The sequence below is a fragment of the Rhipicephalus microplus genome, chromosome 3 (genome assembly GCF_043290135.1).
Source record: "Rhipicephalus microplus isolate Deutch F79 chromosome 3, USDA_Rmic, whole genome shotgun sequence".
Lineage (NCBI taxonomy): Eukaryota > Metazoa > Arthropoda > Arachnida > Ixodida > Ixodidae > Rhipicephalus > Rhipicephalus microplus.
This window is the reverse complement of record NC_134702.1, coordinates 141,200,349-141,272,437: the sequence shown is the minus strand read 5'-3', so window position 1 is coordinate 141,272,437 and position 72,089 is coordinate 141,200,349. Positions and strand designations below refer to the sequence as shown.

General features: G+C 45.7%; 2 long non-coding RNA genes and 1 pseudogene across 2 annotated transcripts; 1 reads left to right on the top strand and 2 right to left on the bottom strand.

Moving 5' to 3' along the window:
• Positions 1 to 4,641: 4,641 nt before the first annotated feature.
• On the bottom strand, positions 4,642 to 5,163 carry LOC142802978 (carboxypeptidase Q pseudogene; annotated as a pseudogene).
• Positions 5,164 to 15,284: 10,121 nt separating this feature from the next.
• LOC142803375 (uncharacterized) lies at positions 15,285 to 34,094 on the bottom strand. The gene is made up of 3 exons (XR_012894083.1): positions 34,005 to 34,094; positions 23,083 to 23,143; positions 15,285 to 15,418 (listed from the first exon to the last, which is right to left on the bottom strand). It is a non-coding gene; the product is annotated as an uncharacterized LOC142803375 (long non-coding RNA).
• Positions 34,095 to 35,614: 1,520 nt separating this feature from the next.
• On the top strand, positions 35,615 to 37,907 carry LOC142803374 (uncharacterized). The gene is made up of 3 exons (XR_012894082.1): positions 35,615 to 36,120; positions 36,234 to 36,299; positions 37,599 to 37,907. It is a non-coding gene; the product is annotated as an uncharacterized LOC142803374 (long non-coding RNA).
• The last annotated feature ends 34,182 nt before the right edge of the window (positions 37,908 to 72,089 follow it).

Genomic DNA, 72,089 nt, shown 5'->3' with positions numbered 1-72,089 from the left:
GTATTGGCAGATAATCGAAATGCCCAGGTATTGCTGCGCGTTTTGCACCACACAGAGAGGAACTCAAAATTCTGAAGGAAAAAGTAAGCCGTAAATTTTCTCTCCTGTCATTTTTTCAAGTTATGGACGTTCCCAGCTTGCGCTCTGGCTACTGCTCCCGAAACGCGTCTTTGCGTTCTCGTTTTTGAGCAAGTGAGCGTGAATAGCATTTGTATTTGTGTTCCCACAAACTGCTGCACGCCAAAGCAAGGCAGTTTTTGTAACGTTTTTGATAGCAGCGGTTTACCAAGGGAAGGCGACTCCTACGTTTTACGCGGAAGCTACCTTCGCGCAACGAACTTTATCTCAGCTAATAGCGCGTGCCTTCGTTTTTTTTCATTGTCTTTTTGTTATTACGTTAGAATAGCGACAAACGCTGAATTAGGTGCAAAGACGCGTCATCAGCTTCTTCTAAGAAGGGAGCAACGGTGCTAAAGCATCTTTTTTATGTTGTTTCGTTTTCTCTTTTGGAGTGTGACAAGCTGCCGTTAGTGGTATGACTTGCACATGACTGCAGGCGTTTTTGAGGTATTACATGTGCGCGGTGAATAAAAGAAATGCAGGTGCGTGCAATCAGTCGCAATAAAGCTCGTTGCGAGAAGGTGGCTTCTGCGTAAAGCGTACGAGTCGCCTTCACTTGGTAAATGGCTGCTAGTGAGGATGTTGCAAAAACTACATTAATCTGGCATGCATCGATTTCCGGGAACACTAATAAACAACGCTATTGCACGTCTTATTTTCCTTGAAAGGCGAATGCAAGGACGTCTCCGATTGCAGTAGCTGGAGCACATTTTGAAAACGTTGACAGCTTGAAAAAAAAGAACAGGCAAAATTCACGGCTTACCTGTTTTTTCTAAGGATTTCGAGTGTCTCACGTTGAAACATCTTACGTACACGTATATACGTAAGCACATGCAGACTAAGCGCAATACGCCCCGTTCAGCCTTTCACTTGGTAGTGCGCACATGACGGCAGATGGCAGCAAGGTTGCATAAGGTCTGTATTGTTTGGTACAAGCGTTCATTCGCTTCGGGCGTCACAACATGTGAATATCATAGTGACATCGCTATTTAAAGTTAGCCACCCATTAGAAAAGGCACCCACATTATTCACGTATCTCGTCAAGATTGCATAGTATATGCATAGTAAGTTCGAAAAGATTTAACGCGCATAATTGTATGTGGTTTAAAACATGCTTAGAATATTGAGCCCTAGGCCAATCTTCACTGGCAAGAGCAACATTTAACTTTGATTGATAGGGGGGATGGTTAATCTCCCGAAACCACCGTATGATTATGAGAGACGCCATTGTGGAGGGCTCCGGAAAATTCAATCTTCTAAAGTTCTTTAACATGCACCCAAATTTGAGCAGACAGGCCTACAGCACTTTTGCGACCATAAAAAATGCAGCCACCGCAGCCGGGATTCTATCCCATGAGCTGCGGAATAGTAGCCGAGTAGCTTAGCCACTAGAGCATCGGGGTGGGGCCACTTTCACCTTAATGCGTTACGCTGTAGTGACCCACACTTCAAACTTTTTGAGCAACATCATGCAATGAAAACTGAGCTCTAAGCGATTCAAGTGCACATTAAAGCAGGATGTCGCTACATCGTTAAATTGTTGAAGGCCAAGCTGAAACGTCCTCGAATTTTTTTGTTTTAAGTCTGGCTACAAGTGTTGCTCTCTCAATACACTTCTGGACATTGGAAGGCTAGAGCGTATTTGCCCTTGCGTAAAAATTTTCATTGAATCCCGTCGAACGTCGTACCAGTGTCCCGTCACAAAAATTTTCAACCTTTTGTTCCAAAGTTTCGTTGCTTGAGATGCCTTTATATGCCAATGAACAAACTTGAGAGTTCAGTGTTCTTCCTCGTGCAAGTATTCGCGATTTTTTTTTTCATCCAAAGTTTTTGTGTGCTTCAAGGAAACAGGACCTCTTGAGTGCACTCAAGCGGACACTGACAATTTTGATTTTACAATGTTCTTTAAACTACACTGACGCCATACGGAACACACGCCTCTAGGGTTTCGCCACCACCGAAACGCCACACCAAGAAAGCCGCAGACCAAAGTCGGGTCGTTCTGTCAAGCATGTTATCTTAATTTTGCAATCACATTCATCCGGAACTACTTGTCCGCAATTGCGAGCTCGACTACAGCGTGCATTGACAATCGCATACAAATATCTACTACGCCAGGGGCTCACTCTTTCAATCTACAAACGCGCAGTGCTTGCATTCACGCGCAAGCATATGTCACAATACCCGATATTTATTATTGGGACAGTGATACCTGCTGTAACGCACCACAAGTTTCTTGAGATTGTCGTACACAGAGATCTATCGTGGACGAGACAAGTCGCAGTACTTAAATCTGAATTGAAGAGCTTTGCTCTTGTTCTTCGCCACGTGGCAGGAGCAAGATGGGGCCGATCAGAACAATCGTTACTTCAATTGTAAAATGCTCTGTTTTCGATACAGCATGCTGGTGCTCTCTGATATGAGACCTAGTTTTGTGCAGACGCTAGAGAGTGTTCAAGCTCAATTCTTAAGATGCTTGGGTCTACCGCGCTATACTTCAACAAATAGGACAATCGTAGGGGCTCGGGCTTGTCCAGTCAGTAGTGTATACATGCTCTGCGAGCCACTTGAAGTTCACCTTCGATCGCTGAGCCGACACAGATAGCACCCACTATCAGTAATACCCGCTACTCACCCAGAGTGCAGTTTCTCAAGAGTAATATCGTGGCATAAGAATATTCTACGATCAAGATTTTCCCCGCTGAATGTTCCTGCAGTGCCTTCATCGGTCCTGCCTAAATCACCTGCTTGCCTTATTATAACTGGAATTGTGAAGAAGTCGCTTATTTTTTCTGTTGGCCTCAGGGAACTGTCCCTACATCATATTTATACAACGTATGGTGATTCTCTGCACGTGTACACCGTCGCGTCCACCGTCGGGTCCAACAACCCCGCCGTATCAATTGTCATCCCAGACATGGATATCGCTCGACGATTCAAAGTGTACCATAAAACCACATCAACTGCGGCAGAGCTTGTCGCTATCCGGGAGGCAAAAAGATTTATTTCCGGAGAGCGACCTCAAGTCTGGAGAATTTTTTGTGATGCAAAACACGCTTTGCAAACCAATAATTGCATCAAGAAGCAAGGTATGTATTATATCTTGGCAATCGAAATCGTAGAACTCATTCAGGTTGCTTCAACAATTGGCCATCTTATCACTTTCCGGTGGATTCTCGCGCATTGCAACGTGATGGGAAACGAAGAGGCAGACGCTGAAGCTAAAAATGCCTTAAGCAGTGCCCCTGAAGTACGCATTGTGTTTTCACGAGCTGACACGAACGCCCCAGCTGCTTCGCTGCGTGATACGCAGCTCTACATTTCAGCACTGGACCGAACCAGAACGGCGACACGGACGACTTCACAAATGGGACCCGGAAATGAGGTTCCGAATGCCCCCTAAATTTAAATGGCAACTAACAAGTGTAATCCACCGCATTCGTCTTGGTGTGGCGTACACCAGACTTTACGCACAAATCATCGGTCGCAGTGACACCGGTCCTCATTGTGAACACTGTGATGTGCCAAAACACTTGAGCACATATTTTGTGTTTACCCAGCATGCGCACGTGAATGACAAACACTGATCTCTTCTAGTGAACGATATCGCAGTGGGTAATTAACTGATGAGACCGTGTTGGGCCCTTGGCCAGACACCAACAGTGCAAATGTGGTCATAAGAGCGATTATAACAATTTTGGAAGCAACTGGACTACATGCGCTGCTAGAAAATTTGTCTCAGCTAGTAATAATTCTACATACTAACCTCTCTACTTCACCATCATCATTCATTAGTCTTTTCTTCACCCCTTTCCCCTCCCCCCATGTAGATTAGCAGGCTAGAGTAAGCAATCGCTCAGGCCAACCTCTCTGCCTTCCTGTAAATAAACCTATCTCTCTCTCTTGCAATAACGTTTTTTTTCGCATTAGGCGCAAAGCTTCATCACATACGGAATCGAACAAAATGTTGGAGCAAGTGGGGTGACACAGTGGTGAAAATTTTGCCTCCGAGTAGAAGACCTTACGCATGCTCGTATATGCACATTACATTCTCAGAGTGACGGAATATTTGCGGCGTAGGTGAATAGAAAAACTGGATTGAAGACTTTACCTGACTCCAAAGGGTTTTTTTAAAAAACTACTTTATATTGAACACATCGGCCGAACATGCATGTTTTCATGTATGCGCACAAAAACAGGGCACAGTATATGGGAACAGGTAAAAAAAAGAAACTTTTGCAATTCTATCTCAAAATAACCAATCACTCTAATACATAGATATTGAGAAGACGCTGATGCCTATTTTGTTAAGATGTGCAGCATCTCGCCAAACGTGACATTCTGCAAGTACATTTCTAGAACTATCACATCTCGAATATTTGTTTACCACAGGTAGCTAATTATATTGAGGTACGATGTGACAGTTATAATGAGTGAAGCATCAATTGCTGATTGTGCCACTCATTGTAAATGCTTAACATATTACGACACCTGTGTGACTGAAAAGACATTGCGTTTTCTTCATCGAGGTAGTCGCATGCTCACGTCGGCGAAAACGTACGAAGCAGCTGCCCACAGTGCTGTGCAGAGATCAAGTTCATGGCGGTCGAGCACGCTCATTGTGTCTCCTTCGGTGTGGTGGAACAAGAAATACTTTTCGTTCGCTGTGCTCAGTGACGCACCGGGGACACCTTCTTTGCTCCAAGCCCTAAGATCTGGCACCGAAGCTCCTAACGTAAGGCGCGTCGCGTTGATGCGAGTGAATAGGCGGAGTACTTCGGCCACGATGCAACGAGCCTGCTCGTTATAGCCCGAAAAAGAGAGGCCCAGGGGACGAAACGTTCCGGAGTACGATTTCATGAGGAGATTCATGAGCTGTTGCTCGCTCGAAAAGTGCCGGCGATAATACTCAAGGGCGCCTGGTGTGTGCAACTCTTCTCCCGTCCATAGGACGCATCGCAACGTTCGACGAGGCTTTAGACCAAGACTTCGCAACACAGCTAGAGCCCTCCACGAAATGAAGGCGCCCGCTCCGTCATCCATGGCGCCTTGACCAACGTCCCAGGAATCCAAGTGTCCTGAAAGAAGTACCATCTGAAAAGCACGAAAGTTTTAATAATCTTACGATATTTGGCGCGTGCCATTTTGTGAGACAGAACATGAATGAATAATGTGGCAGTAAGGGTCAGTGAGCTATACGAAATGCGTATACATCATCGTCTCTGAATAATAAGTAAATAATACGTCAGACAACCGGTGTCTAATGTGCACACTTTGAATGTGGTCGACAGGAGTAATTCATCGAAGTCTATTCCTAAGTGCTGCACATAAGCTACGTTTAACGCTGTCATAAATTATGCGATTCATCAAGCCAACTAGCATCTGTTGGTTACAAAGTCAATTGTAAGATAACAGTCAGGCATATATTTTACAAAATATATTGCAGGCAGGATAATAATTAAACACGTAAAAAGCATTTGAACTGCCCTGTTAGCCTTCTCTCGAGACGCGAGCTCAGCTGCGTAAACGCTCATTCTTTTTTATTTCGTCCCAAACAACCTTAAGTACTTCGGCTTGTGTCCTCAGGAGCACATCTTCTGGTGCTCTTGTAATACAGCTAAATGCAAGCTACGCATGGCTTTTACGCGTTGCACATACTGTTCTGTTTCTGTGCTATCTTTTTTTTTTCGTACTGCATCTTGAGAGGGTTGTCGTTTGCTTTGCTTGTAAGGTAGTAGTGAACATGCACACAGAGGTCGGTGACAACTTTATGGCGTCCTTTTGGTCAAGTGTGTGTGCATGGGACAAGAAAGTTCCAGGACAGTTGTTATGGTCCGCTCAAGAGACGCTCGCGTTTACGCACACGCATATATTGCTCTCATAATGCATCTAAATTATTCAAACTTCCGGGTAATTTTTGTTAATGTTCATTTTCTTGTATGATGTATGTCAGCAATACCCGCTTAGGACAGCACATGCCGACCACTTGCCCGCCCGGAAGTTCAATATACTGCAATATTTGACGAGTAACGATTAATTCAATCACCTACAAGAATATCCCCCATGTAGAGTTTCTACTGAGGAAATGAAATAACGTGTCACAGGCAAGTATGTGTCTTCAAACAAACTGAGCAAAGTTTTAGACTGATACACTCTGCTTGGGCCAAAACCGTAACACAGCTTGTTACGGTTTTGGGAATTTTTTTAACTCTTAGTATGTTTTCGAGCAATACACGTGCAATATTACGATAACATTATTGTTAATATTTCGACTTTCACCTCTAAAAACCACAATATGATTATGTGGGACGCTATGGGGAAGAGCTGCGTCAATTTCGTCCACCTCATGTTCCTTAACGCGTGTGTTATGACGAAGAAATTCAGTTTGAACATCATTAAATATGTACATGGGCAGCCTGCTTTGATAATGCCTATTTCGCCCACTTGTGTGCAATTCTGAAACAATAACAAAGCAGTTATGTCGTAACAAGTTCCGGTTTCTGAAGAACCCATCTTCACTCACTCGCAACAGGCAAGTGTGATGGGCAGTATTGAGTCCATTTAGCAGCGTTTGGCCATTTCTAATGACATGTATGAGCAGTTATTATGCTGAAATAAATGCATAAAATGTTCACAGCCAACATCAACCAAAAAAAGACCAATGAACAAAGTACTGGACGTGTGAATTGAGCGGCACAAACGATTGAGCAACCAACTGGTGTACATTACCTCTTCAGGCTTGCTGTCACCACGAAGTTGCGCAATCGTGTTTCAAGAAAGAGCAGGCGGCAGCGACTTGGCTCCCATTACCAACTTCACCACTGGCTCGCTTCCTAAAAGAAAGAAAAAGTGGGTCAAGTGCGTATTCATTAGAGCACGCTTATGTAAACACACCGAAAGATACACATCACGCCATCATCATCACTCACGTCACCGTGCACCAGCCATCAACAACAAGGAACCCGTTAATGAACATGAGCTGTAATATTGTAATATTTCAATCACTATTTTTTCTCGAGCTACCGAACATTGGAACAACGTGCCTCACCGTGCTGCCATAAAAAAGTCGTACAGAATATATGGCTACTTTTCAACATATATCACACCACACACATGCATTTATTGCTCTAATATGTTATGTGTAAACAAGGTTTTTAAGGTAATAAAATGAAATGAAGCATAATTGCTAGTGATTTTGCGCGCCTAAAAGCAACGCCATTTTCAAAGATCTCGTCTGGAGCCTACACACATTTGCTGATTTCGAAAGTGCCAAACTTTTTTGTATAGCAATGTTAGCTGTCGCTATTCTGAAGATGATACTGAGCAGCAAAAAGATAATGAAAATGGGTGAGAAAGAACGAAATAACGAACATGTAACTCCTTTGAAGTGTCAACACTCGAATGTTCTTCGATAAGTGAAACTTAAAGTGAAACCGAAATATACACATGCTATTCCGGCTGGATTAAGAGTAGTTTGTGTGCCTTCTGCGTAGATCAGTGGTTGAATCATCGCTGAAATTATATGCTGATGGACATCAACATTGTACGCTGATGTATATGAGTTCTTTATATCAAATTCGATTGCATGCTTTTGGCTTTAGGTGTCAGCATAATTTAACCAATAATTTCTGTCGATAATCTGTCCTTCTTTATATGATTCCTTGAGAGTGGGCCTTATCCGCTGGCAACGAGTGCAGTATTGTTTGGAATAGTGGTAAAAAGCGATGGTATCATATACACTGATTGTTTGGTATTGAAGTCCTGAAAAAAGAAAAAAAAACACAAGCACAAATGGGTACATATAGATTAGCAGGCATTTTAACAATGACTTCACTGAAACTAGAACCCATACTACTTCAAGCAACAGCGGGCTACGTCATTGGAACATTTCTGATGTAATAGAATAATCGCAGCCACGCAATTTGGAATAATCCTTGAATGTGGGCACCGGATAAAAAGTCATGACCGGTTCCACTGTACCAAGCCGCTTTTTTATGCCGTGTATTTATTGTACATTTCTGCCGAATGATGAGGAGAGAGCAACCTCTTCATTTAAATTGTTTACTTCTCCCTGCATGCTGCAGCGGGGTGCGGTCGTTCAGGTATAGCTAATACGCACTATAGATCAGTTGCAGGCAAAATGTCACGAAATGGCAACGCAAGAAGATTCGGTGTAGAATTCCGGTGATCAGTTGCACAGAGGACAAAAAGTTTCGAACATAAACGCTCTGGCGAGAATCTTTAGAGATATAGTTTGTGAGAGCTTCGAGACGGGAAAGATAGGTGAATGTAATGAATAATTGAGCCTTGACAAGATGATTAGACGCTGCAGAAACTATACACATTCTGTGTGGAAACCTGTCGACACAGAGTTAACTCAGCACTTGAACCATATATGGTAAGGCGAACAGGATATCGTCATCCGTCACGTTAAAGGATATTGGGTTACAGAGGTAAATGATTTGGTAAAGCACTTTCTTAATGACACTGGAGCACTTGACACAATACTTGTCGTGACGCTGCTATTGCCTGTATCTGGCGTCTTATCTAGCGAAAGAAAAGAAAGAAACCAGACCAACAATGCAATGTCAAGGTGTCGACTATCATTGTAGACTTTCACGTGCATTCTTGAATAGCACAGAACGGATGTGCTACTGCATAGGCTACGGCAGTAGTCCGCAAGGGATAATGCAGTTCCATTTTTGGTTTGTTTTTTGCCTTGGCAATGAAGTGGTGCAATTGGGTGACCCCACGAAAATATGAAAAAAATCTAGATTGTCCTGAGATTCGGAGCTGGTAAATACTTTGTAGAATTACATCGACCACTGAGCAAACCATTGTCTCAGCCGTAAATAAATTAGATTTTATTGGTCGCTTGAAGAAAATAAACCAAAAAGAGATCACGTTGATGTTGGTGACGTCTTAGAAACTGTTCTTTATATGCAGCTAAAGTAATTCAAACCATAACTGTAGATAACAAGGAAACGAAGTCGCTCATGTGCAAAATGTCTAAATAGCACTTTTGAGGCCACAATAAAACTTCCATTTCATCTTTAGTAACATATAATACGATAATACGTGGGTCTCAAGAGAGCTCGTTAAAAAACTGCGTGAAAAGGAGTCGTCAAAGGCTCGAACGTCTTTAACAATAGACGAGTTGCCAAAAAATTGTTGCAGCGCCATCTGTGCAAATGTAAAAGAAAGAGCAAATGTTTGCAATTGTGCATAAGAAGTTTTGTTGCGATTGGCTGGCATGCCTAGCAGCTGGATCACACAAAATTTTCACAATGAAATGAAACATCTATCTTCCGTTCATACTTCTCACTCGCACGAGCGGCGTGTTCTTGCTCGCTTTTATTTGCTTTCATGGACAATAGCGGCTGAGCCCAGCGTTTCTTCAACACTTCGGGACTTTTTATAGTGTTGCTCGCATAGTGTTATAGTGTTGCTCGCATATTACGCCCAGTCATTATTGATTCCCTGGAAGGCCGCAACACTTAGGTCCCTCAACACATTGCTCGCGAACTGTCCTCTTTTTGTCTAAGAAGAGGCATTCTTTACAAGAAAAACGCCCGTGGTAGCGACAAAGCCTTCCTACTCGTTGTTCCTATTGACATGCGTGATGAGGTCCTTGCGTGCCACGACGAGCCCACGTCAGGACTTTTGGGCTACTCGCGAACTCTCGCCAGAGTACGCCAACAGTATTACTGGCCGCGACTATCAACTAGCGTACATCGATATGTGAAAGGCTGCCGTGGGTGCCAGCGCCGCAAGACTCCGCCTGTAAGACCCGCGGGCCTGCTCCAGCTGATCGCACCACCACGGACACCGTTTGACCTCGTGGGAATGGACCTTCTTGGGTCCTTATTTTGTCGTCCTCTGGGAACAAATGGATTATAGTTGCGACAGATTATCTAACTCGTTATGCTAAAACAAAAGCGTTACCCCGGGGCACGGCATCTGAAGTCGCGCAGTTCTTTGTGCACCAAATCGTCCAACGGCATGGTGCCCCGTCATGCGTGATTACGGACAGAAGGACGTCGTTTACAGCACGATTGATGTAGGACATTTTTAAATGGAGCTGCACAAGTCATCGAAAAACGACGGCTTATCACCCGCAATCAGATGAACCGACAGAGAGGCTTAACAATACCATAGCGGACATGCTGTCAATGTACGTTGGCGTACAAAACAAAACTTGGGACGAAATTCTTCCATACATCACGTTTGCATACAATACGGCAACGCAAGAAACAACGCGATTTCCGCCTTTCCGACTTGTTTGCGGACGCAACGTGCGAACCATGCTCTATGCTATGCTTCCGGGCGACCAAAGCAATGAACTTGCTCAAGACGCTGAGCAATACACTCAATACGCCGAAGAAGCTCGTCAGCTAGCTCGCATAAACACCAGTCACCAACAAGATGCAGACGCTCGAGGTTACAACCTCCGCCATCGAAATGTCACCTACCACCCTGGGGACCGAGTGTGGGTGTGGATCCCTGTCCGGCGACCAGGCTTATCCGAAAAACTCCTAAGCCGTTATTTTGGACCGTACAAGGTTCTTAGACGAGTCAAAGATGTTACCTACGAGGTATTTCTGGACGGCGCAGCGTCTTCTCGTCGACAGCTTCGGCCCGAAACCGTGCATGTCGTTCGGCTGAAGCCCTACTTCACACAGTATGCGCGCGGAATCAGAGATAACGGTAGCGACCGCCGTTTTATGACGCTCGTATCCCGCGGAACCCCGCGCAGTCCGTGTAGCAGCCAATCAGAGAGCACCTGCTTTTCTAATGTCATCTAGTGTGCATTGATCCAACCACAATATTGCATATGTATCTTTTAAGACAGCACCATCTAGAAAACTAGGCGAGAAAAAGCGATGATGATGATGATGATGATGATGTGATGGCGGCCGGCCCCTTTGCAACGGGGGAACACACTCAGTGTCCTGGCCTCAAAAAGAAAAGTGGGAAAAGAAAAACAAAAAGCACAGAGAAAAAAGAAAGGACCAAGAAAAGGATCCACACTCTTGAACGACACAGGCAAGAGACGCGCACACAGTGGTCTAGGTCCTAAGTCCGCCGTATAGTTGCCCACCACTCAGTAAGCCGCCTTTTCGTGGCTGCGACCGCGTACCGTCCCCCCCCATTGTCGCTGCTTCCATCTTCATCAAGCCTTTGAAACCCGAGCGCCTGTGGGAGGGTTGCACCCTCCACCTGAGAAGTTGGGAGACTCCTGCAGTGAAGGACGAGATGCTCCTGTGTCTCACTCGCTACGCCGCAAACTCTGCACAGGTTGCTGACCACAGTGGCATCAAACTTTCTGCGGTACTCCAGAGTGCGAAGAGCCCCAGCTCTCGCCTCGAACAGGAGGCTGCTGCCAATGCTATTGTCATAGAGGCGCGACCCACAGATGCTGTCCTGGTGTTTCCTGTAGCACTCGAGAGTGGACTTCGCCTCCATAGCTTCTCGCCATCGGGTTTCTTCTGCTTCTCTGACTCGCATGCGGACCTCGACCGTCCACTTGGCTGCTGTTTCAATAGGACTGGCTTCTGCAAAGAAGCCATACTTCTTCTCCAGCTGGTAGAGTCGTCGTGTCCAGTCAGTCCTCATGCATGTTGCCGAAAGGTACTCGAACACGCGGCGCGCCCATCGAGTGCGTCGCATGAGCGTGAGACGACCCCGATAGGCAATCTTGCTGGCGGCTTCCCGAGCTTCAAAGCTGGACCATCCGACGTCTCCCTGAATCGCCTCGTTGGCCACTCGATAATGGCAACCGAGCGCTGCACGGCCGACCTCTCTCTGCTGACGCTCCAACCACTCCCGTGTCGTTGGCGATATGCACACTACCGCGTTTCCAAACGTCAGGCCCGGCACGTGAACCATCTTCCACAGGTCCCGGATCATCTGAAATCGGTTGCAACCCCATAGGCATCGGCGACGAAGGATTCGTTGAGCCTGCAACGCAGTCTGTCGAATCACAGTCTCGTGTAGACTATATTTTGCTGCATCCACACACAGGGTGACGCCCAGGTATCTGTAATCGTTGCGTGTGGCCAGCAGTTCTCCTCCTAAAGTCAACGCTGCTGCATCGGTACTCCCTCCAGTTAGACGGACAACCGCCGATTTCTTAGTGTTGAATCGAAGTCCAAGACTCGCGAGTTCCGTCTGGCAGATGTCGAGGAGGGATTGCAACTCCTGGTTACTCTCTGCCATAACCACCAGATCATCTGCAAATGCCAAACCAGGCAGGTGGAAGTTCTCTTCAGCACTAGTTGTGCTGAAACGCATGCTGAATCCGAGGTTGGAGTTCAACAAGGCCCGCTCTATTCTGGATGCGTATAGAATGTACAGCAATGGTGACAGTGGGCAGCCCTGCCTCAGACCCTTATTTACATGAATTGGGCCAGTAGTTATGGCACCCAACTGCACACTCACTACATTGTCACTGTACAACCGTTGTATAGTGGAGATTAGCAGCCGGGGCAGTCCAAGGTCAGACAGGCATGCAAAGAGAGGACCGTGCGGCACGCTATCGTACGCTTTTTCAACATCGAGGAAGCAGCACAACAGCGTTCTCCCTTCCCTGCGAGCTATTTCTGCACACTGTGTGACGACGAACAGATTGTCATCCAGACGTCTGCCTGGCCTGAAGCCATTCTGAAGCTCGGTCAGTAGTCCCTTGGTTTCCGCCCAGCCACTCATCCATGCTTTGATGACCCCCGCGAACAAGCGATACATAACACTGGTGACCGTTATTGGTCTGTAGTCCTCTATGTTCCTCGCATCTCCGCCCCTTTTGGGGATAAGAATCACCTTCCCTTCATGCCATTCTTTAGGGATGGGCTCGCCTTCGATGATGGCCGTGAGGATCTCTGCGAGCTGTTCCCTCGAGTCTTCTCCCAAGCACCTAGAATTCGTACAGCGCCATCTAGTATATCAACACTCAATTGCAGTTTGCATGAATCTATAAGGGACAGCGCTATGTATTTAGTGATAAGGGAGACGCTTCTAGGGTGGTACGCTGGATTGAGTGACGTCAATCAAAGACCAACTAGGGGATGCTATAAGGAGCTTCACCCCTAATAGCAATGAGCACATGTGCACCTCCGACAGACTAGTACTTGTTGCTATAGTAGTTCCTGCCTGAACAAAACTTGATCTGTAACAAAAGTGATTTCAGTCGCTTGCTCTTGCTGCGGGCTGTAGAAAAGCTTCGGTTTTCGCAAAAACAAATCGCTACCTAATAGCAATAACTCAAGTCATAGGGCATAAAGCGGAGTAATGAAGTAAATATGTCGAGACGGGCGCTGGCGTGGTATACTCTTCGAAATAGGTAGAAGTGGCAAAAATGTCAATACTTTGTTAAAGATGGAAAGTAATTGAGGAATTTCGAGGCTATTATGCTGGTGTTATTGTGTAACAAAAGACTGTTACACTCTATTTGTTTATTACATTTACATGATATACAACAAAGGAGAAATATTCATCAAGTCACAGAATCAAATACAACGTGGTTCAAGTGTCAATTAGGAAACGGTTAGTCTTTCAGGACACGAGAAGAAACTTTCGTTTTACTTATCACTCCATGAACGATATTTTGTACCAGATAGTGCAGCAGCTATATGGGCTTGTTTAGTAAATGCTAAGTCAGCTTGAAAATAGTTGTGCAATACACACTTCTCGCCAGAGACGGAGTAATTTATGAAAATCACAGCCAATAAGTCAGTGGAAATATAAGACAATAAATTAGTGTTTTTTTTTTCTTTTCCAAGCCACACAACAAAATTACTAGATTTAGTTTACATGTATACTATCTTCCTTTCAGTGCAGATTTTGCTTTCTTTTTTCTCAAGCTTACACGAAAATGCTCGCTTTGTATGAGCGTCGGATATAAACGTCAGAACAGATAGCGGGCAGCGTAAGTAGCGTGGTAGCCACGCGTCTGCCAAATTTCACTTATATTCACGACACCTTCTTTGCAGGGGCAGCGTGCGTTGCGTGGAGATGCTTCGATGCATGCGAGCCTTCTGCTGGGGCTAGACATACGTGCGCATAAGCTTCACCACAGAAAATCTAGAAAACGGAAGGTGAACTGCAGGAATCTTTGTTGTTTCCCGTACCAATAATAAGAAAATTGGCCAACAAATGTGCCAGAACCAATGTTAAATGTAATGAACAAATAGCCATGTTGCCAACATAAAAGTTTCTTAGCCTGACAGGGTTCTAAAGTAGCTAGTTTGGCGCAAATAATCCGCCAACAGTAACCCCGGTCATGGAGAGAGAAACATTTAGGAGGTTGAACTGCGCTCCTTTAGGTGGCCAGACACTGTGACATTGCCGGAGGCCTAAATAAGGCTGGCGGCGTCTTGCGGCAAAAAAGAGCATTGCCACCGCTTCGGTTTCCGAGCGAACCCACCGCACGCTTTGCTCGCATTCCGCTACACTCTCGGTTCGTGGCTGCAGAGTGCAATCGGGCGCTTTCGGCTAAAGTTGCTGCATATGCTACCTAAAGGTAGCATATACAGTAAGTTTACTCTTGGCCAGCAGCGTTTCTTTTTCTTCTTTTTGTGTTTGTGGGTTCGCGCTGCAAGTGGGCGCCAACTGAAATGTCTCCGCTGGAGCTTGTTATCTCTTGTATTTTATGCGACGTTATCTGGACGCTTGTAGGGGCCAGGTTTAGCGGGAGTTCGTTTAGAAAAAGTACTTAACGATTTTGGCTACTTGGTACTCAACTTTAATAAAAAAATGCGTCCCATTTGCCTCACATTTTGTTAGGCCGTGTCGACAAAAAGTAGATTAAAATTCAGCTGACTAACGACCAAACGCCGTGGTAATTGTCAGTGCATGCTTACCGGATTTCAGAAGGCATACCGCTTCCTTGGAGCAAGTATTTATTTCTCCGGGGCCCAGGTCCCACGCCACGCGCTGTTTGTTCCCCTCCTAATTATGGGCCAGCATTAACACTTAGGCTCACTTCGTTCCTAAGCACATAATTACACGCGTAACACGGATCCCGCCGTGTGCAGGATGTTGAACCGCATATTTTTTCTTTGAAGTTATCATTCCCATCTTTTATTGGAGAAGTGTTAAGCTCGGCATATTAGATGCATAGACGTACATTCACTGCTGTAGCAAAATCAATTGTACAAACACATCACTTGCATGTCGCACACAGTTTTTATTAAGCTGAGCAGTGCATCAATTTTCTACCACCCAAACCAGGGGTCTCACTGTAAACACATCGGCAGTTTGGTCCGCATTCGGGTTCTGGATTTTGTGGATCAGTGCAACTCTGAAAAGAGCAGTGAACGAGTGAATTATATGTTTTTGATACAATTACAGTCAAAGCAAGAGCTGTGAGTTATCTTTCTAGTACTGACAAGAACAGAAAATCTATTATGCAGCAATTCAGATAATACGCATTCAAAAGCCCATGCACAATGGCGAAATCGGGGTTTCTCGCGTGAAGTGGAGCTTCCCGCATGCGTGCCTCCAATAATACCCCTCCATTTTTCTTTCAGTTTTTTTTTTCACCCCATTGTGCAGCACTACTTTTTTGCTATTTTCTCTCTTCATGTTGGAAATGGGACGTTCATGCGCATGTCATCGAGAACACTACAGTTGTTGCAGGCAACAACGATGAGCATGCGTTCTTATCCAGGCACCAATATTTGAGGCACAGCGGTAATGACAAGTGGCTTCGATAACGTCGACGGAGTATCACATTACCGTACGAGAAACCAGTAACGGGTGATCGTCAATGAGCCCACTATGAACACGGGAGCACTTATTAGAAAGCAGTATTTACAAATAGGAACGTGACCGCACCACTACCAAGGGCCTCATTTGCATGTAGACACGTCTCTGCGCAGCCGCGCGCACCTGGATCTGTATAGGTTTGTCTACAAGGTCAATGACAATTGTGAGTGAGTGAGTGAGTGAGTGACAACTTAATGAATTAAAAGTTAGGGGTATAAGGGGAGGTTTAGCAGGCAATGCATGTTGCCAGGCCGTGTTTCTCGACTGTGTCCTCATCTCTTGCTAGGTCCTGTGTCTGCTCGTCTTAGTCTGTACTGATAAGAAGAGCACCCCTTAGCTCCTCGGTGAGGGATTGCGATACGACAGGTTGGTGGGTGTTAGGTGCTCCGGGTAAGCCCAGAAAATGTGGTTGAGCCAGGCAACGCCTCCACATAGACAGCAGTATGAATCTATAACGCCATAGTGTACGTAGGAGTACACAACGGGGCACGGAAAGGTTTGGGTCCGGAGTAGGCGCGAGGCGATCTGGGACATCATACGAAGGCTATCGTGAGGGGGTGGGTAGGCATACAGTTCGAGGTGATAGTGTTGGGTGATGTCGGGGTAGATGACAAGGTGCTCCAGGAGAAGTGCGTCCAACTCAAAGGAGCAATCCACTTGTTTAACGAATCTTTTGGCGTGTTGCTGAGCCGACTCGCTGTAGTAGTGACTCGAATGGGCGGGGCCCAGATCAGTTCTTTGTGGCGTGGTTTGTCGTGCAGCAAGAGCAGACTAAAAAGCCGAAGGGTTGTAGATGAAACAAGGCCTTGGGCGAATTTCGAGATAGCGGGTCCAGAAGACATTTTCGAAGCAGTACAACTTTCGCGAGATAAATTCACTGCCGTTTCGCTTTCTCAAAGTGGTTAAGAAAGACCTTGTTCAGGCGCTTTCATATTCAGAGTAAAGTACGTCACATTATTCACGTTAGTGTTGACGGGCCCACAGCATATACGACAACTACTGATGCGACCATACGTACGGCCAATGGACAAAGTAGTTTCAGTTTTCTCTTTCCGTTTGCGGAGATTCCGACCTCCCCAGATCTATGTCCTCATGCGTGTTGTCAAAGCCATGCCCTACCATACATGTAGAGTTATTTTGCCGCACTAGAGAGCTTACGCGACGTGTGTTAACGAGAGCACATGGTACAATCTTCCCTTTAGCCTCAAAAGCCCAGCCATGGTCATAAACGGGAACCTTGCTAGGCTTTCACAATTGTAGCGAGCACGCAACGACCATTCAGAAGAGTGATGGGCGCTTTGTAAAACAACAAAACAAAAAAACTTGTGGTACCAAGAACACCAATGTGAACATACCCTGTCACTAGCTATGCAAACGGATAATATGCACCTTATACACGATGCAATACTTATGACATAAGGAAATGCGTAGTCGCAAACCGGCTTAACGCAGCTGTCCGGCGCAAAATGTGTTTTGGAGTAATAACCAGAAGTGAAAACAGATGGAACTTCAATTCACCAAATTGTTGAAACACTTTCGTCCCAGAGTCTCTGCACGAGCGCCACTGCACCACAACTTTATAGATTGTTGCTTAAGGGAGGTGTGAGCTTAAAATTTCATTGCATGTTGTGGGATTTTAATGAACGCTGCTATCGCATGGCACCAGCGTCTGCTTTCCAAACGTATCTCATAATTGGGAGCTGCCTCTCTGAAGGCTTGAAGGAAATCGAGCAAAATCTCACATGAAAAAAAAAAGCGGAAGCATTCAACGCTTGAACCAAAAACTGTTCACTTATGGAGAAGAAGCGTTCAACGAGGAAACCTCACAACACACGTTCGGTACCACACTGTCACCTATGACCCAACTAGGTGTAAGAAAACAGTATCACCTTTCTCATCATGGTTGATTTGATTGATATGTGGGGTTTAACGTCCCGAAACCACCATGATTATGAGAGACGCCGTAATGGAGGGCTCCGGAAATTTCAACCACCTGGGGTTCTTTAACGTGCACCCAAATCTGAGCACACGGGCCTACAACATTTCCGCCTCCATCGGAAATGCAGCCCCCGCAGCCGGGAATCAAACCCGCGCCCTGCGGGTCAGCAGCCGAGTACCTTAGCCACTAGACCACCGCGGCGGGGCTCTCATCATGGTTGCTAAATACTGAATTGGTAAGACACAAAACAATAATGTGCTGATAGTTTTCACTACTTTTTTTTCTAATGTAGTATGTCTGCCTCATTTCACGCTCCTTTAAGCTCTTGCTCCTTCCCGGGCAGCTAAAATTGCTGAAATGTGGGTGCCCACCACATACATTGCAGTTGTGGGCCAGCTTAGCGACAATATTTAAGTGCAAATAAGGCCAATGCTCTGGTATCCTAGCTTTGATGAGAAGGATGGTTTGGCTAACACATACCTTATCGCAAGTCATCGGAATGCTCTAAACTCCATGTGTGGCACAGGTATTGAAACAACACTCGTGTTTTGTGGTGAAAACTACGTTGCTAGTCTTTCCGCGAGCCACTCCTAAGCACAGGCTAGCGAGTGTTTGCAGGCGGCTGAAAACACAATGATTATGGCCTGTCGCCCTACAAATTTTTCATACTGTGTGAGATATGCTCTACGTAAAGTGGGACTTCAAGCTGTTTCTTTCATAAATGTTTTCTTGGCATACCACTCTTACCTGTTTACCTCATCATATTCTCAAGTAAAAATGTGTCACGATTAGCTTAGAAAAAAACAGCCTCTTCCAGGGTCTCGAACTCGTTGTCTCCATGATAACCAGTATGAGCTGGCATTCTTAAGCTGGTCTTTGTGAGAAGGAGAAATCTCTTTTATCACATTTTAAAAATGGCTCGAAATAATTAATCTGTTTTTGGGCGTAATTTTGGGCGTAAAATACCGACGCAGCCTAACATCAACCGCAGAAAGTCAGTTAAAGCACTAAAACCAGATGAAACAATTGCATGGAACTTCATAGGCGGCCTTACGAGCATCACAAGGAGCCTCAAAAGCATCCACAATAGGGTGTTTAACACCAGGTAAGTGGCCCGATGAAGACAATCATAAAATAATCACAATATTATCGACCTACATAACGATATGGCATGCACGTTGATTATCTGTCAAACCGCAAGAAGAGTTGTCAAGCCTGGGTAAAATAATGTGGAACGAATCTCAAGCAGTTTTTATTGCTATGAAAATATTTCTTGATTTCAAGAATATTGACCCATCGAAGTATGTAACCATGGGTGAGAAATATGTGGTCAATTATTCTAAGCAGGGCAAGAAACACTCCGCTATCATTTGAGAAGGCAGTTCATCCTGAATGTTTTATTACATCGCCTGCAGCCCCAAAAATTTCACAAAGCAAAATGTCGTAAAATGAGTAATCAAGGACGGATAAAAAAAGAAAAGCGGGTCCTGGAATCTCCCCGCTGAGCACCTATTTACGACGTCAGTCGGACAGTTCACATCGATCAGTTCAATTGCGAAGCTTTTCAGTTGTTTCTAAAAGAATGACCTCGCCGAAATTCTACCGCATACCTCTCTGTTACAATTGCACTTACGAGTCACTATTGCTTGTGGGCACCAAAAAACACCTGAACAGAATTTATTTAGCAGTTATTGACTTCCTGTGGCAACCTGTAGAACTCGTCAACGAGGGTTCGATGAGCCACATCGCTTTTGACTTGGGTGTTAATGAAGGTAAGAAGCGTTCTTTTAAAACACGAATAAAGCTGAATGCCTACTGCAAGTGGTGACATCTAATAATAAGTAAGATGTCACCACTGTGCTCTAGTCTCTCAGTTCACGCTGCTGCATAATTCAGATTGACCTACGTATACTCTGCAACAGCTAAACTGGGTCACATAAAATTTGCATATTACATAATCTGTCATTCTTATTGGGACACCTAAAGTTACACTACGCCATTTTTAAAGTTAGGATAAATTGTATGAAGTTGGTATGGTTCTAACAATGCCGACGTTTAGCCTAATATCTTCCTTTCATATATAGTTCGTGCAATGCTCAGTGTGGGTGCGGATAAATGCTATTACAAACACCTGCCTAACGCTTCTTTTGTTGGTGATAGCCATGTTGCTCTTTTTACCATTATTTAGCTGTAAAAAACTGGTCATATGAAGCATATGCGACTTTTCACACACATATCTTTACGTATAACGTCTGCACTATGTTTATCTTCTATTGTAACATTTTGCTAAAAACATTTCGCAACCGTCGCCCTCTCGACGTGCGTTGTATGAGTCGGTTCTGATGGCATGTGGTATCTGCGAAATTTTAATTTTCATTTACTCAAACAATATTTATATCCGACACCTGACTTGCGTTAGGATTGCAGAGGAAAAAGTTATGTTTGCTGGTTTGCTACTTTTTTTGTTACAAATCGCGCTGTTATTGAGATTTATTGCAGTATTTCTAAAGCACGCTTGCAGAGACAGCAACATGTGATGAAACCCTTGATGATAGTATTTCTTTCGAGGTATTAGTGGAATAAGAAATTAACGCCATGTCTACATGTTTCAAGAGAAGTTTCATCGAAAGATGATAATCTTGCGTCTAAAGAGAGTGCAAAAAACATCTATTTGATGTTCTGCGCGAAAAAATTGGTCAATGGGATTCTGGAGCAAGTGGCTCAAGGCGCGCAGTGGAGGCGAACGACTGCATTGAGGCACTCTATGGTTTTAGAGTTACTGTATGGGCTACTTTTAGCATATACAGTAACTCTATACGGTGTGAGACATGAGTGCCATCTGGCAGTTACCATGGAAAACGAAAGAATGGCCGCTGATATGGCAAGCGGGCGGCGTGCGCGCCTGTCTCGGAGGTCGTAATGTGTAGAATGCAAGGCGACGGGTGTGTGCGACCACCGTGTCGTCTTAGTAAAGCGTAAGAAGCACTTTCTTTTTTTGTGCATAGCGTTGCATTGTCACAGCCGCGTGATATACAATATGGTCCTTAGAATAACTTATGTATGCCTTCTCTAGTATGAAGAAACACACCACGTAGTATTGGCGTGCTAATATTGCGCCTCATATATGCACACTTTTTTTCTTTTTATTCGACAATCGCCCAGGTATGAACGCAGAAACTAGAGCAATGTCGGTGGGCGTTGTGGATCTGGTTGGATTTTAGCTATGTCGGGTATCGTTTCAGCGGCGCAAAAAAACGAACACATAGACAGACAGACCAAAACTTTAGCGTCGAAGTACCCTAAGAAAGACTATCGTCTTCAAAAAAAAAGCAAAGATAATGTGAATGTGCGACACAAGTAAAAACAGCCAGATTTCGAAAAACTAACATGGCGTGACTCGAAGCGTGGCACTATGCATTGTGAGACGGCGATGTTTTTCCAATGTGGGCTCTCAAGACAAGCTACGTTCTATTTTCCGCAAATTTGAACACAAAAGTAGAAGAAACCACAGTTAGGTTTTGTTAGCTTTCTAAGGTTTGTCTTCTCGACGCAAGTTGGCATTTTATCGTGCATCAGTTAAATAGAGGCGTTTAGTTTCTTGAAGTGCTATGTCCAGATGCTGTCTCGAAAGCTGCCAGCGTGGACTGTCCACGGTGCTGTCTTGAATTGAAGCACAGCATATACATTTATTAAATGGCTATCTCAAAGCCGGTATGCTGGCTATCTTTTGGCTGGTATGCTAATGAAGGCTCCAGTCCCGCAGTTCATTCAGGCTTAGTACTACTAGTGTGAAGCTGTCCTATACTTTTCTTCATCTTATAAACAGGCATGGTGCCATTCCTTAACAGCGGCAACACCGCTATCGCAGGGAACAATTAGCATAACGCTAAAAAAGCTCCCCTATCGAATCGCGCGATGGCATCATCATGTTTAGAACCATGGTTATATTCCAATGCCTGCGAACTAACGCGATCGATCGATCGATAGATAGATAGATAGATAGATAGATAGATATACAGATAGATAGATAGATAGATAGATAGATAGATAGATAGATAGATAGATAGATAGATAGATAGATAGATAGATAGATAGATAGATAGATAGATAGATAGATAGATAGATAGATAGATAGATAGATAGATAGATAGATAGATAGATAGATAGATAGATAGATAGATAGATAGATAGATAGATAGATCTGGTGTGAAGTGATGGGATGTGGCACAATTTCGCCAGACTTCGAGACACGTTGCGATACACTAAGAATCAATGCGACGTTATTGCCGAATGTAGTAGCTTTTTACGGCATACCGTTGGAAATTCCCTGAAAATGTTGCGCGTAAGTATAATCGAATACAGTTTTTGAATGCACGGTATCTCCGACACAAAGACGCACAAGCCTACATAAACGGGTGCTCACCCCAGACTGATGTCGTGAGCTGAAATGGCGGTGACCCCGACTTCTGAGACCATTGTCGGTTGCATGCGCATGGCTTCTATATATTGGTGAGAGCGATGGGCGGCCGTGCTTAGGTTGTTTGGGCGGGTTTTCTTGAGACTTCTTGTCTGATTATAGACCGTGTGCTTGATAACATTTAAGTGACCCAACCAGCAACATGGTAATTTATCTTATTCTCAATTTCTAAGCGTCGCAAAACTAAAAATCACTCCTAATGTGCATTAACTCGCTTCGCGTCGAACACTCGCCTGGTTAGCGTACTTTCACACCCTCTGCCATAGCATCACGTCTTTTTCGCGATCTCGTATTATACTCGCGCATCACATCTTGCCTAGATTAGACCACGCCTCTAAAGTCAAGCCATTTTTGCTCACACTGAAATATACAGGAGTGCACCTCTCGCACTAGCAATTGATCAATGGAACTCACTGCCATCTACCATTGCCACCATCCACGATCATTAGTCTTTTCAATTAGTATTCCACTCGTTTCTCGAGTGTGATAACACTTTTGAATAGATTGCTTAATTGCATTTTATACGGAAATCTTTGTGTCAATGCGTGAAATGTTAATATTTATTTGTGAATTGCTACTAGTTATTTGTGAAATGTTATTGTTTCGGCCTGATAGTTCTAGTTTTCCTTTGGTGTATTCTGTATTCTGTGTTGCTGTATTTCTGAAATGTGATTGTATTTCGTTCCTTATAAATCTCCCCCCCCCCCATATGTTGTGCCCTGCGGTCCCTTAGAGTATCCATGTAAAAACATTGTTCTGCATTATTAGCGTTATACTTTACCACTGTATTATGGCAGACAGTTGGTAGCGCAAAGTACCCAGCCGCACTGGCCACATGTAATCTGAAAGAAAATGAAAACAACATTTACAAAGAGTTTTGAAGTATTCTGTACTATGTATACAGATTTTCATCCTTAAACTGTCATCGTTCTTTCGATTGGGAGTTGTAAAACTGATTGAGCGCGAATATATACACGCCTGTTACAGGAAATTGTTTTCATTGCGGGATGAATTATATGTACACTCTCGGCTGATTCTCACCATCACTGTTGTATCTCCCGGATATATATATATATATATATATATATATATATATATATATATATATATATACATACCTACGGCGGGGAGGATATATTTGGCTCGCCGACAGCGGGTCTTGCTAACGCCACTCTACAGAGCGCACAGTCATGAAGGCTAACAGGGAAGCTCGAGATTCGAACCCACAACAAGCACGTTGTTGTCGTCTTCCTCCTTTTGGGTGTCATTTCAGTGCTTGTGCTGTAGTGACAGTTCCATACACGTATCATCACCCCGGCTGGCAAGGCACCGTCTCGAAACCTGTTTAATGAGCAAGTTGGCGTTGTAAGGCTTAAGACGAGACGTGGACTACTGCCGTTCTGGGTATAGCAGCCGATGAGTTTGTGGTCGCGGAAGTCTCATAGGTCACAGGTGTGACCTGCCAAATGACGCGATAGGGCCCGACGTATCGTGATAGTTTCTCGCAGAGGGCAACACGTCGAGATGGGAGCCACAGGAGAGCAGGAGAGTCCGCATAATAAACGGCATTCATATGTCGACGGTCGTAAAGAGAATGTTGTGCTGTCTGCGACGACGATAACCGAGCGTGGGCCACCGATCGTCCATGAGGGCCCGGGTGAAGGCATCCTGAGCGTACGAAGTGGAGGATGGTTGGTTAGATGCCCCACCGTGGTGGTCTAGGGACTAAGGTAATCAGCCGCTGTCCCGCAAGTCACGGGTTAAATCCAGGCTGCGGCGGTTGAAGTTTCGATGGAGGCGGAAATCTCGTAGGCCCATGGGCTCAACTTTGGGTGCACGTTGAAGAACCCCAGGAGGTCGAAATATCCGAAGTCCTCTACTATGGTGCCTCTCATAATCTTATGGTGGTTTTGAGACGTTAAACCCCATATACCAAATCAAATCATGATTGGTCAGATGAAAGTAGGGTGTCGAAGGGCGGTAAGGGATGACGTCCGAAAAGTAAATAAAATGATGAGTGGCTGGCTGCTTCATGATGCGACAAATTGTAGGTGAAGGAGACGAACAGCAGAGCTATGTCCTAATCAGTGTGGTTGCTAGATACATACATAGAAAGCATGTCTGTCAATGTGCGGTTGAGGCGCTCCGTAAGGACGTTAGTCTGAGGGTGGTAAGATGTGGTGAAGTTGTGACGGGTAGCACAAGATCGAAGTAGAACATCTACCACACGAGATAGAAAGTAGCGACCATGGTCAGTGAGCAGGAATCTGTCAAGTGAAGAATCAATATGGTGCAATTGAAGACAAACAATGATGGAGAGAGCAATAGATCTCGGCGCTCTTCGCCCGCCACGTGCACAAAGTCAGTGATGCCTAAAACGCAGGCATCAGATTTCAAGTCGATGGGGTTAGATGGATCAACGGGGTGTCGAGGTAAACAGTCAGCATCGCTGGGCAGCTCCTGTAATCGTAGTGCCCATCGGCTGACTTTTCCTGTAAGGTGCTTAAGAGTTGACAGCCAGGAAGGCGCATGATGGTCCGTGATGACTGGTATAAATATGAACGGAATCATGCGATGGACCAGACGAGGGCTAAGCATTCCTGCACAGTGATGAAGTATTTTTTTTTCGCTTGCGACAGCAGGCGACTAGCGTAGACTATCACACGGTTGGTACCATTCTTTATCTGAGCGCCTATAGCTCCAATTCCATGCCTGCTTGCATCAATGCGAAGCTCTCTTTGAGTGGTTGGATCAAAATGAGTCAACACCAGTGCTGATCTGAGAGTAGTAATCAGCGACGCGATAGAATGTTTTCGGTCCTCGGACCAGGAAGAGGCCACGTTCTTTTTAAGGACATCCGTGTGGGGCCAAGCAATATCCGCGAAGTCGATGAAAAGCATCGGAAGTACAAGCAGAGCCCAATAAAACTGCCCACTTCTTGTGTGGATAGCGGAACTGGGAATCCGCGAGCTGCACGGAGTTTGTCAGGGTCGGGTTGGACACCAGTGGCGTCAACAAGGTGGCCGAATAGTTTAATCTGTTGGCGTTCAAACGCTCATTTCGACGAATAACGTTGGAGGCCACCGCTACAAAAAACGTCAAGAATTGCCGTGAGACGAGGCAGATGGCTTTCAAAGGAAGGCGAGAAAAAATTACATCGTCCAGATAGCAAATGCAGGTTGACCCTTTGAAACTGTGGAGAAGAGATTCCACTTTACGTTTAAATGTAGCCAGAACATTGCACAACCCAAAAGGCATCATCTTAAATTGGTGAAGGCCGTCTGGTGTGACAACTGCTGTCTTCTCGCGGTCGTGGTCGTAGACCGAAATTTGCCAGTACCTGGATCAAAGGTCAAGGCATGAAAAATACTTGGCACCGTGGAGGCAGTCGAGCGCATCATCGATTCGGGGCAGAGGATAAACATCCTTCTTAGTGATTCGATTCAGGTGGCGATAGTCGACGCAAACGCGTCAGCTGTTGACCTTTTTAACTAAAACCACAGGGGGATGCCCAAGAACTCGATGAAGGCTCGGTGGCTTGTTTTATAGACGTTTTGTCGACCTCCCGTTGAAACTCTTGGCACTCAGTACGAGACACGCGGTAAGGTTGTTTGTGGAGTGGAATGGCGTCGGTGGTGTCGATGCGGTGGGATACGGAGCTTGTGCGGCCCAGGGGATGGCCTTTGACGTCAAACATATCCATGTAAAAAATAGAACAATCGGAGTGCTGCTACTTGGAATGGTAGTAGGTCACCGGATATCGCTTTGTCGATGAACACCTTATATTGCGGGGTGATGACAGCTTTCGCCCTGGTTTTAGTGTCAGGGGTGAAAGAAGAAATAGAACTTTTATCAAGTTGGAAAAGTTCGGCTAAAATTAATGTCTTGGGAAAAAACTTGGGTCGACGTGGAGAACAGGAAGTAGCATCGTGTTGTTTGCAACGACCATTATAGTACATGGTAGTGCGATGTGGACTGTAAGGGTTACATCAATGAGGGGAGCCACCAGATAGTCTCCATCTGGAACGAACGGAAAGCGCGGCATAGAAACGTACATAGCAGCTTGGGGCGGTAGCCGTGAAGACTCCATGGATTGTAGGCGAGTGCAACTTGAAGGATCGAAATCGGTGAACAAATGCAAGTCAAGCCATAAAAAGCCATTAGAACAATCGATAAGGGTGTAGTAGGCGGTTAAAAAGTAAATTCAAAAGATGACGTCGTGTGGGCAAGCATGGACTTCGACAGATACTTCCAGCAAACATTAAACTTTTACTCTATAATACGTTGTTTTCATCTCACATAAACTATTGTAGTCTAGTGTGGGCAGAGACATCTAAAGCAAATTGGAACAAAATATTTTTACTGCAGAAAAAAGCGATTCGTCATATTGCAAACGTACCATACGACGCACATACAAGTCATTTATTCAGAGAATATAAGATTTTGCCGATCGATCACAAACACAGTTTCAACCTTATTATGAAATACAAACAAAGCTTGCTATCAAACAACGCTTGTTTTCTTAAACTGTGTAACCTCAGAAAAAATACACAATTCTATTATGACATTCGGAAAAGGCCTTCCTGGTTCGTTCCTTATTCGCGAACTAATCACGGTTTGAGAAGACTTGAACACTGTATTCCAGCTTGTTTTAACATGTTTGAAAATAAAAACATCGACATCTTTAATATACATTAAAAACAACTTAAGAACCTTCTCATCGAAAATGGCGGCGTGTAGTTTAGCTTCTTCTAGTTGTCCGGCTAGAGTACTATATGTAAAAGAAACAACCTATATTAGTGCTCGTGTGTAACATGGTATCCTATGATGCTTGCTTTCTTTGACATTTTTTTCGTTGCTTTTTTTTTACGAGTAAAACGTGCAACATTTCACTCGTCAGTGTTTCCCTTGTGCATTAAAACTTGTGCTTTTCGCATACCCAGTGTTGTAAACGTTGTATAATCATTTTGTAATACTTTGGTAGCCGTTTAGCAACGTGTGCATTGTTTCATGATTGAACGCACGCTGTTTTATTTTGTTTTTTGTTCTTTTTCTCTCTTTGTGGTTTGCTTATCTTAGTAAACCTGAAACTGATGTAATTTTGATGCATTTTCTTTTTATTTCCTAATTTCTTGAAGTTTTGAAAATCGACGTCAAATTGTTTTTTCATGCTTTCTGCTCTGCTGTTTTTTTTTTTTGTAATGCCAAGTGAAAAGGGGTAGAAGCCTCGTCAAGCTGCTAACATAGCAGCTTTTTGCTCTTATCCTTGCGTTTTCTTTTTCGCAACTTTGTGAAGAAAATGCTCAATAAAACTGAAACTGAAACTGAAACTGGAAGACACCGGAGAGAACAGAAGTGTGACGGCTGGCAACAGTAATGCGTGCAGTGCACATGCCAAGCACCAATTTGCGGCTGATTGATTGATTTGTAGGGTTTAACGTCCCAAAACCACCATTTGATTATGAGAGACGCCGTAGTGGAGGGCTCCGGAAATTTTGACCACTTGGGGTTCTTTAACGTGCACCCAAATCTAAGTACACGGGCCTACAACAATTCCGCCTCCATCGGAAATGCAGCCGCCGACCGATTTGCGGCTTCCGTTACCATTCTAACAGCAGAGAAAATAGAAGCTGTAAGAACCTTTTCAGGCGAGATAGAAGTGCAGAACTCATAACAGATATTTGGGCACCAGTGTCAATTAGACCAGTAACAGAAAGGCCATCAAGAAAAACTGGAATTAAATTGCGTCTTGAATTTGGAGCCGGAGTAGCAGGCGATAGATTGCGACGTGTCTTTCTTGCAGGTTACAAAGCACGCACCAAGTGCACATATTCAGACATACTTCCTAGAACTACAACAGAAATACACATGTCCTGAGTTCTTTATGGATGCCTCAAAGACCAACACTTTGGTTTTGTACGCAGCCGTTGGCCCATCGTTTTGGGAAGCCGGCGTTTTGCACCCTGCAGATACAAGAATTTTCACCGGCGAAGCTTATGCGACACTTGCGGCTGGTAAACACAATAAACAAATAAAACTACAGAAGGAAGTATTATACAAAGATTCCTTAAGCGTAATAAAAGATCTGAAAACTCTTAAAAAGCACAAGAACCCTGCCCTTGTCTCGCTTATTCACTCTTATTCGCAGTTTATTCATCCAAGCAGCATGTTGTAGTCTGTTGGTTTCCAGGACACCGCGATATACAAGTCTGAAGGACCAGCTAGCTGGATTCACTAACAAAGCCGCTACTAATGCATCGATAGCAATTCCTGCACTTGACTTGAAACCTTTTCTAAAACGAAAGCTGAGGGGTTATTGGCAGGGCACATGGGACACACAAATAGGTAATTAATTTATTTATTTATTTATTTATTTATTAAAGGTACTTTCAAGGCCCGAAGGCACTACAGAAAGGAGTGGTTTGAACAATCGTAAGTGCAGTTAAAAAGTTAAAAAAAAACAGAAAACAGGAAAAAAAGAAAAATTCTACAGGGCATCATGTATGGCGAGCTTGAAGTCTTTTTGGTCCGTTATACAGGCGATGGAGGCGGGAAGGTGGTTCCAGGCGGCGCTCGTCCAATTGCATATCATCAAGCCACAACTTGGTCATTGGCTGTCAGTATCAAAATCACGCCGCACAGAAGTGATACAAGGTTAAGGATAGGCCATACATACACTACACATTCATTTCTTTTGTCTGGTGGCGATCCACTTGTGTGTAATAGATTTGGAGAAGCACTCACTGTACTTCACATTCTCATCCAGTGTAAAAAATTAGACACGCTTAGAAAACAACACTTTAATTACCCTACCAACAACAGATACCGCTTCGCCCTGCAATGCTCGTCGGTAGGGAACCACTTTTTACACTTGACTCATAGTTACCTTTTTCGAGAGAAGTTCGTACATTACATATCATATACCCGGGCATTCTGCAGCACGACCTCTCCATAGATATCTCGACTGTGGTGGCTACACACAACAAAGCTCTTGCTTGACGGCCCTTGAACGCAAATTAAGGTGCACATGTGAACTATCGAGGCACTTGTGCTAATGTCATACATGTCCACCATAGTTTCTATCATCACAAACTTTCTTCATTAATTATCACCACACTCTTTTCATGGCATAGTCATGATTTTATTACTTCTATATTTTACCCACCTTAACGTGAAGAATTTTAAGGCCCTTAACATCGGCTAATTACAATCATTGTCCACATCTCTTGTCCCATGAACTGGTGCTCTTTGGTCATCAAACGGTCCTTGTCCCAAGAAACACCAAATATCATCATCAATTTTGAGCCGGTTGAAGGTTTTCGCTCCTTGTCGTCAGCTCAGTACCACCTCAAGGGGCTGCACTTGTCAGTTTCCGGGAGGATGACCAGATTAGGCCGGTGACGAAGAGCGGCGGCGTTGAGGAGAGCTCGACGGGTGACCCTAAGCTGACGGCGAGTGGCTAGACCTGTTTTTCTGGGCGACGACGTCAGTGCGGATGGTTCGGAGTGTTGAGATAAACGGCGAGGGGAAGGGTCCTGAAAATAGCCATTCAAAAAGCGGTTTGCGAATGGTGTCCACGATACTGACGGCAATATGTGGGAAAGCTTGGCCGGAAATACCATCTGTAGCGGCAATGGCGGCAAATGGACCCAACAAAAAAGTGAGAGAAGCAGATGGGTCGGTTCTTTTGCCACTCAGAGAGATTTCGGTAGCGTGGTGAAAATCGAACAGCTGAAGCTGCTGCAGCGACAAGTGAAGCTCTATGGCGGTCAACGCTGAGGACTGGAGGGCTCGTGGGCTGCGGCATGTGCCTGCCGGGCTGGGGAACCTTCACGGCCAGGTTGGCAAACTCCTGACGTATGACGGCTTGAACAAGCGAGACTGTTATTTACACAGTTGTCTTGCGTAGAGGGCTGATAGAAAGCAAGTGCCATGACCTTCAGCTCATGATGAACAATTTTGCGATATTGGCAGGAGGCGCAAGTGGACGGGGCATCACAGAATCCTCGCAAGACGAAGTCACAGTGGTGTTCGGAAGTCTCGTGAAGTGGTAAGTTATTCGCCTGGTTTCAGCCTGTTCAAATTGTCGGCATTTCTAAATGATAGAGTCGACAGAGGTGCCTTACACATAATTATGTTGAAAGCATCGTCAGCAATACTCTTCAAGACGTTGCTGATCTTGTCCGCCTCCATCAGGTGTTTGTCAGTCTTCCGCCTTAGTGCCAGTAGGTCTTCGATGTATGCAACGTACGACTCTATTGATGATTGAACACGCGGCGCGAATTCCCACCTGGCTGCTATCTGACGTGCAACTGACCCACCGAACAATTCGCGAAGATTTTGCTTCCACATGTCCCATCTGGTTAATAGCCTTCATGCGCCTCATACCAGCCACGTGCCGTACCCCGTAGGTAGAAAAGAATATTTGCCAGCATAAGCGTCTCTTCCCACCTGTAGTGCTTGCTGACGCACTCGAAAAATGCGAGCCGTTCTGCGATGCCCATGCTGTCCATATCGTAAAACGTGCCAGGGTCGAGAAGATCGCGAGAATCACTGGTGACGAAACCAGCGGGAACTGCGAGGCCTGAGTGCCGGTTTCAGGCATTCCGGCTGAACAACATTGGTGTCCACTGCGGAGTTTGAGAGCTGGGTTGTGTGAATACCCCACACCTTCCACCAAAAAGGTGTTAAGGGGAAGATTTATACACCGACAGCGGGTCTTGCTAAGCTGTACAGAGCGCCCAGTATTGGAGGTCACCGGCGAAGCTTGAGAAAACAAAACACAACAAGCACGTTGTCGTTTTCCCCCGTGTGGGTGTCATTTCAGGGCTTATGCCAGAGCTACAATTGCATACACGTAGCAATATATATATATATATATATATATATATATATATATATATATATATATATATATAGATATATATTACTTCTAGTGGTTTCTACCGATGGACCGGTTTTGTTAAAGTTTGCGAATTGCGAACCGCACCGCGTTATTGTGAGGTAGCAAATTCGGTACCTCCCAACGGCAAGTCATTTCCCCCCCCCATTTACTTTACAATATGGTTTAATAACATTACCTATACTTGCCTGGCACTATTTTCTGTTAGATCTTAATAAATTGTGGCAAGCACAGAAAAACACTAGCCCTTAAGTAACACTTCCTTCGCATATATATGTATATATATGTATATATATGTATATATATAGAGAGAGAAAAAGAGAGAGAGCAGTGACCACAAACCTCACCACCCCCCAAGCAGCTTCGCCCCGTGGTTTCTGCCTGCAGGAAGTCATTTTTTCTTCCACTTTTCTTTCTTCTGTTTTACTTTACAAATAATTTTAACAACATTTTTTAGGTTTTCCTTGGCATCATTGTCTCTTAGTCTTTTACAAAAAAAAAACGAGTCCTTAATGTTTCACTTCCTTTCTTTACCCTCATAGTGCTTTACTTTTCAAAGCTTGTTGCAAGCACATCATGTGTTCTCTTACACTCTACTAGAGTCATGCGTTCCCGTGACCACTGAAGCAGGTCTTTGGCACAAGTATTCACAAACTTTGGGTATTAAAAGTATGTGCAGTCTTCCCGATCGCCTTAAGTGGTGTCTCGCAAAGCTTCTTCGTTCCGCCTCAACAAAATTGAATGAAGCCTTCATAGAGAGCGCTATCCTGCTGCGTTCCTTTCGCATCACAGCCACAACGCATTATGCAAGCCAGTTCTCTGTAATTCGCCATTATGAAAAGAAGCGTAGCGTAGTGGTCAGAGTTATGGAATACACAGTGGCCGAACGCGCCGCTTCGCGAATGCATGGCGTGCGCCCATAGGTTCCTCTAGTTGCCACTATTTTTATCAAGAGGGCAGCAGGAGCATTCTTGACTGATTTCACTGCTCTGGCGCGTTCGAAAGTACGTAGCGGGCGTGCATCGCGAGCAATTATGGGTGAATACAATAAACGAACCCGAGGACCAAAATATTTGAAGCAGGAATGTGTGCACTTTTACTTTGTGAACATGCTGCGGCAAGGATTTCGCGAATACCTGCTATATTGAGGAAGCTACAGGGTTTAGAACATCGGTGTCATCTGGTGTCAAATCTTCACACGGCCTCATCACTCGTCTCTCTCACAGGGAGGGAAAAGTGCAGCCCGTCTTCGTGACTGGTTTAGACCAATTGGTGAGCTGCGTAATACGTCAAGCCAACGGAGCGACTCTGTGTCACATTTCGTGAAAACACAAGGGAATTGTTTTACGAATTGGAGGCTCTGCTTGACGCGCTGTAATATTAGGAGAACATGATCACCGAGGTCTACTGTACGAATCGCTGAGCCCATTACGGGGGTGTAAATAAATTATGAGCTTGTTGAATGGCCCTTTTAAACTGCATTTTTGCACCTTAGCCTTTTCTGAAAGACCTTCACGGTGTTGTGCTCTACACTAGAGACTTCTTGAATCAGCTGCTGAATGGTCATCTATTTAAACGGGCTTTTCACGTGAGTTACCGCCTGCAGTGCAGCTTCCGACCGGTTGTTTATTTCTTACATATTGATTGTTTTTTCTATTTTAATAGAAAGTGACTATTCATCAAAACATTACGGCGACTAACGCGTTATTTCTTAAGGTATCACGTTGAAAAAAAACTTATTTCTTATGTGCCTGATGAAGTATCTAATTATTCTTTCTCAAGGCAATATGGACAAAAAATTTTAACTTTACAATTATGATCAAAAATATTTCTTCCCAAAAACACACACACAATTATACATGCCTTTATTAGTCAGCAGGTGACCGCACACAATCAGTGAATTTTGATGCACCCAGAAGGGCGTATTTAATTCCTTAAGCCCAGCTCTACGTACAGTGACTAAAATCTTTTGTTGTGCTAGTTGGTTCGTAGTCTAATAAAAATTGAAGGCGCAAAGGAAAGAGGACAAGAAACTACAGGGCTGTATAGAGATAAAATTGACTGACACATACGCTTGATGTTTCCTGGAGTGCAATGTTCTTACCTCTAAATCGGTTGCTAGTTGGCAACAATCTTGTTTTTTTCTGTCCTGGATCTTTTCTTCCTCCCATTTTTATTAGAGTGCATACAATAACAACAAAACCACATATGTGTGTCCTGTATACTCACCAGTAAACGTTTTCAAGCTTTCAAAAAAAAAAAAACCTGCTCGTTTTATACAATTGGCACTCTAGCATCAGCCGTATCACATTACTTGCAAGAATAACAAAATTTGAAGCTACATGAAGCCTGCAACGTTAAATTTGCAAGCGAAGCTGGAAGACAGACACCCCATTTACAAGGAACGTTTGAAAGCCACAAAAATAGCTATAGAAACCACTGTTTAAAGAACAGCCAGAGTTTTTGCTGCGCTATTTTCAGCCCAGTAACTCTGGTGAACCAAGCAGTGGCTTCGAGCGACTTTAGCAGATGGACGACGGGCTCCTGCTCCTTGTTTGGACACCTGCCATATTGAACCACCGCTGTAGGGGTGAACACATTCGCCATTAGAGGCTGAGGGTCCGGGTTCAAGCTCAATTAGCGTGACAAAATGTTATTTTGGTAAGTTTGTTGAGAGCGCTGATCATCGTGTCACGGATGAACGAGCAATTTTCTCGTCATGTAAGCATACAAACGATTAAGTGTTCTAAAATACTTTTCGCTACTTCACTAGGAGTATATTTTTATGTCAGTATACTTACTGATGAGTGAGCAATATGGTGACAGCGACGAAGTTCATGGCAGTAATCTTGAACATAAGCATATCAGAACGAGAAGGCGTCACTTGATCGTTCCAGCTACAAGCAGTTGTCATCCACCAGAGTATTTATAGAACAGGAGTGACATCATACCTGCCATTCATCGAGCAGTTTTCAGCTGCTGTCAGAAGAGAAAATGACGATGCAATTCTTGTCTTCATTAAAATGTCTTGGTGTTTTGTTTTAATAAATAACATTGATGAAAATGAAGGTCTTGCTTCAGAGAACAAATATATTGCACTTATTATTTCGCCATATCAGGCAGCTGCAATTAAAACATTACTAAATTCACGCTCCTTCAACACAGCGCGCACACCGACTCCTCAAACGTTTTTGTGTTATAGATTACTGCAGACCTCCTAGCGTTCTGATGGTAACTTTCACATAAACATGTGGGCAGCTACATGCTAGCGATGTGAAGCCTCAAGTATTAACGGAGCTAGCTGACCATGCAGCCTTGCTCAATAGCAGGGCTGTTTCTTTATTTAAAAATTCCATAAACACCTTCAAAGACATTGTGATATTGATTATTTCAATAAGTGAGATGTGCTCGTGGTTCAAAGGAGGCTACCTTTTACACAAAATGGAGTCATATGCGAAACCTTCACTGATGCCAGCTACTTTCAACTTTATCTAATACATTGTACTAATGCGAAATTTACAGTTCTAGAGTACCATTAAATGATAAAAATACACACTAAGTGGTTCACTCACTAGGAACAGGATATTGCTATCACGCTCAATTCTTAAAAGCGAAGCTTAAAAGCCCCTGAATTTTTTGCGAAGGTAATGTACGGCTCGGGAGGAGGAACACTTATGACAATGGTGGGTTCTGCCTGACGCTGCGTGCACTTGCATCTTGCCTGAACAGCTTCTCTTTGAATAATCTGTGCACGTGGATACCGGTAAATTAGAGTGTCCAACTGTTGTAGGCAGAACACCTGCCCATTGCGGTGTCAAAATTCGTAAAGCCTTACAGATACAATGATCAGTTCACTTTGGTTACACGGTGGTCTAGCTGGTTATCAACAGCATCCAGTGTGTGCGCATCCAGAAGGGCATAGAGGACGGTAGCTTATGGAAGAATACTGCATTGCTGAACGTCAGCACTGTAGGTGTGTTAGGTGACTTATGATCTATCCCGTCGAGTATGCGCTATACATAAGATGTCACCAGTCCAGTCCTATCGTAATATAAGAGTAAGCACAACTTTCTGTGGAACGTATTCTTCAATCAATGCAATGACTTTTCACTCGAAGAATAAAGTTGAATTCCTCGTCTTGTAATTATAAAGAAAGCTTAGTTGCACAATATACAGCGCTTTATATATGATAGGTCCAGAGATTTCTCGGGTGGTCTCATTAGGATGTCGATTCGAAGTTAAAGTTTAGATTACTTAGTTAGGTTAGGTTAATTTGGTTTTTTATGGCGCAAAAGCAGCTAAGGCTATGCTGCGCCAGACACAAGACTTTCAGAAATGGACGCTAAAAAAGAGATTTTAAAGCTTATTTAACAGGTTACTTTCTTTCAGAAAGTTTAGCAACTCAGGCAGAGGTACTAGAGGGTCATCTCCTAGGAACAAAGCAGGGTGTAAAGGTACGTGTTGTTTGTATAGCTTGCTGAAATGTTTTTGTCTCTGTGTTTCAAGGGTAGGACATGTGATTAGGATGTGCATAAGTGTTAACGCTTCTTGGCATTTTTCACACGTTGGTTGTTCTTCCTTTGCGAGTAAGAAGTTGTGTGTCAAGTGTGTGTGTCCAATGCGAAGTCGGCATAATACAACTTCAATATACCGTTGCTGGTGACGGCAGGTCTTCCATTCCCCGAGTGTGGGTTTCACCAGGTGGAGCTTATTGTTCGTGCAGGTGTCCCATTGCTTTTGCCATTTTGTTAGTAGGGCCAGGCGAATCGTTCTCTGGATATCTTTAAGGGGAATTTTTACTTTTGTTACTGTTTTATGGGCTGCCTGGGAAGCATACTTATCTGCTTTTTCGTTTCCAGGTATCCCAACATGACTTGGGACCCAGCAGAAACGGATGCAGGTTGCCTGGCTGTTTAAGTATACCATGTTTAGAATGTCGCCTACTATAGGTTCACATTCGGATTTTATATGTAGTGCTTTTAGTGTGCTTAGTGAGTCGGTGTATATGATTGCTTTCTCGTATTTTTCAGCGATGATTTTCCGAACTGCTTCACTCAAGGCATAAGCTTCAGCTGAAAAAATGGAAAAACTACGAGGTACTTTCACTGAAATTGCGCTTTTCGTCGTCACAATCCCAATACCCACGTGGTCCTCCGTTTTTGAGCCATCTGTGTAAAATTCTTCGTAATCCCTATATTCGTGCTGAAGTGTATAAAATTCTTGGATTATGTGTTCTGGTGGGGTGCTTTTTTTGTTGAAACGGCTAAGTGAAAATTCGCATAGCTCTGACAGGTCAAACCATGGCGGCAGTCTTGGTGGTTTAATAGCGACATCTAGTGATTCAACAGGAATGGTATAAAAGCGGCAGTACTCCTCGAAACGTAGGACAAGTGGTTTGATTAGGTTCGGTTTGTTGAGATAGTGTGAGCGCGAGTCAAATTTTGCGGCAATTTTATATAGATGTGTTCAGGTGACGACCTTATTCTTAAAACATATGACAAGGTTAGTAATGCTCTTCGATCACATAGAGGGGGCTCATTGCATTCTACGTATAGACTTTGCACAGGTGATGTTCTGTAAGCACCACTTGACAGACGGAGACCGAGGTTGTGTATAGGGTCAAGACGGCGGATGTATGAGTTTCGCGCCGAGCCGTAGACTATGCATCCGTAGTCTAAAATGCTGCGTACAAGGGATCGGTAAATACGTATAAGGCAGAATCGATCGGAACCCCAGTGTTTATGGGAGAGTACTTTGAGCACATTGAGTGCTCTGTTTGCCTTAGTTTTCAGTACATTTATGTGTGGCAGAAAGTTTAGTTTTCGGTCGAATGTGATTCCTAGAAATATGTGTTCTTGTTTTACCGGCATGTTGATGTTGTATAGTTTGAGCGCGGGTTCAGGGAACAGTCCTCTCTTTTGTGTAAAGAGAACAGCTGTGGTTTTTTGGGCTGAAAAGCGGAAACCATTTTGGTCGGCCCATTTCGTAAGCCGATTTATTGTAATTTGGAGTTGCCTTTCGCAGGATGATAGACTGGAGGCTCGGCATGCAATTTGTAGATCATCAACATAGATGGAGTGCATGACTGTACGGGGTATAGCCCTGTTGATGGAGTTCATTTTTACTATAAACAGGGTGGTGCTCAAAACGCAGCCCTGTGGTACACCATTTTCTTGGACAAATGTTCGTGACAGTACCGTACCCAAACGTACTTGAAAAGTTCTATTCGATAAAAAATTGTGTAAGCAGTTCAGCAATCTTCCGCGAATCCCTAAGTTAGCTAAATCTCTGAGAATTCCGTATCTCCAATTTGTGTCATATGCTTTCTCTAGGTCAAAGAAGACCGAGAGACAGAACTGTTTGTGTAGAAATGCTTGTCGAATTTCTTGTTCCAGCCTAACAATGTGATCAGTGGTGGAACAGCCCTTTTTGTATCCGCACTGGTGTGCGTCTATTAGGTGCTCTGATTCCAGAGTGAAGGTAAGTCTAATATTTATGATGCTTTCGTAAGTTTTTGCAAGGCAACTTGTTAATGCAATGGGCCTGTAGCTACTTGGGGTTGTTGGGGGTTTACCAGGTTTTAGGAATGGTATGACTATGGCTTTTTTCCAACCTTCAGGCATTATGCCAGAGTTCCATATTTTGTTGAAGAATTGGAGAAGTGCCTTCGCGGATGCTTGGGATATCTGTGCGAACATTGCGTAGTGTATCTGGTCAGACCCTGTTGCCGTTTTTTTACCGGCCGAGAGCACCCTGTTTAATTCGTGCAGCGTAAGCGGAAGGTTATAACTTTCATTTGAGGTACTGCTAGTAGGCAATCTTTGTCTTTCTGCATTTTCTTTATATTTCAGGAATGTATTGGTGTAATTTGCTGAGTATGATACCTTATAAAAGTGTTCTCCTAATAGGTTGGCCTGGTCTTCTAGTGTTGATTGTGTGTCTGGACTTGTAAGCAGTGGTATTGTGTAGGAGGAGTACTCTCCCTTGAACTTCCTCACCTGGTCCCAGATGTGTTTAGGTGTGACTGAACTGTTAATTGATGATATGTATTTTTGCCATGAATCCTTTTCTGCCTGTCTTCGAATAAATCGGGCCCTGGCTTTTGCCTGTTTGAAGTTGATGAGGTTGACGTAGGTGGGATATCTTCGTAGAATTCCCCAGGCCTTATTTTGTAGTTTTTTGGCATCAGTACACTCGTTTGTCCACCAAGGGTTGAATTTCTTGGGTACGATGCCGGATGATTGCGGTATTGCTTTTTCTGCTGCTAAGATTAAAACTTTGACGAACTCTTTGTTTAGTTTCTCAACAGAAAGCTCCGATGAGAAAACTTCATCGAGCTTAGCGTTTTCTGTGAAAACTGGCCAGTTTGCGAGCTGTAGTTTCCACCGGCGTGGCCTGCTTGTTAGAGTTGGGTAAGATGGTATGAGTTTTATGATGCCGGCTTGATGATCACTGCCATAAGATGTGTTGACGACGTCCCATTTAAAATCATTAAAAATACACGATGAACACATGGCGAGATCTAAGCAACTAAAAGTGCGTGAGGTTGATGAAAAGTAGGTAAAAGCACCGGAATTGAGAAGGCAGATGTCATTTGTTAAAATGAAATCTTCCACGGCTTGCCCTCTTGCGTCAGTTTTGTCGCTACCCCAAAGGGTTGAATGAGCATTGAAATCCCCAACTAAGATAAATGGTTTTGGCAACTGTTCCACTAGATTTTCTAGGTTTTTGGTGGTGAAAAGGGTGTGAGGTGGGATATACAGTCAGCAGATGGTGATGGTTTTGTATGATAGGATGGTGACGGCTACGGCCTCAAAAGATGTGTTTATTTGGACATCTCGCGTAGGAGTGCTGCCCTGCACCACTATGGCTACTCCTCCTGAAAGACGGTTGCAATGTTCGCGGTCCTTTCGGGCAACCTTGAAGCCTTTTAGGAAGTGGCAGTGTTTTGCACCAAGATTTGTCTCTTGGAGGCAAAAGGCTACTGGTGAGAATTTGTTAATGATGTCCTTTATGTCACCTAAGTTATAAATTAAGCCTCTACAGTTCCAATGTACAATAAAAGCCATGGCAGAATAAAGTTAAGTAAATATACTTGTGGGGATTGATCGGTATAAAAGATGATAGGTGACAATATTAAGAAATAGAAATAGAAATAAATACGATAACCATTACGGTTATCGCTTACTTATTGTGGTTCCTGGGACTTTGTCCTTGTCCTGTTTGGTACGCTCGAGAGAGCGCTTGTCCTTTGGTGTTGATAACACCGGAGTTTTGTGGTCGATCTCCATTGCCTTGTCTGAGGCGCTGGAAGATCGAGAGTGAGGCGCTGAGAAACGGATCTCAGGCCTTGGCGCTCTATTGAGTTTAGGGCCCAGGGAGACCGGAGTCTGCGGGCCCTTTGATGTGCTGGCGCTGCTTCTTTTACGGGGGCGGTTTGAGTCACCATACAACCACTGGGTGTGGTAGTGGTCGACTCCTGAGGCCTTTGTGACGCTGCTCCCGACTGCGTCACATCGGCGTAACTTCTGTGGAAAAGGTATGATAGCCGTGTTCGCGCTTCCCTGAATGATATTTTTTCTTTGACGGTCAGAGCGATCACTTCTTTTTCTTTTTTCCAACATGGGCATGACCGGGAATACGCTGGGTGTTCCCCGTCACAGTTAACACAGTGGGGTGAGGATGAGCAATTTTCTGATTTGTGGTCGTTTGCACTGCATTTTGCGCATGTTTCTTTGCCTCTGCAAGAGTGCGAGGCGTGTCCGAATCTCTGACATTTGAAGCAGCGTCTGGGGTTGGGAATGTAAGGTCTGACATTTATTTTTAAGTACCCAGCCTTAAGAGAGGTGGGCATTTCACATGTTCCAAAGGTTAGTATTACGTGTTTGGTGGGCACTTCCTGATTATTGCGACGGATTACTATTCTTTGGACTTTTATGACATTTTGGTCTTGGAATCCTTCGAGGAGCTCTTCGTCACTAAGGCCTAAGAAGTCTTCCTGAGAGATTACTCCCCTGCTGGTATTTAGAGAGCGATGGACCGAAACGGTGACAGCTGTTTCTCCAATGCTGGTTAGTTAGGATAGCTTAGGCACTTGGTCTTTTTCGGTTAGCTCCAAAAGGAGGTCACCGCTTGACATTTTGGATGCTTTGTATGTGGGTCCTATTTTTTCTTTTAGGCACTTGGCCACCAAAAATGGGGATACTTTTCTTAGAGGTGTGCTGTCACTGTGGATAATGTGGTACTTCGCGAAAGTAAATTTGGTTTCTTTCGAGACGTGATAACTTGCTTCGGTGCGGCCTCTTTTGCGAGACCGATCAAGGTCGGCGGATGCTTGTAAAGCCATACAAGTATGAATGTGTTCGGTAACAGCGGCGACCACCCACCACGGAGCCCAACAAGGGGACGCGGTTGGACTTGTTGAAACAAGCCCTCCCGACGCCAGCCGTACGCTGTCACTATAACGCAATGTAATTATCCAAGGTGGGATACCTACACAAGGTTAACCCTTGCCGCCATGAATATCGGAAGTAAACGGAAGAGAGTAGAAGACAGGACAGATAAATAGTAAGAGATAAAGACGAAGATGTAGAGAGAGAGAGATAGGAAAAGGCGACTGCCGATTTCCCCTTGGTGGGTCAGCCCAGGGGTGCCGTCTACGTGAAGACGGGGCCAAAGAGGTGTGTTGCCTCTGCCGGGGGGCCTTAAGGGTCCAATCACCCAGCATCGGCTCAACCCCCAGGATCCCCTTTTCCCCGGACGCGGCAAAGCCACGCACGGCTAGGCGTGGGAGGGAGCCGAAACTCCCCCGTTAGCTCGGGTCCGTGGTGTCGCTACACACCAAACGCCTACTTGCGCAGGCGCCCCTGCGGGGAGATTACTTAGTGTTTACATGCAAAACAGCACAAAAAAGGGAGGAGCACCTATACTTTTCTCGGTCCCCATTTTTTGTTGTGCTCTGTTTTAGCGTTATTACAAAATTACTGTTTTACAAAAAAGAGGTTGTGTTTCCATCACTAAAAAGCCGAGGCGCGATGAAGCTCCTTCACTCAGTGAATTATATGTGGAGTTCAACGTCCCAAATCCACCATAAGATTATGAGAGACGCCGTAGTAGAGGGCTCCGCATATTTCGATCACCTGGGGTTCTTTCTCTTGCACTCTAATCTGGGCAAACGGGCCTACAGCATCTCCACCACCATCGGAAATGCAGCTGCCGCAGCAGGGATTTGATCTCGCGACCTGCTGGTCAGCAGCCGAGTAGCTGAGCAACTAGACCAGTATGGCGGGGTGCTTCACTGAGTTAATGTGGGTCGACACAATGACCAGTATGCCTGGCTGATGTACACGTGAACACAGGCAATAAGAGTTCAGTGAAAAACAATACACAAAAATCTAAGAGCGTTTGGGAAGCATCTTCCTGCCTTTTTCTTGGTTTTCTGCCAATCCTACGGCCTATTGTGCACAAAAGAACAAGTTCGACTAAGTTTAGTTGTTGCGTAACACAGATCCGTCATTCTACACTGCTTCCGTGCGTTATTGAGGCTGTGCGACTTCTTAAGCTTACATGGAATAAAAAAATTGGCAGTTCCAACGTACTGTGGGAATCGATGATATGCGAAGCACAAATAAGAAATGTTGATATGTGTATTGAAAGTCGGCAAAATTTACGAGGTGAAGGTAAATGATACCGAACATGACTTTCGTGTCTTGATTATCATGCTTGGATGTGTCATTTACCTTCGTCTTCTATGCACCTCACGTGATACCAAATTTAGCATATATGAAGTAAGCGAAACGGCCGAGAGCACGCTATGAGCATATTTTGTGATGTTCTTACATAACACGCGTGTCAAATATATCATGTTTGCAGAAGTGTTATATTTCGTGATCCATTGGCGTCAATTACCACAACAGTTGGTTACCGTGAAGCTAGCATAACGGCCACGAGTGCATCACGAATGGTCCAATGCAGCGTTGACGCGCGCGCACGCTAGGCACAGCGACGCAACGTTAGCAAAACGTGAGCACTCTATAGTATGACGCCAGACGTGTAAAGCGTCCGTTGGCGCGGCCCGACGGCAACCGGTGTGAAGTGCGGCATTCCGCATTTCACACCGATGCAATATTCAGACAACACTGCGTCTCCCTCGTTTCGTGACTGAGGGACGCCGGACGCGCTGAAACAAACATGCGTCAAAGCAACGCAGCCCGGCGCGTACCGCCGAGTACATGGCAGGGCCAGCGCCTGGTTGGGTAGCGCCTGGCGTGGCAACGCCAGCGTGACGCAACGCCAGCGAGCGCGCGCACCGCGTCACGTCAAAATGTATTGGTGCCTTGACTGTGGCATATAGTCATGTTCTCACATGATACACATCTCAAGATTATCATGTTTGCACCAGTCCCATACCATCGTCATTCATTGGCACCACGTAATACCAAAATTGGCCACCACTCGAGCCAAGTTCACCAAATGTAGCTAGCTAATTGTAAGTGTCTTGCGTCACCAGCAGAGCCTCCCACTGGTCTTCGAATGCTTCTTCTTTATCTGTTTTTTTTTGTTTGTTTGCGTTTTTACTTGGGAGTGACGGTGGAGGTATGTCCGGATTGTTGCCACACTTCAGCATCATGTGGTGCAGATTGGTTGATAGATATGTGGGGTTTAACGTCCCAAAACCACCATACGAATATGAGAGACGCCGTAGTGGAGGGCTCCGGAAATTTAGACCACCTGGTGTTCTTTAACGTGCACACAAATCTGAGCACACGGGCCTACCACATTTCCGCCTCCATCAGAGATGCAGCCGCCTCATTCAGGATTTGATCCCGTGACATGCGGGTCAGCAGCCGAGTACCTTAGCCACTACACCACCGCGGCGGGGCATCATGTGGCGCAGAGTGTTGCGCGTGTCTAGAGGGCAAAAGTTGCAGTCCCGCCTTACTGTTCATGGATACATAGCCTGCATGCACCAATGTTCCGTGCGGATAACTTCCGGCTTGTAGGCTTCTCTACGTCTCCGCTTGTTCCCTACTCAGACTCTTGTGTGCTGGTGGGTACCACCTCCTCTGCTTCCTGTAGTGTACCAAAATGTGCGCGTGCTTCTTTGATATGCGCTCATACTCGTCGTTACAGCCGTCGGTACGTGATGCCAGCGTGTCAGAGATGACTCGGCGTGCATGATATCGAGCCGCGCGTTCACCACTTGGTTCCCCGCGAGAGACTCATGTCCTTGTGTGCAAAGGATAGTTATTTCGTCCACCTTGGTATTTCTTGGGACATGTAGTGCTGCGTTTTCAACCCTTCCGTTCATATACCTTCTACACGCCTCTTACGAATCTGTTATCACGGTAGCCCGCGTATTCTTGCATGTAGCGATGGCCACGGCTATGCCCAGCTTTTCCGCTATACTCGCGTCTTTGGCACGTATGAATGCTGCTCTCAATTCTTTGCCGCTTTCATCAACCACGCTTATAGCGTAACGGTCTTCTGTAAAGAAAGCCACTGCGACCGTGTATCTCACATTTTCTTCATTGCTGTTTTGTGTTGTCGTTGTAGTTTTTGCTTCAGCAGTTCTGTCCTGGCTTTTCTTTTTCTTTTGACCAATTCGGGATGCGTGTTCCTTGGTATATTGCTCATATGCAAATTATTTATCTCGTACAGAATACGCTGATATACGTGCATGTCGTCCTCGATGCGGTAACCCAAATCTTTAAGAAGGCCTCTACTCGTATTCGTCAGCTGCAGTCTCTCCAGCTGGTTTACAAGGTGTGCTTTCATGAGCTATACCCATGTGTTGTGCACTCACATTTTAAGCAACTTTTCTGTGGATAAAGAAAGTGACAGGCTCATGGCCATTTTATAGACTTTTCTGAAAAGAGTGTTAAGTTTAATCATCTGGCTACTCTTCGTATCTACATACGGGGTCCCGTACGTGATTATGCTTGTAACTAACGCCTAGATAATTTTGTACAGTCTTCTTCTCTCAGTCCATGGCTTTTGCTTGTCACCCTTTTTATCAGGTGACTGACCAGTTGCACAGTTTTATGAACCTTTTCTAAGTCTGCGCCTTCAGCCTCATGTTTTTGAATAAGCAGTCCGAGAATGCGCAGCGTTAAAACCTGAGGAATTACTATGCCTCATACCTTCACTTCTGGGTCCCGTGTCTGCGGTGGCTGTCAGCCACTTGGGCGCTTTCTTAGCATAAAGAGTTCAGGCTTTTCTGCAGCGTACATCAGTCCACACGCTCACAGACATCTTTCTGTTCGGTCGACCACTTCTTGCAGAGCGTCTTCCTGTTGGCCAGTGGATCCCCCGCAGTCCAGATGGTCAGGTCGGCCGCATATATTGCATGGTCAATCCCTGCTATTTGCTGGAGTTCCTTTGATAACGAGCTCATCGCCAGATTGAAAAGTGTTGGAGAAACAATGGAGCCTTGGGGCGTACCTTCATGTGGTATTTCCTACTTCTCAGAGCGCAAGTCGCCTATTCTCATTGCAGCTGTCCTTTCTTTCAGAAAAGATCTAACGTAGTCATGAACTTGCCTCCACAGTTCTATATGTCAAGGTGTTGCAGTAGGGCTTCAGGCGACACGTTGTCAAAAGCCTCTTTCGCGTCTAGTGCAAGGACGGATCTCTGCGATGAGTGACGTACCAGTCTGTCTATGACTTTTTCCTTGATCTGCAGTAAGGTATCTTGCGTGGACAGGTGAGCTCTGAAGCCGAGCATGGCCTTTGGGAAATGTCTGTTGTCCTCGAGATATTCGCAAGAAACTTCATCATTCCGTACAACATGGCTGCATTGATTCGAACATAAAGACATGCAGTTGTTATCGTATAAATTGATATCTGTGCTCTAACGTGATTGTATCTGTTGGCTACCATGCAGGCTATCCTACTGAATTGAACAAGTACGTAATTTTTCGCGGCGCTTTCATAGAAGCCTAAAATCAAAGTATAGACAGCTCCTCGCAGATTAGTTTTCGTGAAGTTGTTACTACATTGCCATAGATCAATTGGAATGTTGTTTTTTCTCTCTTTCGACGATGCCCCTTTCTATCAAAACGAATGAAACGCAATGGGAACCAAAGGCCGGATTTGACCTGTTCGCGCTATTTTTTGCATGAATTATAATATCGCAAGAGTTAGGAAAGATTCTCAGTTTCACCAAACTGTGGCGATTGTGCCCGAGTTTGTGGTGCTGTTAAACAGAAAGTCGTTCGTTTATTGGTGTTTTTTGTTTATATCATAACACTTTTATTCATATCTAAGCATGAGTGCCATGCGGCATTCGACTGATTCTTGATGCATACCTGCTTATCAGAGACTTAATTTCAAGACGTCTGTGGTTTCGTCATAACAACCTTTCAGGACGTATGCAAACAGGATTTGCATTTTTCTCTATTCTAAAATTTGTTGCTTATTATACGTGCAAAAAGAAAGATTGGGTGTGGTCTTTCACAATTGTGCCCTGAGGCACTCACAAATAAATATAAAACGCATCCAGGCCTTCGTCATGTGAAGATCTGTGCGAGTGGTTTTAAAGCATAACCTTCTGTTATACTTGGAAAGACCGCGATAACACGACGGAGACACTAGACTACAAGGACAAAGTGGTACTGCCTCCTTCTGGTATTTTGTCTACGTCGTGTACGCGCCGCTTTCTTAAGATATAAAAAGATAGTGATGTAGGACGAAGATAGACACACAACAGCGATTACAAAATAATTAATTTGTTATTAAGAATATAGTAGTTGTATCAGTGGCTTTTGTTATGAATAATTGTGTCGTCACTCAGCATTGTTGCTTGTCGCAAGTATTTTCACGTCGACGCACTTGGTTTTCCATGCGAATAACATCATTTGTCAAGTGGCAGCAAAGTTCTCTTCCTCATCACCACTTCACTGGCCGATAATTGAAGATGTGCTGACAACAGCTCAGAACCGTTTTAAGGCGTTTCAAAAAACACCCATCAATAATGTAGGACATTAATTTACTACATGAAGAAGTCACTCAGCGCTATTGAGAAAGCATAAAATAGTCGAACCGGTCAAAGATTGATCCTTAATACTGCCACGTGCGTTTCTTTTTTTCACTTTTGTTTGATTCGACTTTCGCCCACAAAGCCTCGGTCACGAATCGTGAGCGTAAACTAGGCACTGCTGTTCGAGAAGGTTCGTGATTATTGTAGATAATTCTTCTAAGATTAGCTGTAACGCCCGAACACTAGTGATTGCTGTAAATCTTACGCGAAGACCAGTGATAAGGCTGCAATATTCAACGACACATGTATAAATGCCGCTGCGCCTCACCGCTTGTCCGTTGATTGATCGCCAAAGCTTCGTTCGCCGCTATCAGTGCCCATGCATTGCTGTTCTCTGTCCTTCAGCTTCCTGGCCGCGTGTTTCGCTAAATAAACAGTTTCATCTGAGCATTAAGTATGTTTTCTTCATCCACGTCATGACCCCGTAACACCTGGTGGGGGCACTTTCCATCCTGCACTAAACGACCTTCTTTAGTAGAGAGCCAATCCCCAACCTTGAATTGAAAATCTCCGCCAACCTCAACCGGTGAGCAGGCCTCAGGCAACAAGGGCTACCTCCAGAATACGAGGCTCTACACACTAACACTCCTAAGCACAAAGCCACCACCACTGCTGCGACAGCGAGAGCTCCTGTTCCACTTATTATTAATATTATTATTATTTGATTTGCATACACAGATACAACAGGACTTAGAGGAAAGAGGGAGAGCGAAAGCTGGCAACTGCCACCTGGAGGGGCACAAGGCCTGCTCACTCTTTCGGGAGGAGGGAAGAAACAGGGAAAAAATATTAGAGGGAAGAAAGAGGAAAGAAGGTGAGGAATAAAAAGTTGACGAAGACTTCGACGAGTATGAGTAAAATACACCAATAAAAATGGCCCCGTATCTGCATTTATTCTGCAAATGTCGTCAAAAGACGTTAGTCTTGCGTGTGGAGTGAGTGAACAAAACATTTATTGAATGTTCTGCTCAAGAAAATCGGTGAATGGTATTCTGGAGGCGCTGCGCTAGAGTGCCTTGAGCGTGCAGCAGAGGCGAACGAGTGCATCAAGTCACGTCATACGTGAGACATAAGCGCCATCTGGCAGTTTCTTTTTTAAAAACGAAGCGCGTGACTCTTAGACGGGTGTGCGCGCCCGCCTCAAAGATGATAAGGTGTACAACGCAAGGCGACGGGTGGGTGCCACCACCATCTCGTCTTAGCAAAGCGTTGGAAACACTCACCTTTCCGTGCAAGCGTTCGTTAGTCAGTGCAGCGTGATAAGCGCTATGGTCTCTAAAATAACTTATGTATGCCTTTTCTAGTAAAAGATGATTGATGATAGATATGTGGGGTTTAACGTCCTAAAACCACCATATGATTATGAGAGACGCCGTAGTGGAGGGCTTAGGGAATTTCGACCACCTGGGGTTCTTTAACGTGCGCCCAAATCTGAGCACATGGGCCTACAACATTTCCGCCTCCATCGGAAATGCAGCCGCCACAGCCTGCATCCTAACCCGTGACCTGCGGGTCAGCAGCCAAGTACCTTAGCCACTGGAACACCGCGCCGGGGCAGTAAAATGCGCACATGCAGAATATATACGTGTTGTTATGGTGCCCCAGACACACGCAATACATTCTTTTAATTGACAATTGCTCAAGTATGAACGCTGAAACTTGAGCAACATAGGTGGGAGCTGCGGAAGGGGTCGGCAGTTTCAAATACACGATGCTGTTAAGAGTGGACAGACAGACAAATGTACGGACAGACAGACCGACAGACAAACAGACAGACAGAAAGACAGACAGACAGACAGACAAACAGACCAAAATTTTTGTGTCGAAGGTCCTCTTTAAAAACCCGTCTCTAAATAGGTGGCCAGGTCCGTTTGGTTCATAAATGTACGGAGAACTCAGTGGGCCTGGTCGCGTCGGGATGCAGAACAGCTCGGAAAGAGGTAGTTGTCTAGGGTAGTGCACTTAAGTACTATAAATTTATATTCCTTAATCAGCAAAGGCCGCTGTGTAGCAAAGGTGGGACAGTGCACTAAGACATGCCCAAGTGTTTTGCAGGAGCTACAAGCCGCGCACAACGAACTGTCCACACGCCCTAGACGAAGTAATCGTTCACACACAAGCACAGAGCCCACTCTTAGTTTGTACAACAGCGCTCGGGATCGACGAGGCAAGCCACGGCCACGAACACGGGGAGGAAATAATTTATTCACCACACGCTGGGCTTGGTGCTGCTTTAGGAGGTGTGGCGTATAAGCAGACGAGCATTGTCCATCGTAAATAGAATTTCTTGACACTCACAGCCATAATGTTTGCATGACGGAGCAAGGCAATCTACTTCATTACCCCACGTGCGAAGGTACCCACTGTGCAGCTAGGCATACCCAACGTGACAGAATATTGTTGATGGATTTCATGATGCTGCTCAGAATAGGGCTGCTGGTCTCCTTGCTGGTGAGTCTGCTAAGGGCACCACGAGAGTCGGCGAGGATGACAACCTTCGATGCTGGTAACCCTTCTTTTACGCACATAAGGGCGACAATGCCCGACATGGTCGTAATGCAGCAGCCAAAGGAGTCACCGGCCGTCAGCAAGCTATCATTTGAAGATCCAGAGACCTGGCTGGAGAGATACGACCGAGTGGCTGATTTGGACCAGTTAGACTCAAAAGAAAGTCTGCGTCGTGTCTACTTCTACTTGGAAGGCGCGGCGAAGACCTGCTTCGAGAACAGGGAGTCTGGACTGAAATCTTGGGATCTCTTCTGTGGCGCATTTTTGGAAACTTTCGTGACCGTTTCCCGCAACAAAAGGCCGCTGCATTGCTGAAGACACGAGTGCAGCTACCAAACGATAACGTCCCCATTTTCACTTAAGAAATCACCCACCTGTTTCGTCACGCCAACCCCCTTATGGCTGAGGGCAAGAAGCTCCAGTTCCTTATACGAGGTGTAAAGCAGGAGCTGTTTGCAAGATTTTTCGCAAACCGCCCAAGAATGTTGACGAATCCGGATGTAGACTGCAACAATAGAAACGGCACTTGATATGAGAAAAAGGGAAGTACGATCGCCAATCCGTGACTACAGAATGCGCTAAAGCTCAAGCCCTCATTATACACGACCTGTGCGAGACCATCAGAGACATCGTATGGGAAGAGAGAGAGAGAAAATGAAATGAGAAAAAGGCAGGGAGCTGCGAAAACTGCTGCCGGCCTCCCAGAATCCAGTGGATTCGATTTCTGAGGTCATAAGACAGGATGTTCCGCATTTTCTCTACCCACCCGAACCAGCGCAGCTCGATCTACAAGCCATGATCTACGCTGCTGTATTTAGACGCAACGTTCCCCCGCCGCGTGCGCGTAAAAAGGCTAAGCCACCACGTATTCGTCGCCAGACATCACCGCCATCACTGCCAACGTCATGCCGTCAAGCCACCACCAGCTAGCGCTACGCTCCGACGAAAATTGACCTGTCGCGCGCCGCCGACCACCGACCACTCTGCTACCGCTGCGGAGAAGCTGACCTCACCTGCCGCCGCTGCCAGTACCACCAAATGGGACTGTGTGGTTTCGCTATTGACGTGCCGCGTTTACAGTGGGGTGAAAGACAACGCGACGTCAGCCACTGCTTCGTAGCAGCGCAATCGATGCTCCGAAGATCTTGCCATTGACCATCCCCTGGCCGCTACATGTCGCCTTACCGGCGCTCGTATACTGGCCAAATCCGGCGCCACTCGCCTAGCCCGTACTCGGAAAACTAATAGCAGCCTCTGATGGAGGTGCGGTTGCTGTACGACGAACTACCGAAGATACTCCGCCACCACCGAAGACACTGCGACGAAACCTGAAGTACCTGCCGTAACATCAACGTAGTTCCGACGACGACAAATCACGGCCAGAAGACGATCTGATGACACAACGTCAAATTAGAGGTACAAACTATCACAGCCGTAATGCAACGCCTGGACCCAATTGCAACGCAAGATAACGAACTAGCAACCTCAATGTTCCATCCACGGCCACAGCGTCACAGATCTCGTTGACACCGGAGCCGACTATTCCGTGATCAGTAGGACGTTCTCCGCGAAGTTTAGGAAAGTTGGGACCACCAGGGAAGGCCCTGAAGTCCATGAGGCTGAAGGTTGCCAAGTTACACCGGCTGAAATCTGCTTAGCCAGAGTCACCATTAACAATCAGATTTATTCCGCAAGCTTCGTCGTACTACAGCATTGCTCGAGAGGTGTCATTTTTGGCATGGACTTCTTAAGCCTTCATGGTGCCATCATATACCTAATTAAAGGAGTTTATAAGTGTAAGTAGTACTTGAGCAGCAGGTCTGTTGATACGGAAAGCGGGCGGCAGCGACCGACACAGGAATCACAGTCCCAGGACCAACGGCTCACGCTCGGCTCCTCTTGTCAACGCCATGATCCACTGCGGGACATAATCTTCGTCCTCTCTACACTAAGAACAAATTCATAACAATATGCACAGAGCAGGCACTACCACCGCACACGCTGCCAGGATGACACGCCCTCAATGGGCTGAAAGACCAAGCCGCCATTCTGCCTCATTCAAGCGTCATCATTTCTGTCGGCACTCCAAAACCACAAAACTTTGAAAGCGTCGTTGAAGGCAATCAGCACTTGTTGCCCGAGTGCAATATTTGCGTCGCGAAAGGAGGGGCCGAGGTGCGTAGATGAAAACCAACTGTAATGCGCTCACGAATTTCAGCAATGAGTACAAGCACATCAGAAGAGGCACGATGGTTGCTTACATTGAAAAAAAAAGTACTGGATTCCAACAATGCTGTCGTGCTCAGCGATTCTGCTGCATTTACTCCAGTGACTGAAACACTTCGGCCAGCTTTCGACGTTTATTCATGCCTTCCAACACATAGGCAATAACAGCTCAGAATTTTCCCCCTGAAATACAAGAACTGCTTGTCGTTGTCTTCAAGAGTTCGACTGACCCCTGTCACGAAACATGAAATCTTAACAGAAGAAGGTGTCAGGCCACTCTTTCGGAGCCCATACAAAGATTCGGCGTGGGAAGGCGAGGCAATAAAGAACGAGTTGAAGAAGTGCTGCGCGACGACAATATCCGGCTTTGGATTGATTGATATGTGGCGTTTTAACGTCCCAAATTCATGATATGATTATGTGAGACGCTGTAGTGAAGGGCTCCGGAAATTTCGACCACCTGGGGTTCTTTAACGTGCACCCAAATCTGAGCACACGGGCCTACAACATTCCCGCCTCTATCGGAAATGCAGCCGCCTCAGCCGGGTTCGATCCCGCGACCTGCGGGTCAGCAGCCGAATACCTTAGCCACTAGACCACCGCGGCGGGGCATCCAGCTTTTGAAGGGTTCATGGCCACAACCGGTGGTGTTAGTGAAAAAAATGGTACTCTACACTTCTGCGTTGACTAGCAGCACCTCAACAAGATCATGATGAAAGGCGTATATACTCTCCCCTGAATGGACAACGCTGTTCATCGACTTGACAATGCTAAATACTTCTCATCGATGGACCTCAAGATCGGCTACTGGCAAATCAAAGTAGACGATTGTGACAAAAAAAAGACTGCCTTCATTACACCAGACGGCCTCTTATAGTTCAAAATCATGCCCTTTAGTCTTTCCTCGGCACCTGAGACGTTACAGCATGTTATGATCACTTTACTGGCTAAATCGAAGTGTTAGGCTTGCCTCGTGCACTTGAACGGTGTCGTCGTGTTTTCCTCAAGCTTCGACGAGCATGTCCTGCGCCTTGAAGCTGTATTTCAGGCAATCGTGACCTGCGGATTCACACTAAGGCCAGAAAAGTGCTATTTTGCTTAAGAGAAACTCTTTTTCTAGAAACACGTGATAAAGTCTGAATTAAACACGGACCAGCAGAAGACAGCAGTCATCACTGCAATCCCGCCACCCGATGAACAGAAGGCCATGCGTAGATTTCTCGGCCTGTGCTCTTATAACAGGTGTTTCGTCAAAAATTTTGCCCGCCTTGCCTAGCCGCTCACTAACCTTACAAAGATCGACGTCGAGATCAAGTAGAAAACGCCGCAGGGGTAAGCATTTCAACAACTAAAACGACGCCTGTAGACACCGCCGATACTGGCGTATTTCGAAAAAGATGACGACATGAAAATCTACACCAACACATGCAGTGCAGGGCTCGAAGTCGTCCTGATGCAGACGATTGGCAGACTTGAAAGCGTCATAAGATATGTGAGCCAGTCCCTACCTAAGACGGGAGGGAACTACTCCACAGCAAGAAAGGAGTGTCTCCCGCTCATTTGGGCTACCTTCGCGATTCACCCGTACCTCTGTGGCAGGACTTTCGAAGTGTTGAGCCACTACCAAGCCCTGCGTTGGCTAGCTACGTAGAAGAACCCTTCAGGTCACACCACACTGTGAAGTTGTTTACAAGTCGGGTTGAAGACACTGACGCCGACTGCCTGTCCCGCGCCCCCGTTGACACACCAGCGCAAAACAACGAAGACAGGGATAGCTTCTTGGAACCCTTGAGCGTCGATGACTTTGCAGAACGACAGCGAGCTAACGCTGAAATTGATGACACCGTGTAATACCTTGAGAGGAAAGCTATCGTTATTCCAATGGTGTTCAAGTGAGGCCTGGCGTCGTTTTTCTTGCGTTATGGCATCCTCATCAAGAAGAACTCACCACATCTGGTGAACTACCTAGTCCTAGTACCTTCGGCCTGACGTAAAAAAGTTCTACAAGCTCTGCATGACGATAGCTGGACACCACAAATTTTCTCGCACGCTAGCGACCACACAGGAAAAGTAATGCTGGCCCCGTCTCACTGCCGACGTCACCCACTGCCTAAACACCTGCCGAGACTTTCAGCGACGGAAGTCACTGTCACCTAGGTCAGCTGGACTTCTGCAGCCCATCACACGACCTCACTGGCCGTTCCAGCAAATCTCTAAGGACCTACTAGGACCATTCCCGACGTCGGGGTAGCAAATTTCTTCCTCAAAAACATCGTCCCGCGTCAGGCGCTTCGATCGGTCATGCGTCATCCGCAGTACCAAAAGACGTACGGCCTTCACTTCTAAAACAACCCAGGCGATCGTGGCCCACAGCCATACAATCCACCGCTCGACGACAGCGGACCACCTTCAAGACGGAAAGTCTCACCAACCTGCTGGCTGTATGAGCGTATCGCCGACTTTCTTGCCATGTACGTCGTCCTCTAATGCAAGACGAGGGATGTCATCATTCCGTACGTGACCTTCGCATACAATACGGCGGTGCAGGAGACGACGTTGCTGTCGCCATACAAGTTTGTCAACGAAGTTTGTCAACAAGTCCACGACGCTCAACGTCATGCTGCCCATCGTCGCGAACAAAGAAAACCTCGACATGACTGTCTACTTTCAGCGCGCCGAAGAAGCACGACCACTCGCCTGCCTCCACATCGAGAACCTACAGTTGAATGACAGCGGGCGTAACAATCTTCGACCACTTTTCGTGGAATATTCAACCTGGTCCGCGTTTGGGTGTGGACGCCCGTACTCCAACGTGAACGGAGCGAAAATTTCCGTGACGGTAGTTCGGACCGCAAAGAGTAGTTCGACGTCTCAGCCTACTGACTACGAGGTTGTACCCGACCGCATGACTAACTCTCAACGGCGCAGCGCATAACCTCAAATTGTTCATATGTATTGTGCCTCCAGCCTGAAGGCCCCACCTTCGCTCATTGGGGTCAGCGAGCTGAAATTCGTAGTACAGAAGCCAGCAACGCAAGCAACGAGAACCATCTTTAAAGCGGCCCTTAAACACTTTTTGATCATGGTCAGAAAACGCTACCGATCGGTAGTATAGGCTCCCGACAACACGCGAGACAAATATTATAGTGCAGCACGCAGCCTGGAATTCACAATAAATTACCAGTCAGCTAAAAATTGTTTCTCTTCTCTCGGCAAATCACGGAATGAGCCCAAAAATCACTCGTAGTAAACCCATCTATCAGACATTGGCTGATTTGAGCATGGCGCGCTCGGTCGTTACAGAAGTCGCCACGGGAGGTCACTACATGTGGAGGCGTGCGCGTGCGATCACAGTGAAAAAGCCACGCATTCGAAGAAAAAAAGAAAAAAAATGTTCAAGGTCACGAGGCGTGCGTGACGTTTTTCTGTGGCCCTGCCATCCCCCCCCCTCCTGCTTAACTTCCAGCGCTTTCGTCGTTACGAAAGAAGAGAGAATGCAATTGCAGCATTCGACAAACCTTTGTAACTCCACTCGCACAGGACGAATTCATAAACTTTTTGCGGCGATGAATTCTTGAGAAATTAAGCTCTTCCAGTCAGTGCATTTCATAGTTACTTGAAAAAGTGTTTTAGGGCTCCTTCAATGCACGACCCAAAATGTCCTTGATGCACTGAAATGTGGCAGGGGAATCGCAAAATCCGAAAGGTAACCTCGTAAACTCGATCAATCCCCTGTGGCAAGTAAGTGCCGTTTTCTCAGCATCGCACTCTGCTAAAGGAATTTGCAAGAAGCCTGTGCTGCAGTCAAGGGTAGTGAAACATTTGGTGGCCCCAAGGGAGTACATAACAGATGGTGAATTGCACTCGTCAAGCGGGAGCAAGTTTTCTTGTTCCGCCACCGAGATGCTGCATTCCGCTGGTATATTTCAAGCAAGTTCACGCGTTCAACTGGCAGTCTTGGAGCAACCCAGTCCGCGACGAAGCGTTCCGCGTGCTCCGTCTAGCAGAGACGGATTTCGCCGGTACTCAAAGAATGCGTTGCTGTCATTTCAAGTTTTTCAGGTGTTTTTATTTTTCGGCATAACACATACAGAATTTGCCCGTGACGTAAGGCAAAAGAAGGACTTAAACCTCCTGACTAGGCCGTACCTCGCTGGGGCAGCAGAGACAGCGGATTCAAAAGTTGCAATTTCACTAGAACACAATGAGGCAACATGAACACAATCACTAGTACAATAAGAACAGGATTGCTAATTACAGTAGGAACGTAACGACAGTAATGATATAGTAACATCAAGAACATAATCACTAAGCAACAAGAACATAACAATGCAGTGACCAGTAATGCTTACTTACAGTAACACTTAGTACCAATGCTAATGCAGTAACCAAAGATATTAACATTTACACAACACATCCAATTCCGTAGCAAGAAACATGTTCATTATTGACTGTTTAAATTCATGAATTGTTTTACAACTTCTGGCTATTTTAATAACATTAGGATACAGATTACATAAAGACATAGTTTCATACTCAATGGTTTGCATACCACAGTTTGTCCTGGCCTTCTTCATTACTATTGATGTGCGGCGTAAACTGTAACCCCTGTGTCTCGACTGAGGTACCGGTCTGAAAATGTCTCAAAGTTGCTGGAAACGTCTTTAAACTGCCGAATGCAAATCTTTGATCTGTAAGAGTTTCTAATGTCAAGGATATTGTAGCGCATCATTAATTTAGAAGACCCTATGTATTAATTTGAAGAGTTAAGCAAACGAACAGCTCGACGCTGTAGTACTGCTAGTTTATCTATATCGGTTTTGTTTCCGATCCCCCATAATAATAAGCCATAGCTAAGATGCGATTGTACAAGTGAAAAGTACAGTTGTCTGACGAACTTGACAGGCAGATAGCATCGGATGCATCGTATTAGACCAACAGAGCGTGCTACTTTGGTGCGGACCTTATTTATGTGCTCTGACCAGCCTAAATTTTTATGAAATATAACACCTAGAAAAGAATGGCTTGTCACATGCTCTAGTTGCGATCCGCAGTATGAAAGTTTTACATCGTAGCTTATTTCTTTATTCTTAGAAAAAAACCCTAAACTTTGTTTTCTTCGCGTCTAGGTTAAGCTGATTTACATATTGCCACGTTCCATTTCACAAGTTTTTGTTATCGTTCCGAAACACCACACGATTCTCGACGCAAACCACGCCTGCAGGTTTCGAGAAGGTTCCGGACTGTAGTAGATAATTTCGATAAGATCCGCCCACTGTGCGATCGGTACAGATTGTTCTGGAACCTACGCCACCGCCAGCGATAACGCTAGAACATTCGACGGCAAGGGTATAAATGCCGACGCGCTTCGCCGCTTGTCAGTTGTTGATCGAAGACCGACGCTGTGTTCGCCGCTATCAGTCCGAGACTGCTATCTGTGCAAGACTGCTGCTGTAATTAGACTTTCCCTTTACCGGGCACAGGTTCGCCCAAATAAACAGTTAAATACCAACACGAAGTTTTCTGTCTTTGGCCACGTCACGACCCCGTGACATCTGGTGGAGGTGCTGCTTCGTTCATGAACCGGACGCCCCCGTCAAGCCGTGAACCCAGCCCCCTTCGCGGAGAAGACACCGACGCCAACCAAGAGCAGCGAACGAGCCGCCGACAGCAAGGTCTCCCACCGGAGTACGGCCTGCTACAAGACAAGGCGCGGAAGACCAAGACCATCACCTCGACTGCAGCGACAATGACAACCGGAGCGTCCCAGCCCGCGATCGTCATTCATCAACCCAGGGAACCACCAACGTTCCATGGCTCATCGTTTGAAGACCCGGAAACCTGGCTAGAAACATACGACCGTGTGGCCGCCCTCAACCACTGGGACAACGAAGAAAAGCTCCGTCGTGTGTACTTCTACCTGGAAGACACCGCAAGGACCTGGCTAGAGAATCGGGAGTCCACGCTCCGAACGTGGGATGTCTTCTGCGGCGCATTTCTTCAAACGTTCGCCAGCGTCGCTCGCAAAGAGAGGGCCGCTGCTCTACTCGAGACCCGGGTTCAGCTACCAAACGAAAAGGTTGGAATTTTCACAGAGGAGATGACCCGCCTATTTCGTCACGCTGACCCAGACATGCCTGAGGAAAAGAAAGTTCGTTTCCTCATGCGAGGGGTCAAACAGGAGCTCTTCGCGGGACTAATGAGGAATCCACCGAACACCGTCCAAGAATTTGTATCCGAGGCGACCACCATCGAAAAAACGCTGGACATGCGCACCAGACAGTATAATCGTCGCCTGACTCCAGAATGCGCTGCTGCTCAAGCCAGTGACTCCGACGACCTGCGTGAAACAATCCGAGCGATCGTGCGAGAAGAGCTGCGCAAACTGTTGCCTTCGGCGCAGCCTCAAGTGGATTCGATCGCCGACATTGTGCGAGAAGAAGTCCGGCAATCGCTTCGAATTCCCGAAACACCGCCACCCGAGCCAGAAACTATGAGCTACGCCGCTGCAGTGCGCCACAACGCTCCTCCCCGTCCACGCCAAAATGCCGCCCCGTCACACTTTCGTCGCCAGACGCCACCGCCGCCACCACCCCAACCAACGTTCTACAGTTCCCCAGCGGGCCAGCGCAGTGCACCGAGAAAAACGGACGTTTGGCGTGCACATGACAACCGCCCGCTCTGCTACCACTGCGGCGAGGCCGGGCACACGTACCGCCGTTGCCAGTACCGACAGATGGGACTGCGTGGCTTTGCCGTCAATGCACCGCGTCCGCAGCCAGGAGATCGGCCACGTGACATCGCCGACTACCTGGCAGGAACTCAATGGACACCACGAAGTCCTTCCCGTGCGCCGTCGCCCAGCCGCCGCATGTCACCGCACCCCCGGCAGTACTCTGGTCTAACGCGGGGCCGGTCTCCTAGCCCGTATCCGGGAAACTAAGGGCAGCAACCGATGGAGGTGCGGTTGCTGTGCGACGAACTACCGAAGATCCTCCGACGACGACGCCGACGCGACAGAGCTTTTTGAACACAATCCTAACCAGGAAAAGCCCTGAAGCAAAAGCTCACTTACCAAAGGTGGCCGGCCGACGCAACATGGAAGCAGCGGAACAAGCCGACGCAGCCGTGACCCAACGCCACGCCCTAACTGTAATGCGAGACGGCGAACTAGCGACCTCGACGTTCTTGTCGACGGCCACAGTGTGACTGCTCTCGTCGATACTGGAGCCGACTATTCTGTCATCAGTGGGTCGTTCGCCGCGAAGTTAAAGAAAGTTAGGACAGCTTGGAAAGGCCCTGAAATCCGCACAGCCGGAGGTCATCTCGTAACGCCTGCAGGAATCTGCACAGCGAGAGTCACCATTAACGGCCGTATTTATCCTACAGACTTCGTAGTCCTACAGCGTTGCTCGAGAGATGTCATCCTTGACATGGACTTCTTATGCCTCCATGGAGCTGTCATCAACCTAAAAACAAGGTCGATAACGTTATCCACAGAAGAAGCACTACCGCCGCGCACGCCGTCAGGACACCATGCCTTGAATGTGCTTGAAGAACAAGTCACCATTCCGCCTCGCTCAAGCGTCATTATTTCAGTAGGCGCTCCTTAATCACCTGACTTGGAAGGCGTCGTTGAAGGCAGTCAGCATCTGTTGGTCACCCGAAATATTTGCGTCGCAAGAGGAATTGCAGAGCTGCGGGGAGGCAAAGCAACGGTTATGCTCACGAATTTCAGCAATGAGTACAAACATGTGAACAAAGGAACAACGGTCGCATACATCGAAGAAATTGTCGAAGCCACCAGTGCTTTCGCCCTCGCCGATTCTGCGGAACCTGCCCAGAGGAACCAAGCCCCTCCCATAGCTTTCGACGTCAATCCCAGACTTCCGAACGATAAGCAAGAACAGCTCAAGGCCCTGCTCCTGCAATACGAAGATTGCTTTTTGTCGTCATCGAAAATTCGGCAGACCCCAATCACGAAACATCGAATCATAACCGAAGAAAATGCCAGACCACTCCGTCAGAGTCCGTACAGGGTTTCAACGCGAGAACGTGAGGCAATGAAGAGACAAGTTGATGAAATGCTGCGAGATGACATTATCCAGCCGTCCAAGAGTCCATGGGCATCCCCCGTGGTGTTAGTGAAGAAAAAAGATGGGACCCTACGTTTCTGCGTCGATTATCCCCGCCTGAACAAAATCACAAGAAAGGACGTGTATCCTCTCCCATGAATAGACGACACCCTTTATCGGCTATATACAGCAAAGTACTTCTCGTCAATGGACCTCAAGACTGGCTATTGGCAAATCGAAGTCGACGAAAGAGACCGAGAGAAGACGGCGTTTATAACACCGGACGGCCTCTTCGAGTTTAAGGTGGTGCCTGTCGGCCTTTGCTCAGCGCCTGCAACTTTTCAACGCGTTATGGATACAGTACTGGCAGGATTGAAGTGGCAGACTTGCCTTGTGTACTTGGACGACGTCGTCGTGTTTTCCTCGAGTTTCGACGAGCATCTTCGGCGCCTTGAAGCTGTACTTCAAGCCATCAAGACGTCTGGACTCACACTGAAGCCAGAAAAGTGCAGATTTGCGTATGAGGAGCTCTTGTTTCTGGGGCACGTTATCAGCAAGTCTGGAGTTCGTCCCGATCCACAGAAAACAGCCGCCATCGCCGATTTCCCGCCGCCCACTGACAAGAAGGCCGTGCGCCGATTTCTGGGCCTGTGCGCCTATTATAGGCGGTTCGTGAAAAACTTCGCCCGCATCGCCGATCCTCCCACTAACCGTACCAAGGCCGACTCGGAGTTCAAGTGGGAAACGCCACAGGAACACACTTTCCAGGAGCTTAAACATTGACTCCAGACGCCTCCGTTACTTGCCCATTTCGACGAATTCGCCGAGACAGAAATACATACTGACGCAAACAGCGTAGGTCTTGGCGCCGTTCTTGTGCAGAGGGCTGACGGACTTGAAAGGGTTATTAGTTACGCCAGCCGACCGCTATCCAAAGCAGAAGCAAATTATTTCACAACAGAAAAGGAGTGCCTCGCCATCATGTGGGCTACGTCGAAATTTCGCCCCTACCTCTACGGCAGGCCCTTCAAAGTTGTGAGCGACCACCACGCCTTGTGTTGGCTAGCCACCTTGAAGGACCCTTCAGGTCGCCTCGCACGATAGAGCCTGAGACTTCAAGAATATGACATTACTGTCATTTACAAGTCCGGCAAAAAACACTCCGACGCTGACTGTCTCTCTCGTGCGCCTGTCGACCAACCGCTACCCGACGACTCGGATGACGACTACTTCTTGGGAACGATAACTACCGACGACTTCGCTGAACGACAGCGGGCCGACCCGGAACTTAAAGCCCTAATAGAATACCTCGAAGGCAGGACCACCGAAGTCCCGAAGGTATTCAAGCGCGCACTTGCGTCGTTCCTTCTACGAAACGGTCTTCTAAAAAAGAAAAACTTTTCACCGCTTCGAGCTAAGTACCTCCTTGTGGTGCCTTCACCTCTGCGACCAGAACTCCTGCAGGCCCTGCACGACGATCCGACGGCAGGGCATCTCGGTGTTTCCCGCACGCTCGCGAGGATACAAGAAAGGTACTACTGGCCACGTCTTACCACCGACGTCACTCGTTATGTGAGGACATGCCGGGACTGTCAGCGACGCAAGACACCGCCGACAAGGCCAGCGGGACTTCTGCAGCCAATTGATCCACCTTGCCGACCTTTCCAGCAGATTGGTATGGACCTACTGGGGCCGTTCCCGACGTCGGCTTTCGGAAACAAGTGGATCGTGGTAGCTACCGACTACCTCACCCGTTACGCCGAGACAAAAGCCCTGCCAAAAGGCAGTGCATCCGTGGTGGCTAAGGTTTTCGTCGAAAATATCGTCCTACGTCATGGCGCCCCGAATGTCCTTATCACCGACAGAGGAACGGCATTCACTGCCGACTTAACTCAAGCGATCTTGGCATACAGCCAAACAAACCACCGCCGGACGACAGCGTACCACCCACAGACCAACGGCCTCACCGAGCGGCTTAACAAGACGATCGCCGACATGCTGTCAATGTACGTCGATGTCGAACACAAGACGTGGGACACCATTCTTCCGTATGTGACCTTCGCACACAACACGGCGGTGCAGGAGACGACGCAGATATCTCCATACAAATTGGTCTACGGAAGGAGCCCGGCAACGACGCTCGATGCCATGTTACCCAACGTCACCGACGAAGAAAACCTCGATGTGAGCGAGCACCTTCAACGCGCCGAAGAAGCCCGACAACTTGCGCGTCTTCGTATCAAGAATCAACAGACGACCGACAGCCACCGTTACAACCTTCGACGACGCTTCGTGAAATACCAGCCCGGTGAACGTGTTTGGGTGTGGACGCCGATACGCCGACGTGGACTAAGTGAAAAGCTTCTGCGACGGTACTTCAGACCGTACAATGTGGTTCGACGTCTCGGCCCACTTGATTACGAGGTTGTCCCCGACGGCATCACGAACTCTCAACGACGCCGATCGCGACCTGAAGTCGTCCATGTCGCGCGCCTCAAGCCGTTTCATGCACGTTAACAAACTGAAACAGTCTTTTTTTGTATTATTGTTGTATTGTAATTTATTCATTGTACTTTCTTGCATTATTATTGTACCTTCATCTTTAGTTAAAGCATCGGGACGATGCCTTTTTTCAGAGGGGGGCAATGCCACGTTCCATTTCACAAGTTTTTGTTATCGTTCCGAAACACCACACGATTCTCGGCGCAAACCGCGCCTGCAGGTTTCGAGAAGTTTCCGGACTGTAGTAGATCATTTCGATAAGATCCGCCCACTGTGCGAACGGTACAGATTGTTCTGGAACCTACGCCACCGCCAGCGATAACGCTAGAACATTCGACGGCAAGGGTATAAATGCCGACGCGCTTCGCCGCTTGTCAGTTGTTGATCGAAGGCCGACGCTGTGTTCGCCGCTATCAGTCCGAGACTGCTATCTGTGCAAGACTGCTGCTGTAAATAGACTTCCCCTTTACCGGGCACAGGTTCGCCCAAATAAACAGTTAAATCCCAACACGAAGTTTTCTGTCTTTGGCCACGTCACAACCCCGTGACAATATAGCCATTGGTGAAGTTTTTTTAACCAAGAATTTGCAGTAACTTCTAGTTCCAGAAGGTCAGCACCAGAAAAAAACACATTAGTGTCATCCGCGTACATGATCATTTCATCTGTGAGTGTAATGTTTACTATGCGCAATAAATTATAATGGCCCTAAAATTGAACCTTGTGGTACCGCATAATTAATCGAGCTTTTGTCTGAACTGTAATCCTGCAGGGAAGTATACTGCAATCGAGAATCAAGGTAACTATTCATAAGTTCTAAGGCTGCGCCGCGAATCCCATATACGTGGAGCTTGTTAAGCAATATTTCATGTTTTATAGAATGAAAGGCCTTTTGAGAGTCTAAAAATATACCAATGGTGAGTTTTTTTTCTTCAATACTACTTATAATTGTACCTCTGATTCTTAATAATGTCATTTCGGCTGACTTATTCTTTTGAAAGCCATATTGTTTATCCAAAATAATACCTTTATCCAGTAGAAAGCGATTAAGGCGCTTATATATAATACGCTCAGCTATTTTTGAAAATAATGGGAGTACCAAAATTGGTCTGTAGTTGTTTAAGTCATTCTGATTCCCACCCTTAAAGATTACTGCATCACGAGCTAGCTTCATTTTTTCAGGAAAAATACCAGTGGAGAGTATACTGTTGCAAATGTGTTCCAATGGACCGCATATTATGTGAGCAACTGCTTTAATAGGTTGAGCTTTGATGCCATCCTCTCCAGCGGCTGACTTGTTACTCAAGGAGTTAATGATGGAAAAACTCTCACTTTCAGATGTAGGTTTAAGAAATATTGTCTTGCTGACACGATTACCAATGTAACTTTCATAATTTCAATTTTGGGAAAAACCAAATATAGAGGTTGGAGCACCAGCATTGATAAAATGATTCTTAGAGAGATGAGCTGCATCATTACCGCAGTACTTAACATCATTTACAACAATCTCTGCCGGCAGATTTTGCAAACAGGAACCTATTAGCTCGCGGTATATGTTCCACATTCTACGACCATCACTCATGGAAGTTTCAAATTTACGCGTATAGAGTATTCAGATTTTTCTTTCTTTAGATCACTGTTGAGTTTGTTCCGGACTTGTTTGAAATCTTTTAATATTTCAGGGTCTCTTGTCTTTAAGAAGTCACTGAATAATTCGTCTCTGTTTTGAATCCGTTTATATAAATCATGATTTACCCATTCCTTTCTAGCTCTTTTAGGCCTGACCACAGGGGAGAAAGGAAATGCTACATTGTATATTTCTTTCACTTTGGACACAAATAGATGATACGATGCTGAGGGATTTACTTCAGCATAAACATCAGACCAATCTGCATTGGAAAGTAACGTTAGAAATAGCTGTATACTTCGACTATTTATAACACGCTTGAAGTTGTGATTTCTATCAATGCGTATACAGAATGGTAACGCAGCAAATATCGGCAAATGATCACTTATGCCAGAGCTTAGCACTCCAGAACATGTTTCGTTTTTTGTGAAAGAAGTAAAACATAAATCAATCAATGTTTTTGAACTCGGGGTTATCCACTAGGAAGTTCTATAAGGTTTTCACAACCATTTGTTAACATAGTTTCAATAAGTGGATACTTTCATTATTTTTTGAAAGTAAGTCAACATTGAAATCACCAACAATAATCGAATAGAATTTTTTCATGTTAGCAGGTTCAAGCACTGAGTCCATATAATGAAGTAATCCTGTTAGCGCACCTTGCGGTGGGCGGTATACAGCAACAATTAAAATGTTTCTAGAAACTACAGCAACACATTCAAAATCATCGTTCACACACGTAAATTCAGGCAAGATTTCGCAACCATGGCATTCGCGAGCATACAGAGAAACGCCACCGCCTCGTTTTTCGGAACAATAAAATGAAATGTGCTTATAACCCGAGAAATGTATGACGTCATGCTCAGCTGCGTACCAGGTCTCTGAAAAAGCTAGGAAGTCAAAGCAACTATTTAGTTGCGATAGGTATGTCTAAATGTCAACTTGCTTATTTCTTAAACTTTGCGTATTCACATGGAACAGTGTAAGCTCTTTGTCACAAAATCAGCTATTCTTCGCTACCAAGTTGATAAAAGATGCAGCACTGTGATAGGATTCCATATTTGTGAAAGTTGGCGGCGTTTTTTAATCTAAACAATTTTTTCTAAGTCACTTTCCGTGGCCAGCCTTATTGCGCGAGCATTCGGCTGCTTGCGCACAAAGGTAGTTCCCTGTGAACTCCAAACGAATAGATAGTTCAATTCTCTTGCCCGGTTTTCGCAAGCCATAGTAACCGCTTGTTTGTAGGAGTCAGGTTATCAAAGAACTTAATACCTTGTGTTTTGCTCCCGAGATTTTTCTTGTTTTCGAACCACGCAGTTTTTAATGTTCTTGTGGCAAAGCGCACAAGAATGGCAGGGTACCTACCCTCTTTTGCACGCAGACGGTGCATTTCGTCAATATCTTTTTCAGATAGTGACAGCAGGTCAAGCTGCGCGGCAATCTTATTTCTGTTAGCAGGTTCTCTCTTTCTCGTTGAGCCAGACCATAAATTTCCATGTTCTGTCTGCGGCTGTACTGTTTTAGAGTGTCCATTTGTTCTTTTAATTTTGAAAGCACTGTCACGTCTTGCGACTGTTCAACAGCCTCTATTCGGCGCCGTAATTCACTGATACCTTGTTCCTGCCGATTTACAGCATCTTTAAGGTGATCGTATGTATCAGACAAATGCTGCACTGACCTTTCGATGCTCTGCACAGTTTCTTGCAAGCACATAAGTTTATCTTACTTTGCTTCTAGCGCTTGCATTTGCGACAGCTTTTTGTTTATTTCAAAGCTCAGTTTGAAGGTTCACAGATTGGCCTGCTGTGTCAGTGTTCCCTTGAGCAATCCTACATGTAGGACACCTAAGTGACTTTTTAGTCGCATTCTTCATCGTCTTAAACGACGTAGCTGTGATGCCGCTACATTTCCCGATGTGGAAGTCACCGCTGCAGTCAACACATCGCATGATGACACCATCATCACTAAACGCTGTTTTACAAAAGGAACAAGCCTTTGCAGTCATTTTTGCTCGAGGGAAACGATACACATGTGAAGATAATTTAAACAGTTTTCAGGACAGCAGCAGCAGCGGAAGTGGTGAGTGATATATAAGAATGCAAAATATTATTCAGACACTTTCCAGTAACCTGCAAGAATATCAGGCGTGCGTTTAGATGGGATCCACCCACGCCAACCACTACCGCTGCTGCCTGAGTGAGTCCGTTGGCCAGATGTCAATCCTTTTGTAGGCTCCGTCAGTGGTAAGGTCACGTGTCTCGGTTAGGGTCACGTACCTCGGTTATCCGTAGTGGCAGCAGTTTGTTGCGATGCAATTTGATCCCGTAGCGCGAAAAATGTCCAGCGATAATCGTCTGCAACAATATCAGGCGTGCGTTCAGATGGGATCCACCCACGCCAACCGCTGCCGCTGCTGCCCAAGTATATTTATATTTAACGCTGCCGAAGTGTATTTCCGATACACTTGGGCAGCGCTTTGCCTGCAGCTGCCTTGAGCATTTTTTTGTTTCTTTGTGGGGCGGTGTTTTGGGCACGTGTTTACATTTCTAAAGAGCATTGCTTGATGTTTCTGCACGTGCTACTGCTGTTTAGCTCCTCGCTTTGAGCAACAGTGAGAGCACTAGCTTTGCTAGCAGTAGCAGCAGCGAGGACAACAAGCTGTACTTGCTTTCCCGCCATGTGCATGACTGAAGTCACCGAAAATAATCAGCTGTGTCGAAGAAGTTTTCGGTACTGGTTTAGGGACGTATGTGGAAACAACTTCCAGTGCGATTTCAGGGGGGGGGGGGGGCATCCACGTGTTTCATTCGCCGATCTGGGTTCGCGCAATCCGAGTGTTCGTTCCAGAATTTTGACGGCCGGTCCGGATCTACCAGTGAAATTTACCAAGAGTCTGTTGATGGGAACGGGTACGAGTCTCGAACCGGAACGGCCTTTAACCACCGGTAGTCAACGCACAACCGCGCAGAGCCGTCTTTCTTGGGAGCTAAAACAACTGGAAACGCCGATGAACTGTTGGATGCTCTTACGGCACCTGTGGCGAGCATTTTTTTGAGAGCAGCGTCTAGAAGTGCACGCTTGTGCACGCTTTGGGGGCGGGGATTGAAATGAATAGGGTGGGCGTCACCTGTTTCAATCCTGCGTTCTAGTAAATTGACCTTGCCACGAGCTTCTATGAACATCGCCGCAAAGGGCTTCAGGGCTGTTTCAATTTTCGCTTTTAACTATGATGGACTTTTGGAGCATTCGATAACAGTCAAGAAGTCAGCTGTTGTCTTGAAAAACGGATACACATTTGTTGCAAGCAGACTAGATGGTCGTTCAGGCAAAGTAGGCACAAACGTGAGTGGTGTCACATTTGTGCTTTGGCTGTAGGTACCCGTACGGATATCTGGCACGATTCCTGACTTGGCTATAAAATTGCGTCCAAAGATCATTGCAAAGACTCCGTGTAAATGTAGGAAACGTAGACGAAATTTTTGCCTTTCGAGTGTAACCGCGAAACGAGCTGCAAGTGTAGATGAGACGGCCTCAGCAGGAGCCACACGCAGATTAGTGTTGACCTTCACAAAGCTACGCTTTTACTTTGCACACATTCTTGATGCCATTCCCGAAAGTTGAAACAGCTGAGCCAGTATCAAAAAGAGCCGGGACTTTACTCCTGCCGTGGATATTATCAAGAATGGGGCTCTCTTTATCTGCTTTGGGAACCAGAGACGGCATATCGCTCATAGTATGGTAGAGTAGACCATTGTCGTCGGGCGGGGGGAAGTCTGCAGGAGCGTTGGTTCCTTGGTTCATGGCAGGAACGCTCAGCGCGAACTGCGCCTCATCGTTCGGAGAGGTTTGCAATCATTGTACGTACATCGTTCTGTTATTATTGTGCTCCAGGCGCGAACACTGGAGATTGCTCCAGGTCTGGCGCGAAAACCAGTGATACGGATGGAACAATGAACGACACACGTATAGACTGTTTTCTGCAGCTGCGAACAGGTGCTGCCACGTTTGAACACGTGATCTAATGGCCATCTCCTTTTCACTTGTTCACCGTCGCCGATGGCCGGCCGATTTGCCGCCGATGCTCCTGAATTGAAGGCCAGCAAAACGGGTGCAGCGCTTAGATTTGATTATGATGATGATACTCGTTGGATTACTTATTGGCCCCTACCCACTTTGGAAGATCCGCCATGAGTCGGGAGGATCATATATACTGTATTTATGATTAATATTTAGTAAGAGCTAAAATAATTCTGAGAATCTTTTTTACCGTTAACCTAAATAATTATGTTTCAAGTCGTACTATGTGTAATTTCCCAGAGACTAAAAATCTTTTGACGAGGAAGGCTGAATAAAGAAGTGGTATTAGTTGATACACCTACTAAATTTATTCGACTCACATATGAACTTTTCTACAGCTTTGAAAATATTTCTGTCCGAATGCCCCAGCGCAAAGGCCCCAAATGATAGCAAAACGGCCGACGTAACCGGTAGACCACATTGCCACAATATAGTTTCGATATGTTTTCTTCGTAAGGAAAAACGTCAGCAGCTCAACAAGAAGTGTTCGATACTTTCGAGTTCAGTGCAATAGGAGCACTAAAGCGAGACTGCTAAAACACGCTCTGTGCACGAAAAAAATTTAGATTTGAAATTCTAAAACGCATTCTGGTTATTGCAACTTGAGCTCGTCTGGCTGCACACCACTTCCTGCTCCAAGAAAACTGTGGATGCAGAAAGTCGGGGGATGAATCTTGACTTAAAGTAATCACACGTAATGCATACTTTCTGAACCTTCTCGTAGCAACAAACGCCGTAACAGGAAAGAGAGAGAGAACCAGACCTGTCCGGTTCTCTCTCCGCAACTTCATTGAGTACAATTTCTTTGTGTCCCGGCGCCCAAATATTCGCAGGTTTCGCAAATGATGAGGAACAAGTAATCGCAATAATCTCAGAATATTCGAATCTGTTGAAGCAGTTAGTGCCGAACACAACAATGAATGTGTAGCTATAGCCACAGAAGTAAAGGCTAAAGGAATTTAACGTAGGGGTAATATAACAGCTAAGAACTTGGCCAAAAATATTTGGGTGTAACGCCTGCTTGTACCGCAGAGGTTTGCGTTGAATTCCAACTTCCACCAAAATATTCACTACTTGCACTCATCTCAGAAATCTCGCTAACGGACAAGGCTGATGTGTTGCTCTCAAACAACGACACTGATACCAGAATATCTGCAATATACTTCTTTAACGCTAATGCGTTAATAGAGAACTTAGTACGCATAGTTTTGGACGTTGCCATATTACACCGATGCCCGGTTGCGCTTACCATAATACCGAAATACATGTAAACGTTTACGCAGGTAGGTAATCTCCCTTTGTGTTTGCGCATAGCGCTGACTGGCTATGATGACTGCGTTAAGACTATATTTCTTTAGATGAGGTTGAATCACCGACACGGAAACATATTTGACGTTATGGGGTGTATGATGCCGTATACCGTACGATTGTGTTAAATTTTCTGTACATGGAGATGTTCTTTTTGCCTAGTGCTTTTGAGGAAAGGCAAGTCATTCCACGACTGCTGGCCATTCGCACCAAAAGCACGATTATTTTTCAACAGCAATGTTGTACTTGCCTGGTTCATCTCGGCCGTTTTAGATGGCACCACCTATTCAGCCTCCAAGGGTTCTTGGGTCCACAATATTAGCGGCTCTCGCGTTCTAGCTCACTCTAACTTCCGTGATCCGGCAGAAACAAGGATACCCTAAGTGGCGCTTGCACTTTGGCTTATTTTGATTAAGTGATTGGAGTCTCCAAACATCAGATTTTGAGACTAGCCAGGAGCGAAGGTCCATTTGCAAAATAGGACCTAGAACGTTAAGCCTATCCAGTGGACATAGTATAATCTGCATATGGAGAATCCTACCTGTATCCGGTAAGACAGTAACGTGTAGCGGTATATGTACAAATATAGGCTTGTGACACATGTGCATAAGCAACGCGCCGAAGTATAAGTCGCGTAAAATATGTGATTCACATCTTCGTTGTGGCATGAACTAACGTGTTAGCGCATGCGGCCTCCCACACCGTGGATAATGCGTTACGCAGTGACGAGCTATACGTGCTGTCGGAGCGTTTATGTTGTTCTGCCGAACTATATACCCTACTTTAGCCCAGCAGAGTGTTTAACGTGACATTCGTTCCCGCTGTGTGTGCGATATACGCTATATTCACTTGTTTTTTTTTTCTTCTTCGGCAGCTACCCATCTCAATATCCTTCTCAAAATTGGAGACATACCTATGTGGTGGCATAACTGAATAAAAAGCAGACGAAAGAAATTTATATCTGAAGAAAAAAGTTGTCACCAAGAATGACTTCGAGTTACTTGTAGCAGAGACTGACTCGATCATTCGGTTAAAGTAGCACTGTCACACCACAAACCCAGTGGCTTACAAGGTCATTGAAAAACTGCCCTTCAAAAAACATATGGGGAGCATTGTGAACGCTCAGGAAAGCCATGTGGTTTGTAACGAGTCAGTGCAATTTTAGCAAAATGTTCCAGCGGGTTCTGCTGCATGCGACTCAGAGTAGATTTTTGTGAATTGCATTTTTAAGGCATTTTTTTCGTACCTTTCTCTTTCGGTTACGACACACCAACGCTGTCTCCGACGAGCGATAGCACTACGCCGCCAATCATCGGTCATGATGTTGCAAGCATGTTGATCTCGTATTGCTACAGACATAAATATATCTTCAAAACTAGCATAGACAGTATATAGAAAAGATCTGTTTCTTTTTGCAAGGTGCATGATGTACCTCCACTTAATTTTACTGTGTGACTGACTTTCAAGGACGCTCTTGTTTTTGCTCAAGCTGAGCAATACTTCAATCGTTCGCCATTCAGGCTAATAGTATTCGCCCGGTAAACACAGCGACATCCTGGCCCGCAATTGTCATGGTCAGATTGTTCATCGGCACATATCTGAAAAGAGTAGCATATGCGCATAATAATTACTCGTTGTAGAATGCCACGTTGTTTGAGCACTGTATCAAATTATTAATATTCAGAACATGAAAGCAACTACGTTGCGCTTAGGCAATAACATATATCAGAAGGTATCAGAATAGAAATTATGTGTTTCGAGGTTTGAATGTCTCGGGAATTCACCTACTTCTCGAGTCCTCCTATTTGTGCCTGTTGGTGTTTTTCTTCGTGCAGCATATAAATGGTACCCATGTCAACTTTCAGTGTTTTTCCGCACATATAATAATTGTGCAAAACTCTGCCACAGTTCCAAGGAAATGCTGACACGCTCGATTCGAAAGCAGTAAATTGAAACGCTGTATAGTATAACAACAGCAGATACTTCGTTTCGCACGTGGTGTGACGTTAATTACCAAAATATTCACACAAAAAACTATAAACCCAACGCTAACACGAAATTAACCTATAGCAAGTAAGAATGTATCAGGTGTGTGCTGTCTACATAGCGTTCGCGTTCCCGACCGGTTTTGCCACGCTTTTCTTCGCGAAGCGACCCACACTTCCCTTAAGGATTTTTCCCTTTATGGCTAATCTGCGCCCAACGACGTCGGCTGCACTTTGTTCTCGTTTGAGTCATAATAAGCCGCTGCCTACACAGGCTTTCACTGGCGCATAGCATACAAGTCACGGGCTAATGCTCTTGATTCATACACTATAGGGAACCAGCGGAGAAAAAAGACCCATCAGGAAGGTCCATTTATTTTTGTGCGGAATAGGCATACATGACAAGCAAGTTGGCCCCTTGACGGATTAAACCTGGGAACGTAGCGCGCTGTTCCAAACATGTTCTGAAGTGTCGTGCCATCACCTGAACAGACGGCCTAATATACGCGACACAAGACTAAAGAGCACCCGTGTATTGCGCTATTCGGCTGTAATATCGACATATAGGAAGGATTAGGTCGTGGATGCTTTGGTGTCCATGGCGCACCCTGCGTACCGTAGTTGTTGCCGTGAAACCAAATACGCACGTTGAGACCTATCACTTGGTTGGGCTTTGGGAGGTGAGCAGCTTGCGCTTAGATGGCTGAGAGCGCTTCACACGTGCTTGAATACTGCACTGATGCAGAAATAGGTAAAAATGAGCGCTCTGTAGCGGTCTCTTCAGTAGGCCAGGACAGAGGTGAAGCAGTGAATATTGGTCGTTCACAAGTACAGTCTCTCATACCTTCGAGAAATTGTTACTTATATAAAACAACCCTTAATGTATTGAGCGATCGTTCGTACCTCCTTTTGTTTATTTAAATTGTCTTCTTAGTTCAAGATTGATTGATATGTGGGGTTTAACATCCCAAAACTACCATATGATTGTGAGAGACGCCTTAGTGCAGGGCTCTGGAAATTTAGATCACCTAAGATTCTTTAACCTGCACCCTAATGTAGATAAAAAATGTAGATAAATCATCTGCCATTCTCGCTTCAAAATATTCAGCTAGTTTACCAAGCCGGATCTGAGAAACACTGCACCCGGCGACTTTGAGTTTTGATCTTTCATATGCGCGGGCTCCTCTGTAGTCTAATAGGTCGTTGTTATTTACATGCACCTTAGGGTTTTGGCTTGTTCGTTGTGCGTTGTTGGGCACCGCCCATGCAAAATACTCTCTACAAAGTCTTGACGATGACGATGATAACAATCGATGGATGGATGGATGAGAACATTGGCTGATCCCAAGTATGGTGGAAATCGATGTTATGCGAACCACAAATGTGGAAGGTTGATTGGTTAATTTAAAACCAGCACAACTTTACGAGGAGGAAGTAAACTATGCCGTACATGACTTCCACGTCGTGATTATAATGTTTGCGCCTGGCTCATCGACGCTCATCATCCATTCACGTCGCGTAATACCAAATTTGGTATATCT